This window comes from Sciurus carolinensis, chromosome 7, assembly GCF_902686445.1.
Source record: "Sciurus carolinensis chromosome 7, mSciCar1.2, whole genome shotgun sequence".
Taxonomy (NCBI): domain Eukaryota; kingdom Metazoa; phylum Chordata; class Mammalia; order Rodentia; family Sciuridae; genus Sciurus; species Sciurus carolinensis.
In genome coordinates, this window is record NC_062219.1 from 123,799,124 (window position 1) to 123,869,876 (window position 70,753).

The 70,753-nt window shown below is 45.8% G+C and overlaps 2 protein-coding genes across 12 annotated transcripts in view; both read right to left on the minus strand.

Annotated features, from left to right (window-relative positions):
* Positions 1–5,716, minus strand: part of Gtf2h4 (general transcription factor IIH subunit 4) — a 5,724-nt gene extending 8 nt beyond the window's left edge. The window contains exons 1-14 of one of the 3 annotated variants that reach the window (XM_047559364.1): positions 5,546–5,716; positions 4,800–4,942; positions 4,418–4,522; positions 3,697–3,828; positions 3,349–3,445; positions 3,167–3,255; positions 2,853–2,964; positions 2,628–2,696; positions 2,356–2,439; positions 2,014–2,146; positions 1,671–1,801; positions 972–1,019; positions 747–825; positions 1–305 (exon numbers count right to left, since the gene is read on the minus strand). In XM_047559364.1, the coding sequence (XP_047415320.1) occupies positions 133–305; positions 747–825; positions 972–1,019; positions 1,671–1,801; positions 2,014–2,146; positions 2,356–2,439; positions 2,628–2,696; positions 2,853–2,964; positions 3,167–3,255; positions 3,349–3,445; positions 3,697–3,828; positions 4,418–4,522; positions 4,800–4,939 (1,392 nt within the window). In that variant the 5' untranslated portion in view covers positions 4,940–4,942; positions 5,546–5,716 and the 3' untranslated portion in view covers positions 1–132. Of the gene's footprint in view, positions 306–746; positions 826–971; positions 1,020–1,670; positions 1,802–2,013; positions 2,147–2,341; positions 2,440–2,627; positions 2,697–2,852; positions 2,965–3,166; positions 3,256–3,348; positions 3,446–3,696; positions 3,829–4,417; positions 4,523–4,799; positions 4,943–5,496 lie in introns of all 3 variants that reach the window. The other 2 variants (XM_047559365.1, XM_047559366.1) reach the window with 2 other exon arrangements.
* Positions 5,717–11,574: 5,858 nt separating this feature from the next.
* On the minus strand, positions 11,575–28,637 carry Ddr1 (discoidin domain receptor tyrosine kinase 1). Of its 9 annotated transcripts, XM_047558293.1 has the most exons (21): positions 27,574–28,527; positions 26,797–26,969; positions 26,069–26,131; positions 25,911–25,966; positions 22,193–22,325; positions 21,999–22,101; positions 21,581–21,809; positions 19,963–20,110; positions 19,596–19,695; positions 18,927–19,113; positions 18,585–18,831; positions 17,986–18,081; positions 17,713–17,864; positions 16,818–16,983; positions 16,102–16,212; positions 14,761–15,005; positions 14,477–14,604; positions 14,044–14,262; positions 13,331–13,565; positions 12,675–12,824; positions 11,575–12,554 (listed from the first exon to the last, which is right to left on the minus strand). In XM_047558293.1, the coding sequence occupies exons 5-21, from the start codon at positions 22,281–22,283 to the stop codon at positions 12,414–12,416; spliced, it is 2,748 nt and encodes a 915-aa protein (XP_047414249.1). In that variant the 5' UTR covers positions 22,284–22,325; positions 25,911–25,966; positions 26,069–26,131; positions 26,797–26,969; positions 27,574–28,527; the 3' UTR covers positions 11,575–12,413. The 9 variants fall into 9 exon arrangements, with proteins under 9 accessions (XP_047414249.1, XP_047414245.1, XP_047414248.1 ...); XM_047558289.1 differs by lacking the exon at positions 26,069–26,131 and having other exon boundaries at positions 27,574–28,526; XM_047558292.1 differs by lacking the exons at positions 25,911–25,966; positions 26,069–26,131; positions 27,574–28,527 and adding an exon at positions 28,614–28,632.
* Between the last annotated feature and the right edge of the window lie 42,116 nt (positions 28,638–70,753).

Genomic DNA, 70,753 nt, shown 5'->3' on the forward strand with positions numbered 1-70,753 from the left:
TTATTAAACAAGAGAAGTCCTGGCGTGTAAATAAAAAACACCTGAGTTGTGAGGCCGCGCCCGCCGTCACACGGCCCGCATGCCCGCCCTGCCCGGTCCCACCCGCCCAGGTCCAGTGGGGATTAAGCTCTTTCAGGAGTTGTGCTTCTGCCGCTTCCAGAAGCGCTTCACGTCACTGTGCCCTGCGGGGGTCACCACCATGAGTCGCTTAGCCGAGTTCTCGAACACGAGCACACCCAGCTCCCGTGCGTGGGCCAGCAGCAGCTCAAAGTCCACTTGGGACAGGAACTGGTTATACAGGACACCTGGGGTCAGGAGGGCGGAGAAGAGAGAATGAAGCTGGAGCCCCTTTTGCTCCTTCGTAGGAGTCTTAAGGCAATATCTGCACTTGCCCCATGGCAATAGTCTAAGCTTGTCTGCTCAGGATCTTAACACTAGTGTCACTCAGCCATATTCAGAAAGTCAATATGAAACAATAAGAAAACCCATGAATGTCCATGAAACCCAGGAAACTGACTGAATTAAACCTCCCACCTTCCCTCTCTCAGTCAAATCCACACTGCACTAATTTGGGTCAATTTATTTACTCCCTACCAACTCATCCCCTCACCCCCAACCCCCAAAAAAGTGTCTCATCAACTTCTCTCTCCCTTTCTGTGCAGTGTACAAAAAATGAAAAGCACAAAACATCTTCTGCCCATCAAGACTGCCCTTCCTTTAGCCAATGACCACCAGAAGCCACTCACCCTCGGTGAACCGTAGTCTGTCTCTTTCTAGCTCCCACAGACGAATTTGGTCAGTGATGGTAGGGGGCAACACAGGGGTCTGCAGGAGCAAAGGTGGGCTGTAGGAATTAAAAAACAGTGCCCCAAACAACCCCAGTCCTCCACTTATCCCCCAAATTTGGATGCCCATTTCTTTCCCATTATCTGCCAGGTACCAGCCCCTGGCATCTTGGTACCTGTCCATACCTGTTTGAGCATCACTGGGTGGGCCCTTGTCCTTAGGAAATGGATTATCTATAAAACAGAAAAATGAGATGAGGGCTCAAGCAAGAAGGCAGAAAAGTCATCAGAGCTATCACCTGTCTCTAAACAGTTTAAAAACTCATACCCATGTCCCTATTGTCAACTCAACCCATTCCTGTTCAGCTGTTATCCCAAGTTGCTGCTCCCACTAGGCATGTCTGCTATTCCTTCTCAGGCTGACACATTTTCTCTTTCCATAGTCTTTTTTCTTTCTTTAAAATAGCAGTAGCTACTATATTTTGAGCACTTACTGCTCATCAGGTTCCAAGTTAAAAGCTTTACCTCTAGTCTTCCACTGAATCCTCCTACAACCCTGTGAGTTGAGAACTATCACTCACCATCTGAGGAGACTGAGACTCAGAGGTAAGGCAACTATGATCAGTTTACACAGTGAGAAATGGTGGTGCTGAAGCCCAAATCCAGAGCTATACTTTCTCCCTCCATGTATTTTCCCCTCAAGGGTCTGCCTATTCCCACAACTAAGGTCTTGATTTCCCCTCACATGCCTGGTGCTCAAACACAGACAACTCATCACCACTACTGTGACAGACTTGAGGCTAGCCTTCCATAATGGAGCACTCTGTACCCCAAGGTCCACACACAGCCCATCTTCCCACCTCTGCCTCCCCTAAGTGGGGATACCTGCTGGGCTGTGATGCCACTGGCAATGGCCTGCTGCACACTCTCCCGGGTCACCTGTGCCACTACCATGTTGGGGAAGCGATAGAGCATCTCAGAGAAGAGGGCAATGAGGGCAATCTGCAGCTCCGACTCTGACCCAAGGATAGGAAGAGGAGATGAGGACGCTACCCCCATATGTGGGTTCCCTTGAGCCCTTCCCTCAAACGTGAGGAGATGTGTCAGAGAGCTCTGTAAACCACCAGTAAATGTAAACATAAACTGCATCCCCTCCTGCTTCCTTCCCCTCCCCACTCCCACTCCCACTCCCAATCTGCTCTCCCAGAGGCCCTCTGCCCAGTCTCACCCGTGTAGGCATACAGTCGATAGTTGGTTTCCACAACAATGAAGCCTGGCTGATGCACAGTGCCCCCAGCCCCAGAGACACCTGATGAGAGATTGATGGCCAGGCGTGTGGGATAGTAACGTCGAGATTTCCTCTGGGAAGGACAGAAGGAAAAGACAAAGGCTGCCTCTCAGTTGTCACTGCCCTGCATTCTCCTGCCTGGGACATCAGATCCCTCCCAGTGCACAGAGTTTCAGCTTTCAGTTTCCTCCCCAAGTGACCCAAGTACTCAGTTATGGCAACTGCTTCCTGCTAATGCCAAGACCCAACTTCCCTAGAAGCCATGTACCTGGATATCCATACCTTCCTCTGGAAAACAAGCCCAAACTCTCGAAGATGTTGCAGGAAATTCAACAGAGAATCACTCATACCCTCCACAGAGTAATCCTGGGAAAAATGTAGCCAGCTGGAGATCAAAACACATCCCTTCCTCCCTCCCCACTTCCCTTCCTCCCTCCCCCAGCCATATACACTCATTCTCTCCTTCCCCTTCTCTGGTCATTCTTATTTTCTCAGTCTACTGCCTCAACCTGATTTCCCCTTCCCATCTCCTTGTCCTCTAGCCGCCTACTTACCTTGCCCAGAGTAGAAAAGCTGAGCTGGAAGAGGAAAGAGAGAATCTCCACTAGATCCATACCCCGGCTCTAGGGAGAAAAGGTCACAGACAAATGAGAAATGGGAGGGGGAAAATGAAGGAGAAAGACAGGGAAGAGAGAGTAGAGAATAGTCTGTGGGTGGTCATCTCTCAGTGAGACCTGGAAAGAGTAAAGCATGCTGGCAAGGGGCCCTGACCTCCTCACCTGGGCTGTCTGCAGATACTGCAACATGAAGTACCACAGTTGGGCAGGTGTGTCCAGCAAGAGGAACTGGAAGCCAGCAGAGGTAATGCAGGGTGGCTCTCCAGGTTCAGTACTAGACACAGAGAGGGATAATGACAGAGATATGCATAGAAAGACTACCATCTCCACATGTCCTCTCACGCTTCTTCTGGATATCTCTGGATGTAGTCTACTCAATCGACTCCCTCCAATCCTAACTCAGCCTGGACACTCAATTTATCAGCGCCCCAAGGATATGGCAAAGCAGGGAGCTGCTGTGCCTCAAGCTTCCTCACCTCTTCATGAGCCCAGCCTGGCTGAGGAGCTGAGCCAAATCCTGGCTGACAGCTGCACTGGGAGAGCCTACCATAAAGTGTAAGACCACCTAGAAATGGAAGAGAACAGAGAGAACAGAGTATCCAAGGACCACAAAAAGTAGAAGCACAGCAGATATTCACTTAGAGGCTCATGTCCTCACCTCCCATCGCTCTTCAGCATACTTGTCCAGTGAGGGAACATCCCGGGCATGCTTGTCTGGTCCCAGTTGACTTGTGTCATCAGACCAGGCCTTCCCCCTACAAGCCAGGATATGCCAAGAATAAGGAGCCCTATCCTTCTTCCACACTGCCCTTCAGCCCTTCCCACCCTAAACCCATGGGCCATGAGTGGGGAACATTTCCTACATCCTACATCCAAATGTGGTCCATATTATTCCTGAAGGAGCTCCAAAGGTCCCAGGGTTCTGAGGAGGCGCCTCAGAAGCTCTCCTCCAGCATGTAATTAGCAATTCCCCTGGCCTAGATTAGAAAAAAAGGAAGTAACATACCCACCCAGAAGGGCAATGCGGAGGTTCTGGCGAAAGATGGGGTTGAGGATAAAGCCCTGAAGACCACCAGGGAGCAGCTGGGTGTGCCAGATGCGGAGGCCACTCAGCAGCCCTGTACTTTCCTCCTGAGCCCTGGAACAGAAGCAGAGAAATGAGTAGGGTTCTGGAGAGCAAAAAGAAGGAGAGACATAAAGGCCTCCATTTCTAACTTTCCTGAACTTTTTCCGATCTTTGAAACAGTTTCACATAGTGAAACTGTGTCTTCTTAGGACAAATGTCTTCACTGAAATGCCTAGCAATCTACAAGAGTCTCATTATTGACATCACAACTCTCCAAGAGGGAAAATGGTATGTACAGTTTCCAAAGCTTATTTAATTGCAAGTTTTGCAATACATCCATTAATATATTAATAGTTCCTGGAGCGGGTGGGGGTATAGCTCAGTGGAAAAGCACATGCTTAGTTTGCATCCCAAGGTCCTGAGTTCAATCCCCAATGCCCAGAAAATATATGTGTGTGTGTGTTTGTGTGTGTGTGTGTGCATGTGTGTATGTATGTATATATACATATGTGTTTGTATGTATGTGTATGCATGTGTGTGTGTGTGTGTGTGTGTGTGTGTGAATATATAAAACTTCCTGAAAGTGTTCCAAAAAAGAGCAGTTTGAGAAATTTAGAGGTTGAAAAATTTGTGTTTAGCTGAGAATGCAGTAAAGACTCACTTGCTGAATTCCTTCTTTACCCACAGGGCTACAGCAGCCTGTGGCAAAGGCTGCTCCAAAAACAGCATCCGCATCACCCAGTTTTTAGCTAAAGATGGGAGCTCCCTGTAGAGGGCAGAGGTCAAGTGTTAGCATCAGAAGTTGTCTCATAACTGAATCTCTGCCTTTAACTGTCTCTCAAGCATCTCACCCCCACATCTTTACCAGTAGTCCTGCTGCCCACACAAGCCCCATCTGTTTTGGCCTTCCACATTTGGGAGTAATCTCCAACACCCTCTACCCTCACTAGGCCACTAAGCTTCTACCCATGATAATTGATTCCAGTCTGAAAGCCCTATTACGTTTCCCTACCATGATCCCTGACACAAAGAAGACTCCTCACCTAAAGACAGCCAGGCAAGTGGCAGGGTGACCATACAATCGGTCCAATATTCCAGGGCTCAAGCCCCCTAAGAATTCCTGTAGATTCCTGCATTGTAGGTGCACTCGGTTCAGTCCGCCCCTTGCAGGGGTACTCTCCATCACCTGAGAGATGCAAATGTTAAACACACATCCAACAAGATCCATGCCAGTGTCACCCCTAATCTTTCTTTGGTTCCAGATCCACCAGCCCATAACCCCATCTTTTCTGAGGTTTCCTCTCCCACATCACTCATCTCTTGTATCTCCCAAACTTCACCAACCTCCAACCCCCACCCCTCCTTTCCTGCCTCCTCATCCCAGTTCTGCCCTAAACTCCAGTCTCTTTCCAATTGTCCTTTTCTCAAAATTGTTATATATTTGAGAAACCATTTTGTATTTGAAAGACTTGTCTCATCTTTAGCTAAGCAGTGACAAACAGATTTGTGTAAGCCCAGTACTATCCCCACTTCTTTTCCACTCCTCCTAGCCAGCTCAGTCCACAAGCTCCAACTCTGTCAATCCTCCCCATATAGCAATAAACTGCCTCTTCCTTCCATGCTTCCCAAATCTAAATCACCCTCTATCCCCTTCCCTCCCCAAGTCTACTTCACCCCCTCACTGGGTCCCACACCGTTCAATCTCCTAACTTCTCGCCTCTCACTCAACTATCTTCATACCCTGGCCCTCCTGGGCCCCTTCACCACTATGTCGATCCCCCTCGCGCACCCCGGGTCTTGAACAGTTGCTTAATCGGAGCCAATGTCTCTCATTAGCTTCCAAAGAAAGAGGAAGAGATGGTGAAAAATGCGAGAAAAAGATGCGCGAGCGAAAAACTTCACAGACAGGAGCCCAGAGTGAAGTACTCAGAAGAGGGGAGAGCAGGGATGGAATGCAAGGGAAGAGTGGGAAGGATGAAAATAGGCACTGCACTTACCTGCCGCGAGGCATACTGGGAATTAGAGTCCTATCCCTGCCCACGCTGGAGCAGTCCTGAGGAGTGTCTGACTACAACTTCCGAAAGGCACCGCGGGGAGGCGGGGCGGAGAGAGGCTGGCTTTTAATTGATTGAGCCGGGAACACCAGAAGCCTGGCTATTTCGTTCCGCGGCGCTCTCGACCCATTCTGCTAACGGCTGGTCTAACCGGCCTGAGTAGGAGGCGGACCTGGTAGTAAAAGTAGCCCAAGGGCTTCCCGTGGGAGGCGCGCTGAAGTAGCTCGTTGGTGAGGCGTTAGACTCAGACTGCAAAAACTGGGCTCCTTGAACTCAGTTGTTCCACAAAATTGGTTACTGCACATGCAGAGCATTTTCACGAGTTAACTATCTGGTGCGCCTTACTTATCAAGTAAGTACTCAATAAATCTTCATTTCTGCCTCCGGCACGCTACCAACCCCTATGTAGTTAGGTATTGATACAGGTTTTTTGTTTTGTTTTTGTTTTCCCTGTATTGGAGAATGAACCCAGGAGTGTTTTACCACAGGACTATATATTCACCTGCCCCCTCATCCCTGTTTTGTTTTGTTGAGAGGGTTTTTCTGTCCTGCTTCCAATTTCCCGAGTAGTTGGAATTACAGGCGTGCGCCACCACACCGGTAATTCCCCCCCCCCCCTCCCCGGGGATTGAGCCTAGGGACCCCTTTGCCACTGAGCTGCATCCCCGGCCCTTTTTTTTTTTTTTTTTTTTTTTTTTGAGACAGGGTCTCACTAAATTGCTGAGGCTGGCCTCGAATTTGCCATCCTCCTTCCTAAACCTCCCGAGTAACCAGTGTTATAGGCATGTGCCAACCGCGCCCAGCTCCAACACATTTTGTAAGGGAATGCAGTTGTGTGCTCTAATTTGATTTATGAGTTCTGCGGGATAGTCAAGGCAAAGCCTTAAGCCTAAACCAGAACTACTTATATCCCCAAGTTCCTATACAGCAAATTCTGTTCTGCACTTAGACCAGATTTCAGAGAAGCTAAGAAAGTTGCCTACCATCAGACAGCTAGAAAGTACTCAGTCTGGGATTTGAAGCTCCTTTGCCAGGGAAGGCTTACCAAAGTGGTAAGGGCTGTAAGAATTTGTTACATTTTGTAGTTCATGTGTTTTGTTATTCCTTGTTTCTTTAGCAGTCAGTGTTTGTTTCTCAAAGAACAGCACAAAACTGACTGCTTTTTTATGGCAAAACTGACTACTTTTTTATGGCAAACACAAAGTAAAGTTATAAAGCAAATTATACAGCCTAGAGAGAACTGTTTGATGAAATAGACAAACTGTAAAAAGCTCTTACAAAACAATAAGAAAAGGAAGCAGAAAGATTGGCAAAAGAAGCAAAAGCCAGAAGAAATACAAATGCCTTTTAATGAGATTTTTAAAACTGTCCCTTGTAATTAGAGAAAGGAAGTTAAATATCAGAAACTAAAGGAACAAAGATTACATATATGTAAATCAAGGCTTGGCAGCTTCATGTTGGCTGGTGTAGGAACATACTCAGACACTTGAAGGCTGATAGAGACACACCCACACACTGGGATTGAACCCAGGGGCTCTCTACCACTGAGCAACATCCCAGCCCTTTTTATTTTTTATTTTGAGACAGGGTCTCACTAAGTTGCTAGCCTGGAATTTGCTCTTCTCCTGCCTCAACCTGCCTAGTAGCTGTGAACATAAGCATGTACCACTCACTGTGCCCAGCTTAGTCTTACCTTTTTTTAAGGTTAGTTTGGCCATACAATGGTCCCCCCAGCCCGTGTTAGTCAGCTTTCCATTACTATAACAAATGCCTGAAGTAATCAACTTATAAAGAGAAAAGATTTATTTTGGCTCATGGTTTTAGAAGTTTCAGTCCATGATCAATTGACCCCATTGCTTTAGGCACATGGTGGCAGGATTGCAGAGTAAAGCAAAACTGCTCACTAATGATTAGGGAGTGAAAGAGAAGAAAAGGAAGGGTCTGGGATCCCACTGACCCCTTCAAGGGCAAACTCCCAATGATCTGAAGACATCCCATTGGAACCCACATCTTAAAAGTTTCCACAGCCTTCCAGGAGCACCAAACTGGACCAAGTCTTTAGCATAATCAGAGATGGTCCAGATCCAAATTATAGCATCGTTCCCTGCCCCTATCTGTAGTTTTGCTTTTTTAGGTTTCAGGTACTTGCAGTCCATTGTGGTCTGATATTAAATGGAAAATCCAAAAGTACAATTCATAAACTTTAAATAAAATGTATTATAGTATATTGTTATAATTGTTCCTTTTCATTAGTCTTTACTGTTAATCTCATACTGTATCTAATAAATTAAACTTTATCATACTTAGGTATATGTAGACAGAAATGAAGTATAAAAAGGGTTTGTACTATCTGGGGTTTCAGGAATCCACTGGGAGTCCTAAAACATAACTCACAAGGATAAGGTTAGACCCAACAGTTTTAATGTGACTGTCCTTTGACCTGGCAACTCCACCTTTGGCACTGTGTCATACTGAAATGCCCCCACATGGTACCAAGATATACATGCAAAGATGTTTACTAGGGTGTTTTTGTTGTTGTATTAAGAGGACAGTGCAAACAGCCCAAATGGCCATTACTGGGGGGTTGGTTAGATAACATGTAGGTAATTGCAACAATGTAGAATACTGGGCAGCCCTTAGGGAGGAGGTCCCTGTATGCATACTGGCCTTGAACTAAACTCCAATTTCCAAGGAGAGAAAAGCAAATTACAGAGCAGCATATACATGTAGTTCAATGGCATCAGTATAACACTAAGAAAAACCATATGCTTCATTTTGAAGGGAGCAGGCAGGAGGGAACTGGACAAACCACATCACAGTTCCCTACACTCTGAGACTGTGCTGTCCTGTGTGGTAGGTATGGTAGCCACAAGCCACCTGTAGCCATTGACATTTAAATTAACAAAATAAAATGTTAAAACCAGTCCCTCAGTTACACTAGCCTTGTTTCAAGTACTCAACAGCCACAGGTGGCTAGTGGCCCACTGGAACATGTGGATAGACCTTTTCCATCCTCACAGTACTTTGGGGGAGCCCTATTCTAGTGGATAAGGACAGGTTATCTAATGGCAGGAACTGAACACAGACTGAGTTTCTAGAATTGGTCTTGAGGAAGAAAATCAGCTTGATGTTCCAGCTAGGACTAAGAAGGGAACTTAGGAGCTTGCCTGCCTGTGCTTGAAAACTGTGATACAGCGCTCTTAACTTCTCCCCTTGGACAGTATTCTGGAGAGAAAGAACCAGAAGACAAGCCCACTTCCTACCAACTTCATCATTTACTGGCTATGCTGCCTTTGGTGTAGCCTAACAGAAGTTAATAATTTTAACTACTTTGCACATTGTATTAAATAAGATATATATAATAAGTACTATAGATAGTATGTAGTAGGTGCTCAGTAAAATATTATCATTATCTTCTTTCATTTATTAATCCTAGTTCTCTTAAGTACACAGAATCACATGTTAGCCCTTCACATATTTAATATAGGTTTTTCTTTCAACCAGAATTTATTGAGTCATGTGTTCCAGACTTGTGCAGCATATAGTTAAGCAAAAGAAACAGGTATTTTTTTAATACACATAAAATCACACCTATAATAAATGCTACAAAGAAGGGATTCATGTGCTTAGAGTGTCATTAGGGAATTTGACCTGATTGGGGAAGACTGCTGAAGGGCAAGCAGGAGTTAACAAGGCAGACTATAGGGGACATTGTTCCAGAGGAGAGTGCTCAGAGTGAGGTAACTACATTGGGCACAACTACAGTGGTCCAGGAAAGATGCAGGAAGTATCAGAAGGGCAATCAAGATGGAGAGAAATGACAAGTTCCAGGGAGAGTGGGGTGGCAAAACCAAATGAGCTTTCTACTGGATTGGCCAGGCCAGGTAAAGGTAAGGAAGGAGGGATGTCAAGGATGACACTTTATGCAGCTGAGTGAATGTGACTGCCACTCACTGAGTCATGATACCACGGAGGTTTGGACATGCTGAGACTGAAGTTCACATGACCCTCAGGTTGCATTATAGGTCTAGAGCTTAAGAGTCTGGGTCTGGAGATTTGGGAGTTACCAGTTTACTGCTGTGGCCTTTGTTGCTTATTATTCTGGGTTCTGGCCTCTAAACTCCTAACCCATCAGTGCCCATCTTTAATTACAGTGCACAGAGGTTCTGAACTGTGTAGGTTTTTTTAATATATTTTTTTGTTGTTGTAGATGAACACAATACCTTTATGTTATTTATTTTTTTATGTGGTGCTGAGGATCAAACCCAGGGCCTCACATGTGCTAGGCAAGTGCTATACCACTGAGCCACAACCCCAGCCCACCTGTGTAGGTTTTTCCAGGATTATTAGATTTGTGGCTAGGACCCTGAGTCTATTAATTCAATCTCAGATTAAATTATCCTTATTGTTATCCTCATTATCCATTTGGCTCATTTTGTGAATATCAAGGAGTCTTACTTCACATGAACTGCTATCTAGACAGGTCTGCCTCATCCAATACCTGGAACTGATTGCTTGCTTTCCAACCAAATTCAAACTCCTCCTTAAATGCTTTCTTTGGAGTTGTGGCTGATCTCATCCTTCCAAGGCTCAGATCATTTAGGCTCATGGTTCTGTCTTCTGTCTAAACAGTTCACACTCATTCAGACATTTTTGGTCAGCTTAGGGGATCTCACCTTCCAGACCCTCAGGTAAAAGGGGGGGAGCCTAGAATCTGAGCAAGAAAAAGAAATTACACCTTTATTTTTATTAACCTCAACATCTAACTAAAAATTAGCATTTCCCTAATTATAAATATGAGCAAACCCCCAGTAGCATCAGAATTTCCAAAACTGCTTATGTTCATTACTGTTTGGAAAATGTCAGTAGTTACTGTACCTTCTGCTAGACCTTGTTATTAAATAAATTAAAAAGAAGCATATTTGTTACTACCTCATACTTTTTTAACATTTTGGCAAAGTATGTCAATTGGTAATCCTTCAATTTTGTAATCCTCCATATTTTATGAGAATCCTGGAACCAGGTTTGGTGATGCATGCCTGTAATCCCAGCAACTCAGGAGCCTGAGGCAGAAGGATTGCAAGTTTGAGTCCAGCCTCAGCAATTTGGCAAGTCCCTAAGCAACTTAGCAAGACCTTGTCTCAAAATGTAAAAAAAAAAAAAAATTTAAAGGGCTGAGGATGTGGCTCAGTAGTTAAGCACCTTTGGATTCAATCCCCAGTACCAAACAAACATACATACATAATCCTTCAGGGTGCAGTGGCACACACCTCTAATTCCAGCTACTCTGGAGGCTGAACTAGGAAGATCACAAGTTCAAGGTCAGCACTGGTAACTTAGTGGGACCCTATCTCAAAATAAAAAGGACTGGGAATATAGCTCAGTAGTAGAGCACCTGCCTAGCATGCACAAGGCTCCATTACTAGGGAGAAAAAAACATAATTCTGAGGAAGGGTTAAAAGACCTCTCCAGACTGCCAACAGGGCTCTTGGCACAAAATATGGCTCAGAATCCCTGGCCTGAGTGAGATCCCCCAAGACCTCCTGCAGAGCACCCTCCTGACTGGACAAAGTTCCTAAGTTCATACATTCATGTAGTCTCCTGCAGTCCCACGGCAAGGGCCTGGATTATATGGAACCAGACCACTGCTAGACAAAGTAGGTGGTGGGAAATGGACTAGGGAGAAAGAGGAGGAGAAAGACAGGAAATGGGTTGGGAGGTAGGGACAGGAGGTAGATTTTATCCCAAGAAACCCACTCACAGCTGTGGAAAACTCAACCTTTATTATTACCTGCCTAGTGCAGGGGATTAAAGTTGCCTCAAGCTAAATCCATATATTAGTGTAAAAATCTGTGTCTCTCCCCCCAAAAATGTACAAACCCCAAGTGATTATAGAAAAACATTTTGGCAGCTAAGACAGAGATGTCCAATCCCAGGCCAAAGGCCATTGCTCCCTCTTTTCCCCTAAATCCCAATTTACTCCACAGAAATGTACAGTTTTAGAGAAGTTCTAGCTATAGCACAGGTGGCAGGTGGGTAGTAGGGAATCCCCAGGTCCAATGTGTTGGGGATGGAGGAGGAGGAAGCCAAAGCTGAGAACAGTTCCAGGGGGTAGGCATGAGGGAACAGCTTTCTTCCCTTCTTGTCCTTTCTACCCCCTCAATTCTCAACCAGTGGGGTCCAGTGTGTGACAGGAAGAGAGAGGCTAGGGGCACAGCCACCTCCCAGGAACCAGTGTTATCCAGTGGGGCCCAGGTATTCCAATAAGCCACGTCCAGTGTCTGCCCTGCATTTGCCTCCACCCTTCCCCAAAGGATGATGGAAGAAGTCAGAGAGGATCCCATCCACAGGGCCAGTTGAGTGGGTGGCAGGAGTTTCTAGGGAGACGGAAGGAGGAACAGGATGTGGACATGAGCTTATGTCCAGTGAAAATGGAGTTATCAGCTCCCTGGGCAGGCCTAGCCCACCTGCTGTCACAATGCCTCTCTTAGGTGCTGGGCAGTTGGAAGCGGGTGGAGTGGGGATGCCATAGGCTCCTCTTGTTTTAGTATCACTGGCTTCCCCTGGATTGCTCCCCGAGGGCGTGGGCAGCTGAATGTTGATTCACACCGTGTTGAGTGCATCCTCTGCCAGGAACCGATGCAGTTGGGAAAAGGGGGGTCGCTGCTCAGGCTCCCGGCTCCAGCACTGAAGCATCAGTTCATACAGGCCCTGTGGGCAGGCAGGTGGCCGGAACAGGTACACCTGTATTGTGGCAGCATGGATGAGAGGCAGGGAAGAGGTTCTTCAGTCTCCAAGATGATGTGCTCTGCCCTCCCAGCCCTCCCCACCCCCACTGCAGTCCATCTCCCCTCCTGCTCTGACCTGTCGTCCCTGGTCCCGGAAGAACTCCCCAGCATTCTCGATGACTTGCTCGTCAGTGAGCTGCCCAAAGGGCTGAGCCCTGCAGAGCATCAGCACCTCCCAAAGGGTCACTCCAAAGGCCCACACATCACTGGCCGTTGTGAACTTCCCCTGGCACAAGGAAAGGGCAGCAAAGGCAGAAAAGGGCACCAGGCAGCTTAGCCATGCAGAAGCCTGCAGCCACCCAACCTGACTCCTCCCAGCCTCCAGCTCTGTTCTCTTTAGCTGGCCCCTTTCCCAACAAGTCTGGTCCTCTCTCCTTGGAGCTCTGCCTTCTCCCATGCTCTAGTTCTCTCTTCCTTCTACCTATTCTTTCTCTCCATCTTCCCCCGATCCTGAATCTTTCCCCAGATTCTTATATCTCCAGCTGTCTGCCTTCCCTTATCTCTCTGCTACTCTGACTCTATCCTCTGTATCCACTGCTCTTTGTGCCTAGACCCATCATACTGCTGCTCCTCATTTCTCCAGTCCCTTGAGCCAGAGAGACCCTCATCTTATGAATGAGGAGACTGAAGCCCAGAGAAAGCAAATGACTAAAGGAACCACAGAGCTGAGAATGACAGCTGGTGTTCTCCACCATCATCCTACCTCTGCCTGCCTCTCTTTGGGTTGCTTACCATGAGGATGCATTCCCAAGCCATCCACCGGATGGGCAGCACTGCCCGACCCTGCACACGATAATAATCTCCAGCATATAGGTTTCGGCTCATGCCAAAGTCAGCAATTTTGATGGTGAAATTTTCCCCAACCAGGCAGTTCCGTGTGGCCAAGTCTCGATGTACAAAGTTGAGTGTAGCCAAATAACGCATGCCTGAGGCGATCTGTGCTGCCACATGCAACAGCATCGTGTAGCTGAGCAAGGAAGCCAATGATGGGGAGTCACTGCGGGTCAGCCCCAGACTCCTCCCTTCTTCATACATCCCTGCCCAGGAGAGGAAGGGGAGCCTACCCCCCAGGACCACGTCACTTTTGCTCCCAGTGAGGAGAAGGAATGCCCATGTCTAGGCCAGTGTAGGCTCCCACTCAAGTTCTTAGCTCATCCAACCCCAGGGAGCTTGCATTTTGTTAGGCTCCACCATCTGGGCTCAGGGGTGATGAGGCTGAGGGAGGCAGAGGGAATTCAGAGCAGAGTCCAAGTCCCTTCACCACCTCATAGTAATCTCCAGCCTTTCTGGACAAGTTTCTGGATTACTATGGTCCCAGTTCCTCCTGCAACCTCTACCTGCCTCCCCACCCCATGCTCCTCTCTTTCCCTCAAGGCTGGAGCTGGGTAGAGGAGGAGAACCACTTGGGAGTTCTCAAGGAAGTCCTTGCCTGGGTGCATGGGTACCTGATGGTGGGCCCCTGGGCAGCCTCCCCATCCCTGGAGGCCCCTTCGGCTGCCTTGTCCTCCAGCTGGTGGGCACTGAGAAACTGGTTCAGGTCTCCATTTTCCATGTAATCAGTAATCATGCACAAGGGATCATCCTGCACACACACACCCAGGAGCCGGATGATGTTTGGGTCCTTGAGCCGTGACATGATCTTCACCTCCTTCAAGAAATCATTCCTGGAGAAGCAGGGAGAAGATGGAGGGAGCACCAACAGAGTGGCCTGCACCTTCCCTCCTGTTCACAAGGACAAGGTGCCTCCATCCTCAGCACACAAACAAACCTCTCACCCCAGACACCAGTCCTCTGTTGGTTGGTCTGTACCGTAGTTCTCTCAGCACTGCTCCCTACTCTTCTTGGCCTCCCCTCCCTTCTTCCAGATGGCATCCCTACCTGGCATTTTTAGTAGCATCTGGCCGTAGGATCTTGACAGCTACCAGCAAGGGCTGTCCCTTGTGTACACTGATGGGAAAGTCAAGACTGACCAGATCTTGAGGGTTCTCTACCTCACACAGGTGCACCTGGAGAAAGAAGGTCATTTCCTAGAAGGTCACAGGTTTACTAAGGTCACAAAGTCAAATGGAGTAACATGGTACAGTTTTTGGCCCAGCAGACATGATATCAAAGCCCCCAGTCAGGGCAGACATTATTGATGGCCAGGCAGGCATCCTCCTTACCTCCCCAAACTGGCCCTCGCCAAGCTTCTCCTTGAAGCGGAGCCGGGACCGAGGGAAATCCACTCTGGGGGGCCCATCCCCAACCGCCCCTGGGGGCAGCGCAGGCACAGCATAGGTGTTGCCCCCGGTAACGCCCTGCAGGGTGACAATGTCAGCCTCGGCATAATGGGGGACGCTGTTCTGGGGAGGTGGGGGCAGAAGCGGGGCACCTGGCTTCTCAGGCTCCATATAATCCCCATTGAAGGCTGGAGGAGTGAGGGGAAAGAAGACAGGACGAGGCATCAGGATCAGCCCGAGAGCCACAGTTCACACCCGAGCCTCCCCAAGCAAGCCCCCATGTCTTCATTTGGGTGAGAAGACTGGGTCCACCCTGCATCTCCCCAGTATTCCAACCACCAACCTCAAACCAAAGAAAGCACTGGTGTGAGATAGGAATTAACTACTCTAGGGAAATTTTTCAAGGCAATGGGAATGGTTGATCAAAAACTGTTATAATATCTTACTGTCTAGGGCTCTCTCAGCACAGCCCAAGAGGCCATGAGATGAGTCTTGGCTGGAAGAGGGATTTGTCTATCCACAATCAGAGAAGGAAGGTCCAGCCATCTAGTCTCCTTCACTTTCCAAACCCTTGTCTCACTCACTACCAGCTCCCTCTTGTTCACTTATCTGTTCTCCCGCTGCTTATAGCCTGACTTTTCCCTGCCATGGTTACCCAAACCCCACAACCCAACACACCAAGCTCAAAGACAGGCAGAGACAGGGGCACACAGAGAGGGGAGAGGGCAACAGTTCCTTACAGCCCCCAAAACAATTTGTCTATAGACAGGGAGGGAAGCAGAGCTGTCCCCTCTTGGCCCTGGGGAAGGGACCACAATGAGAAGGTAACACGGAGGGGAGGAGGAGAGACAAGAAGGGTGGGCGTGAGCCTTCACCTCTGGGACTGCGAAGAGAGGACACATGGGGGGAGAGGGCAAGCGCCCAGGGTGAGAGACCCTCCTCGCAGCTCTAGAGAAAGGGAGAATAAAGGAGTTACAGGAGAACCTGGGACACCACAGCAACCTCCTCTCTAGCTCTGGAGAGCTGCAGAGACAGGGTCTGAGAGGAGGAAGGGACAAGAGCTGAGACCAATAGGACTTCTTCACCTCAGCTAGAGGGGGAGGCCTTCAAAAGGAGCAAGAAGCAGCAGAGGTGAGCGAAGGGCACAAGAGCTCTCTGCCAGGGAGCTCAGGAGAGCAGAAGAGGCCACAGTGGGGAGAGGAGGGAGTGCGAGGTGTGAGGGCTTCTCCCTGCCCCAGTGGAGGTATGGGGAGCCTGGTGGAGCCCAGGGGCAGAGGGGCTTACCCTGGGTGTTGGTGGGTTTGGCCCAGGCGGGTGTGGGGGGGCCCGGGCCTCGAGGGGGACGGGCGTAAGTGGCCAGAAGGAGGCGGTAGGCTGGATTGGAGAGCAGCAACGCTGTCGGGAGAAGGAGGGGGGAGACACGGGGAAGGGATGAGACTCAAGGCTAGACAGACAGGGAGACCTGGAATAGGGCAAGACCAGGGCTGATGGGAATGAATGTACTAAGAGACAGACAGGATAAAACAAGGACCTGGAGAGTAGTGGATAGCTGGTGGATAGATGATTGACGGACAATGGATGGATGATAGATGATTTGATAGATGGACAAATGAATATATAAATATAGATAAATAGATGGATGATAGTATGAATGGATAGATGAATGGAAGGAATAACTAAACATGGTGAGTCTAGGAAAAAGAAAAGGGATCAGGGAGACACAATGAGAAAATACAACAGAGAATATAGAGAAATGTGTGCATAATACAGACAAGAGACCACTGGGGATTATGAGTAATAGATGGGAAATCCTTGAGGAGATTATGTGGTTGGGACATGGAGTGATGAAGAAGGTGACTAGGGGCACAGAAACAAGAACACTAATTGAAACTGGGAAAGAAAGGGGAAAAAAAAGAATAGAAAAGAGGAAGAGGGAGAGGGATACAATAAAAAGACAGGCAGAGAGGATGGAGGTGGGATTAGAACAAAGTAGGCTTTACCAGAGCCACTGGGGACACAGGGAGCAGAGTGGGGTGGATTCCCACGAGGCCTGGGCTCCTGGTAAGGGGGTGGCTCTCGGGAACCTGGGCGGTTGTTGATGAGGATGGTGTCCCCAGGAACAGAGAGATGAACTGTCAGCTCCTCTTCCAATACCCGTCGCTCAGCCTTGTTACAGGGAGTGGGCCATGTTAAGCATTGCCACTGCCTAGCACACATTTCCTGGCACTTCATAAGTGCTGTTCCTGTGTTCTCCCCTTTATCCTCACAATAGTCCTACCATTGGAGCTCAGTTTCACAGGTAAAAAACTGAAGCTTGAGAGCATTTAAGTAATTTCCCATATTTATCAACCTTAATGTGTATCAGCACCCTGAACTTTCCCAGAAGACAAGGGCTTGGGGGAACCCAGACATCTTCCATTTGCCCCTCTCACTCCACTCTTCATTTTCCCCCACCACTTCTGCCCCAACAGACTGACCAGTGTGGACTGCCACTGGCTGGTGAGGGTTGGTGAGAGAAAAACTCCAACCAGAGACTAAAGGGAGAAAATGAGGTCAGGGGATTTATTCTCCCAGCCTCTCCCTCAGGGCTGGACAGCCAGAGCCTATATCCCTGCACCAAAGTCCACCGCCCAGCTCAAGGCACTCTCTCCAGACTCACTCCTCCCAGGATCTGGTAAATGCAGCTTCCTCTCACCCTGACAGGACCACAGGGATGGGAAAGTGACCCACTCCTTGTAGTGCCCTGCGTCCTGTTCACATCTTTGAAAGTGGTCTCTAGTTACACTATTAGAATTTGCCCTGCCAGCCTTGCTGAACCCTGACATGCCTGTGCCTGGATGGTGAGGGGCTCTGTGGGAGCACCTTCTCCACCCACATCCCACTGGCCCCACCCACCTTGCTGAGGAGCCTGCGCCAGTGCAGCCGCCAGAGCATGAGGGCGATGATAAGCAGCAGCAACAGGATGATTGCCACCAGGCAGCCAATGAGGATGGCGGTCGGGCTCCCTTCTGCCTTGGCCACAGGCTGCTGGCCCCGAGGCTCCAGCTCTGGCAGAGGCAGTAGGGTCAGCTCCTGGAGGCTTCTCACCCCACCAGAGATGGAGGTCCAGGGAGGAAGGATGGGCAGGGTCCACACCCCTGGGAGGAGTCCCAGTATTAGATTACTCACCCAAGCTGCTGAAGTTGGTGGGAGGTGGGCCAGGAGGCCACCAGGGGGCTGGTGCAAAGGTTCCCCCCAGAACCAGAGAGGAGTCATTTACCACATCTGGGGAAAAGGAAGAGAAGAGGCAATCAGAAGGGTATGAGGAGGGGACCCACTAGAGAGATGTATGCATGAGACCTAGAAGCAGGGGTGACAATATAGGCCACCACTGGTCAGTCAGGCACCAATCAGTCAGAGCAGGTGGTGGAACAGAGTCCTGGAAGTCCCTGGCTATGGCAGATGTTAACCCCTTAGTTACTGAATTGTGAGGAAATGGATGGCTTCCCCCCAGGTGAATGGTGATGGGTATCAGGAGTATTTCAGTACTGTCTGAAAGACTGGCTCAGAATCAGTCGTGAGTGAAGGACTCATAAAGGAAAGATAGACAGATGCAGGGAACAAGGGGGAAAAGAGATTCCAATTATTTCCACTCCTGGTTGAGAAGTCTCATGGGTGTTGGGTCGATATGATGCCAAGAATGGATATTCTAGGGGTACTATGAGGTTAAGAAGTAAGTCAGCTGGCAATCTCAGGGGCTGGGGATTGGGCATACTCCAGGGACTTACCAGAGATGAAGGAAATTTCACTGAAGAGTAACCAAGGCCCAGCAAAGAGGAAGCGGCACTGCAGAAAGCGACCCACACGGCCGCCCAGGGGCACGGAGATAGCCCGGGCTCTGGGGTCCCCGAGGCTGCCTCCCAGGGCATGGCGCATGGGTTCCCCTTCCCAGGCCATGGCAGGGCCCCGCTTGAAGCGACACTCCACCCCGCCTGGCAGGCGTGCTCCCAGTGTGTGCATGTTGTTACAGTGTACCTGGGGAGAAAGGAGAGGGACACAGGGTCAGGGCCAGGAGAGCCCTGGGACCCACCCTGGCTTCAGAGCCCTCCGAGAGAGGCAAGCTCACTTACCTGCATGGCCTGGAAGGCCCTCAGCCGATCAAACTCAAACTCCATCTCCACATAGCCGCTGGGGAAGCTATGGTTGTTCCATCCCACATAATCATAGCCTGGCCAAACTCGCAGTTCCTGGCTCTGCCTAAAGTCATCCAGCCCTACCACACCATCTGCCAGTTGGCCCAGACCACCATACTGTAGCCTGGAGATGAGGGGACCAAAGAAGGGGAGAGGGTATCAACTACCCAGGTGCTTTACACATCCACCCCAGTGGCCTGATCAGCCCATCCATTGATTCCACTCCCACAGCACCAAACTTCTTGCAGTTCTCTTCTCTGACAACCTATCCCACCAGGACAAGCACAGATACTTTGCAGGTCACACACTGCACAAAAGCACCACCTCTGAGGCACACCATTCAACCTATGATGTGTGTATTTATTATGACAGTTTCCACAATAAGATGTTCTTAGCCAAAGGGTTTTTTCTAATTTTCACTGATTTATGGGCTACTAATCATCTTGCTACCCTTTATTCCTGATTCTGTCCCTTGATGCCCCACCTAACTGATCCCTCTCCCCATTTCTTCCATTTTGCTGCCCAGACTACTTACCAAAACCCCACACACACTCTGGCCTCCCACCCAACCCAGGATCCATGTCCTACAAGGCCCATTTCTCTCACCCGCCAACAGTATATCCATCGTAGGTGGAGTCGTTGAGGTGCACAGCTTCAGATAAGTACATGGTTTGCCCCACAGGGGCTGTGTAAGACAGAAGTCCATCTGGGGTAGGGTGGGAGGAGGGGTATTAGAGGCACAAAGCCTCCATTTCCTATTCCTACCCCTGCATCAGACTTGGGTAATTTCAGCCCCTTTTTTGTATCCCTCCACTGGCCTACTGTCATGGAGGAGGGAATGTTGACCAGTCCCCTCTTCATCCAGAGTGACAGCTTCTCTACAGGAGAAAGGATCCTGGATGCCTTTCTTCACATTCCCCACCCATCAGTTCCCAGAACTAAAAATGGATTGTCTGGGGGTTGACCTACTCACCCCTCCAGAGGCAGCCATAGAGCTCCACCCGCAGACAGACACTCATAACCCGGTCAGCCCTGGGGTAGAAGCGAACCAGGCGGGCCACCATGGGGGGCCCAAGGTCCTTCAGCACCACTCCCCCAGGGTCCTCATTACCTGAGATCACCTGTGGGCCAGAAAATAGGGTGGATGGGTAGGAAGGGCTCCAAGTCAAATCCTAAATTCCCAGCTATCAGCTGCTTCCTGGCCCAGCCCACAGTGGCCACTAAGAAACCCATGAAGGGTAACACTGAGCACACAGTACTGTGGGGTGCAGCCAGTATTTGTAAAATCAGGGTCTGCAGCAGAGATCTCTGACATCTCTCATAGCCCTGGCGGTCTGTCCTCCAATGCCATTCTCAGTTCCCCTTCTCCTTGCCTGGCTCCATTTGTCTGTAGTACTTAGGCTATTGTTCCTAGATCCTAACCAGTCCCTCAGAGCCTTGTACCCCATCTCAGCTTCCTCCTCTTGCTTCACCCCATTCCATTTGTTCATTCAGGCGAAGTTGGCTAAGTGCCAACTTTGTGTCACTCATGTCCTAAGTGGTAAACATCAGTCCTTCCCTTCACAGAACTGAGATTCCAGTAGCAGAAACAGCTGTGAGGAACAAGAAGCAGTGTGTGGGGACAGAATAGTGAGGTAGGTGGTCAGAAAAGGCTCTTGAGGTGACATCTCAGAAAATGGAGCCAGGGAGAGTCTGTGGGCAACTGGGGGAGGAGCTTGCCTGGCACAGAGAACAGCAAGTAAAAACGTCCTGATCATGTGGGAATAAGCCCTGGCTTGTTCCAGGAACAGCAAGAAGAGCAGTGCGGCCAAGGTGGAGCAAGAAGCAGAGGCACAGCCAGAGAGGTCAGGCTAAAGTCCGTGCCCAGCCAAGGTTAGCTTTTGTTCTGGCAGAGGGGAATACCAGTGGCAGGCTGAGAGCTGGGAGTGATGTGTCTGATTACATTTTTTAAGTTCCTCTGTTTGTGGCATCAAGGTGGAGATTTCACTTCAGGCAGAAAAGGGCAGAGAAGCAGACAGAATGGTTTGGAGACTGCTGCATTCATCTAAGCTGACAGGGATGGCATTTGGCCTAGGATAGTAGAGTGGGGAGAAGTGATAGGATTCATGAAATGCCATGGAGGTAGAACAGACTGGCCTTGCTGACGCTTTGAAAGGAGGAGGTAAGAGAAAGAAAAATCAGGAATATCATCTTAGTTCATAGTCTGAGCAACTGAGCAATTTCTTGAGCTGAGAAAGCTGGGAAAGAGCAGGTTATTGTTGTTTTCCTTTTCTTTTTGGTGGTACCAGGAATTGAACACAGGGCCTTGCATGTGTTAGGCAGGTATTCTACCACTGAGCTATATCTCCAGCAAAAGAGCAGGTTTAATGTGGGAATTCCACCTGGGAAGTCAATGATAAGTATGAGATGCTCAAACACCAACTTGGCAAGATGCAGGATGTTCTCAGTTTATAATACTGGGTAATGCTCAGGGGAGAGGCTGGGACTGAAGGTACTATAACTGGAGCATCATCAGTATACAGGCGCCATTTAAGTGTGGCTGGAGGAGAAAGGAGTCAGCCTCCCTTAGGCACTGCCCCAACCAGCCTCACCTCCTGACCCCAGCGATCCTTCCAGTCCATCCAGCGGTGACCGTCCCGGGAGTAACGCAGCCGGTAGCTGCGGGAGAACTCCTTGCCCAGGCCCCCAGCATGGCGTCCCTGGGTGCCCACTAGAGCCACGAGGTGTAGCCGCCGTAGATCCACCTGCAGGTACTCCTCCTCCTTGGGAAACACTGGCCCTGCAGGGCACCATGCCCCATCCCCATCACTGCTCTCCAGCCTGAGTGGGGAAGGAGGTCACAGGGAACATATGGCAGTAGGTCTGCATCTGTCTCTAATATTTACAACTTACTCCCACTGGACTGCTGGGATTTCAATGGTAATGGACTTCTCAAAAGCCTCTCAACTTGGGCAGATGGTCTGGAAGGGCAAGTAAAGGCCCCAGAGCAGCCCCAAGTGTGCCAGGTACCTGCTGTGGCGAGCAGCAGTGGAGTCTGACCAGGAGCTGGAGACAGAGATGTCACTGTCTGGAATGGTGCGGTCTTGCATGCCCAGGGCGTAGCGGCACTTGGCTGGATGAACACAGCATGTGATGGGTCAAAACCCCCAACTCCTGGCTCCCCGCCCCCAAGCCCTCAGTGACCCAAGATTCAGTCTTCTCACCAGGGTCAAAATGTCCCTTCATGTCAGCATCTCCAGTTGCTACCAAGAGCAGTAGCAGCATCAGTAGAGATGAGAGGGCCCCTGGCCCCATAGCTCCTGATCCCTCAGGCCTAAGGGGGTGGGGGCAGCATCTCTGCAGGGGACAAAATGGGTAGGAGGGTAAGTTAATAAGGGGGACCGAGTGACAGCCAACAGCAAAGACAGAATAGCTGCTTTGGGGATAAGAGCAGTAAAATGACAAGAATGGTCACTGTTGAACAGCATTGGCTCTATTTTTAGAATGCCTCCCATGTGCCAGACATGGACTAAACCCTTAAACAGAATCCATAATTTTATCTTCAGTCACTTTATAAGGTAGATTCTGTTACTATCCATATTTAACACATGAAGAAAGTGGACGAGTGATCCATTAAACAACACGCCTAGAGCCCCATCCCCCAATCGATAAAGGACAAAATACCCCATTTACAATGGCTTTGACAAACGACAAATTTCAAAAAATGTTGACAAAGCATAGAATAGAAAAATGGTTAATAGTTACAATAAACAAAGGACTCTTACAAATTGACAAGAAACAAAGTATATAAACAACACAACAGAGAAATGTCAAAAGAATTTGAATAGTTATTTCATAGAAGAGCAAAAAGCCCAATTGCCAACAAACATTTGTGTTTTGTTGTTTTTGTTTTATTTATTTATTTACTTATTTACTTACTTATTTATTTATTTATTTTTGGTACCAGGAATTGAATTCAGGGATACTTAACCACTGTGCCACAGCCACAGCCCTTTTTACTTTTTATTTTCAGACAGGGTCTCATTAAGTTGCTTAGGGCCTCATTAAGTTCCTGAGGTTTACCTTGAACTTGCAATCCTCCTGCCTCAGCCTCCTGTCACTGGAATTACAGGTGTATACCACCACACCCAGCCAAACATTTGTCTTTAAATAGTGAAAATCACTAGAGTCAGGGAACTACAAATCAGATATAGGGTCTGGCTATGTTGCCTAGATTGTTCTCCAACTCCCAGGCTCAAGTAATTCTTTTGCCTCAGCCTCCAGTGTGGCCAGGACTGCGGAGCACACCACTGTGCCTAGCATAACAAGATATTTTTTAAGGCTTTCATATCTACAGGTAGTGGAAAGTGGTGAAAGGGAGTCACCATGCTACATGGCAGGAACTTAATATCATCATCCACTGCTACAAAGCAATCTAGCGGTATCCATTATAATTAAAAATTCACATCCCCTGAAATCCCAAGTTTCCCTTCTGAGGATCTAATCAAAGGGAGTGGGAGAAGCCCCAGAAGTAAGAATGGATATACAATGATGGCACCTTTGTAAGGACCCAAATCTATAAGCCATGTGAATGCCCACAGGGGACCTGGTGAGAAAAATAAATAAATAAGGTTCAGTGGGTTTCTGTGCAGCTATAAAAAGTAACAAAGGAGCAATGATTTTCTAATTTGGTATGATCTCCTTGTGCCATGGTTGAACATGAAAACAAGATACAGAAGTATAAAGGCTATCCTACCTTCTGGAAATGAAAAACAAATGAATTCCTGTTTGTGCACATACTTATATGTATGTGTAGAGAGGATGCGCAACAGAGCACAAGTTAACATGAATGCGGCAAGAGACAGGAGAGCAAACAAAAAGGGAAAAAAGATAGGTTGACAGACATATTTTACTAAAACTTGTAACATATAATAATACTTATGCATTTATGTAAAGTCATGTGATACATATATAAAAGTATATAAAATCATTTTGAGCCAGGTACTCTGGCACATGCCTATAATCCCACCTATTTGGGAAGTTGAGGTAGGAGGACCTTGAGTTTGAGACCAGCATAGGTAACTTAGCAAGAATGCAACCCATCTCAAAATAAAATAAAATAAAAATTATTTTGATTTCCAAAAAGCAAAGATATACCAGGTGCAGTGGCAAACACCTGTAATCTCGGTGGCTCAGGAGGTTGAGGCAGAAGGATCACAAGTTCAAAGCCAGCATCAGCAACACAGTGAGCAACTTAGTAAGACCCTATCTCAAAAAATAAAAAAGGGCTGGGGTTGTGGCTTAATGGTTAAGTACTCCTGGATTCAATCCTTAATACAAAGTAAGTAAATAAATAAAAGCAAAGATGATCTAGGAAATATTGGGCAACACCTTGTTGAGGATACAATAAAATTAAATATCAGATAAGCCTGGACCTGCTAACCCTGGGCCCCTCCTACTTTGAAGCCCAGAACCTAAGAGAAGTGGGGGACCCCAGCACTTTCCAATTTCATTGTCCTCTGAAGTCCTCAAAGCCCAATGTGAATCGTAGACCAGCAACCTCAGCATCTTCTGGGAACTTTGGAGAAAAGCAGAACCTCAGGCCCCAGAGACTTGCTGCATTTTAATACCACCCCAGGTTATCTGTGCCCACTAAAGTTTGAGAATCTCTCTATTTTGTTCCCCTGGAACCCAGGTAGCTTATCCTACCCAAAACCATTCCAACTGGCATCTACTTACAAACCTAGGTATCCACAGTCCCCTGCCCTAGCTTCAGGAAAAGCTATCTTAACCTATGCCTTGCCCGAGTTCTGCACATCATTCCAGGCCCTGGATTCCTGAAGGACCCTACTGCCACTTCTCACACCCCTAACCCACCCTCACCATCAGGTCAAAAGCATCCTGCCCCCAGTTTTCCTTGCTGGACATGACGTCTCATCCCCCAGTTCCCACTTTCTGAAGGTAGCTGCTTCTGAAGGAAGAGTCCAGGGCTGAGGAAAATGCTGAGGTGCCTTGGAGATGAGGGCGGGTCTAATGACAGGGAAGTCAGGTCACCCCAGGAGGTAAGAGGAGTGGGGGGGGGGATACTCCCCCAATCCTTTGTCCTCCTCCACCTGCTCCCACAATGCTCTAGGGTAGGAATGTAAGGAGGCAGCTGAGACCCCATAGCCATGAAGCAGCAGCTGAAGGGGATGATTGAGTTGTGGGGGCCACTTGGTTATCAAAGGAGAACCTGGAACCAAAAGGCACCATGATTAGTCTCTTGGGAGTCCAGCACCCTGTTGCAGGGGAGTCAACTGCCAAAATCCCAGGATACTGGCTGGGAATTCCTGGGTGCTGCTCTCCACCCCCACCTCTCTGGGAACAGCAGGGCCCTTGTTCCCCAGAGTAACCTTCATGCCTATCCCAGATGAGTCATCAGAGTCAGACAGAGCAGAGAGGAGCCTGGGGCAGAGATACAAAGACTGGCAGAGGACAGGAGGCAGGGGGAGACAGAGCAGAGACACAAAGCAAGAGGTAAATGAAACAGGCTCAGAAACTCAGGGCACAGGGCCAAGCAGAGAAACAAGGAGAAACAGCAAGGTCTGGGGCAATCTGTCCTCCAACATCCCAAATATCTCTCCACTGGGTCTGGCTTGAACCCAGTCAGACACCCACAGGATGGACCCAGAAGACCCACATTGCTATCCCCTTTACAACCAATTACAAGCCAGGGGCCAGGACACTCTACCTCTGATCCTTCACTCTTCTCTCCCAAACCCTACCTCCCACCCCAATGACACCCACATACACACACATGCAAACTTACTGAGCGGGCTGTAAACACTGGGGCTAAATGTAGCCCAAGCACACACACCTCTGGGTGTTTCCTAGACAACCCCTCACAGGCTTTAGAGACAGGGCAAATACCAACACTCATGCATACATTCATCCCATCCACACCTTGGCATTCTTTAAAGTCCAATCCCAGCACTTAGTGAATGGTCACCTTCAGACACCTGTGAATACAAAATGGCAGATGCCTGCTCCTATGATCTGAGGACAATGTAAGAAACACTAAGGTCCTCAGGCACAGGAACCGGAAAGGACTGGGCCCACACCTTGGTTACATACATAGGTGACCAAGCCAGAAGGAAGTCAACGGGGTGAGGACAGGTGGAAACCTGGATGGGAAGAGTGGCAGTAAGGAGCTATTTCTCCATTTCCTCATATATTCTGCTTTCACCTGTCTCAACAATGTCACTAAATTCTGGACACACCTACAATCCCTTTAGCCACAGTAAGTCCCAGTGCCAGCCAGACACACTGGAAAGGAATGTCCAACCAGCAGGGGACCTGGAAGGTGAAGACTGGGGACTTAGGGGTGGGACTCTGAAAGTGTTGCTCACTGGGTAGTGACCTCATCTCATGGCAGAACCAACCAGTCATCCAGCTGATTGTCCCTGGAAGGTTAGGTGTCAATCCTCTCCCTGCTGGGCTGTGGTCAGGCTGTCCAACTGGGAGTTGCCTGAGTGGAGGCTTATCAGTTAGTAGATGCCCGCAGGACTGGCCGGCTGGAGAGCGAGCCGCTTCTCCCGGGACGGGTGAGATGAATCAGTGGCGCCACATATGCGCACCTGTCCTCCCGGGGTTCAGTTTCGCCACAATGAGTAAAGAAGGAGGGCTTCCCCAGTGCTGGGACACTTTCTCGGAGGTCAGGAGCTTCCTCCGTTTTCAGAGTTAGCCAAAGCACTGGGGCGGCGGGCAGGGACGGAGTTCCCCGCCGGCCCTCACCCTGGGGCGCCGCCCTCGCCCCCCGCCGGCGGCGTCCTCGCACCGCTCACCCTACCTCTCATCGCTCTTCCCTGCAGAACCGCAGAACTAGGCGTCCCAGCCCGGAGCAGGGCCTCCTCGGCGGCGGGGCGAGGGGCGGGGGAGCGGAGGGAGCCAGGAGCCGGGAGCGGGAGGCGCCGGCGGGGCTCGGGTGTCGGGAGGCGGCTCCCGCGAGCAGCTGTCGGGGGCCTGTTCCGGGGAGAGGAGCCAGAGCTGGGGCGGCTCGGGCCCTGGCGCCGCCTCCCCTCCCTCCTCCTCCCGCCTGCGCTCCCTCCCCTCGGCCTTCTTGCCGCACGCTTGGGCTCGCCGCCCTCCCTTCCCCCTCCCGGGCCCAGTCGCCCCCCGGCTCCCACGCCCTGCTCAGCCCTAGCGGCCCCGCGCTTCTCTCCGCCCCGCCACGCCCACCCCGCATTCCCCCGCGCGCCCGGCCTTCCCCAGGTAACCCATCGGCCATCGCCTCCCTGGAGCGCCATCCCCGCCGCCGCTGGTTCTAGCCAGCAGCCCATTCTCCGGCGCTGCGGACCCAGACCCGCTCCTGCCCATCCCCCGCCGCCCTGAGTTCCCCACAAATGAGCACCGCCAGGGGGCCTGCTGCAGCCCGCTCAGGGCCCCCGACACGCAGGCCCCAGGAGGGGATGGCGCCCCTCCCTACTCCCCCTTTTCTGGGCTCGGTTCCTGGAGAGAGAGGCGAGGGGAGCAGCCCCAGGGCACTGGGGAAGGAGCGGGTTCCCACAGGCCCGGCGCCCAGCCCAGCAGCGGGAACCCAGAAGCGGGGGAAGGGAGCAGGGCTCACCTGTCCAGCCAGACCCGCTCTTTTCACACCACCAACCTTTGCTTTCCTCTGGCGCTTTCTGGGGTCCCCGTCCTCCACAGCCCTACCTATATTGCCCCAGAGCCTGATGGAGGGCCACCCTCTTCCAGCCCTCTCCTCTCTGTATCCCCTCCTTTCAGTTCCTCGCCTCAACTCGGCAGCCCACTCCCGTTTTCTCTGGAACTCTGGAGCGTAGATTATCAGACCCTGGTTCCCCTGGACTCCGTGCTGCAGGCTCAGAAGTCCTTCTCAGGGCAAGCCTTCCTTAAAGCCCAGCCAGCTCTGGCCCCGGTGGGGGCAGGAGGGTCTGTTCACTGGCAAAGAGAAGCTAGAAATGGAACCAGGGCACGTTTGATAGTGGGGAGGAGGAAGAGGAAGAAGTACTGGTAACATCTGTGTGCAGGCTGATCTTTTGTTGTTTTGTTTTTGGCAGTACAGGGGTTTGAACCCAGGGCCTTGAGCATGCTAGGTAAGTATCCTACACTGAAATACGTTCCCAAAAGGAGAAAGAGAGACACACTGAAAATCAGATACAGTCAACAAAGATGAAAAGATGAAAGCAGACTGGATAGACAAGGGACTGGGCAGTGAACAGGTGAGGTGGGGGGACAGAAAAGCTTGTGATAGGTGTTCCAGCCCCACTCAGCACCACCTGTCAGCCCCACCTCTCTCCACATCCCCACACCTGCCAAACACCTAGACAAAGCCATGATCACAGTAAGGTCCTGGGTTCATTGCAGATCTTTACCCCATTGCACCTCACAACTGATATAAACTCATACCTGTGTACAGTTTCAAACAACAATCCTATCAAAGAAACATGAAGTCGCAACCCGACAAGTACACAAAAGCACTACCAGGAAGAGACTGACCCTTAGGAAAGGTCAAGGCATACAGGGGCACAGGTTCACAAATCCAACAACACTCCAGCTGCTAAGGGACCTGCTAACAGCCCCCTGGTCACTGGGAGAAATGCCTCTTGCCCTCCCTTCAAACCCCCAGAGATACCTCAGAGGACCTACCCCTATGCAGCCAGCCTCTGGGAAATCTGGGCCCTGAAGAGGCCGTGCCCAGGGTGGAGCCAGGCTGGGGGTGGAGCCAAGGCTTCCCCAGTAACTTCACCTGGACCTGCACTTAGCCCCTCCTCCCAAGGGCTATGCTCTGGGGAAGCCCTAGGAAGGTTGGCTAGGCCTAACTACAGCTCCTCACATCCTAGTGGGACATTCCACACCCCAGGCTCATGCTGATATGGACAGAAGGGTCCACTGGGGAGAGTAGAGGATGCCAGAGAGTCCTGAAAGCATTGCCCACTCTTCTCATTCTCCCAGATGAAATTCCTAGTCGGTGATGCCCACCTCACCCCAACCCAGGACTGGAAGAGTAGGAGGGATGCAGGGCTGGGGCCCAGTGGAATCAAGTGACAACGGAAAGGGGGCTGGAGCCGGCTGGAATGCGGGCTTGGAGCCGAGATTCCCAGGGGCCAGAGAGGGAAATCCCAGCCATCAAGGGGCCCACAGAGCAGCACCAAAAGCCAAGAGTTTCTGCTGGCCATCCATGGCTCCCAGTGCCCATCCCTCATTTCCTATACTAATCTCAACCACAGAGGTCCCATGTCTTCCAAATCCCCAAAAGACCCTTCATCCCTCCCTCAAGTATGCCCTCCCACCCTGGGCTGCCCTTCCCTTCAAGCCTATGGCCTCCTGCTGTCCAGGAAGGAGAGGAGGGGGTAACAGCTGAAAAAATGTGAGGAGAGGCACGTAGAGCAGCGGAGAGCACAGCTCAGGACCTGCAGAGTCCTGCAGACCACCCGAATGCAGGGAAGCCCAGCAGGGCCAGTAAGAGGGAGGATGGACCAGATGGGCATCCCCCCCTTACACCCCCGACCACATGCACACACGTTAATAGTCCCTTCCCAGAGATGCAGCTGCCTCTGGGGGGAGCAGGTTGGGTCAGCAGCTGGGGAGAGTGGGAAGAGACTGGTGGGGGGCAGGGTGAGGGAATGGGAAAGGCCCTAAGTATAAGTCATAACTTAATGTCACCAAGTACAAATGGGAAACTGAGGCCTGGAGTGTGAAGGAGGAGGAAAAGATGACATAGCTCTGGGAGAAAGATGAGACAGAATTTAGCTGTGGATAGCCTGGGAGAGGAAGAGAGAAGGGCCAGAGGCCCAGGAGAAGAAGGGTTCTGAGGGTCAGATGGGGACAATAGTGATGGAACTCAGAGAGAGGTAAGAGAGACTGAGCCTAGGCTGGGGAAACTGGAGGTGAGATGGGCGGGGAGGGATGAGGATAGAGGGCACACACAGCAAAAAGTAAGAAGACCAAGGGGCTCAGGAGGAGAAAAGGACTGGATGAAGGGAAGAAACAAAAACCTCAGGGAGGTGTCCTGGGAGGTAAGCCGGTAATGGAGACATGAATCAAGGAAAAAGGGAGAGAAGAGGTTGGGGTGGAAGTGAGTCATGGGGAGGAGGGGGGAAGAAGCAAGACCGAGGCACAGAGCTTGAAACCAAGGCTGAGAAATGAGAGGCTGAGGAGGGAAGAGTAACTGCGGGACAGACAGGAGGGGAGCAGGGAGATGAATCCAACCTGTTTCTAGACTCCAGGACCCAGAGGCCGCTTCCCCCCCTTTGGGGACATCCCAGCCCCTCAACCTATTTGCCACACGTGGCCTCCATCCATCCCTTCCTCCCTGTCTCTATTCCCCATCCTTCTTTTCCCCCTGCCACACCTCTAGCCAGGCCCACCTGGTAGGGAACTCCCCACTAAGGGAGGGCCCAGTTCCAGCACCTACTTCAGCTTTCCCAGTTCAGCTCAGATTTTCTCCCCCTCACCTCCAGCACAGGGTTCTCCTGGATCCTAGTCTCCCCAGCCTCAGGCCTTTGGGGTCCCAGCTCTGGGGCTGCTGAGGCTGCCTGGCTTTGTCCAAGCGTCCAGGGCCCCGGGCCCAGGAGCAGCTGCCCAGGCCAGCTGCGGCTGGCTTCAGTGTGACCATGGCAACCCAACCCGCTCCCCTCGCAGAGCCTCACGGCCCCCGCAGAGAGGGAGGGGACAACCAGGCTAGGGAGAAAGGGAGAGGAGGCTGAGAACTGTGAGACTGAGCCAAAGGGAGACCCTAGACAAAGAGACCCCAAACAAAGGAAGGAGAATAGGCAAAAAGCAGCACTGACTAGCAGTGACTTAAGGCAGCAAGCACCAGGTCCTGCAGAGAGGGGAGACTGGAGGAGGGAAACTAGAGGAGGGAGAGATCAGAATTGACTAGGGTGGTCCATCCACTGGAGACCTCTTTCTGGGTCTCTGACAATGCACTTCCTCTTTGTGGGATTTTTATTTTGCATCCTGAAAAGAAGCTGAATCCCAATATTTGGCTGCTTCCAAATTATAGTACAGTGAGATCCATCCCCCAATTGCACCATGGCTACAGAAAGTACCTTAAGCCAGAAGGCACCCTCAGATTTCAGGAAGTCCCCATTTCAAACATACAATGACCTATCACCTGTTAAATACAAACAGCATCTTCAGACAATGCATTCTAAGTCTTAGTTGGAAACTGTGATCCCCAAAGTCAAATGACTGATTGTACTTGGAGGAGGTGGGGGCAGAGAGAGGGAGTAATGATGCCTCCCACAGTATGTGAGAGGAAACCAAGCATCTAATGGGGAGGGGAGAAAGCAAGACTGCCATCTGAGAGGACTGAGATCACCACTCCCCATCTGGCTTCCCTTAGCTGGGTCCTGTACCACCCACTTCCCTCACCAGTAGGATGGAGACCCAGGAGTCATTACCCAGGGTGGTAATGACGTATCATCTGCAGAGTCTGATAAAGCATCCATCCAAACTCCACTAACGTCAGCTCCCTCTGTGGCTTTCTGATGTGTCACTTGAAGCCTCTGAGTTTTACCTCCCAATTTATTCCACAGTTATTATTAAAGTGTGCACAGGGCAGGGCTCTGACAGCAAGAGCTATGAGAGAAAGAGAAGGAGGTACAAGCGGAGGATGACGCCCTTCCACCCTGGGACACTTACAGTCCAGAGGCAGAGCCAGGCACAGCAGACTATCATGGCTGAAGACAGGCTGGCTCAGCTGTAGATGGAGCTGGAAGGGACTGTGAAAGCCAGAGGAGGGCCAGGCCAGGTCTTATGAATGTGGTGGAAGGTAAGACCGAGGAAGGTCTTATGAAAGAGCCACAATTTTAACTGGGCCTTAGGTCAGGTTCAGATGTGCAGACTAGCAAGGGCAGGGAGGTGCCAACATGGGGTGTGAAATGCAACTGTGACTGGAAGCCGTGGCTGTCCTAATGAGTATAATGAGAAACAGTATAATAACAGAAAGACAGACTTGGACTCTTTTCTTCGTAGTTTGGCATATTCTGAAGGTGAGGAGGAAGGGCCTTGGAGTTTTGAGTAGGGAAGTGACTTGATTGGTTTGTGGGGTTTTGGAGGGAATTTTTTGTTTGTTTATTTGTTTGTTTTGGGGTACCAGGGATTGAACTCAGGGGCACTCAACCACTGAGCCACATCCCCAACCCTTTTTTGTATTTAATTTAGAGACAGGTCTCAATGAATTGCTTAGCACCTTAGCACTTTTACTGAGGCTGGCTTTGAACTTGTGATCCTCCTGCCTCAGCCTCCCAAACCAATTTATAGGTGTAAGCGCAAAAGAGGTTTCTGATCCAGAGGTCTGCAGGGTATCGGGAAGGCAGGATCAGGGACAGGGGTGGCAAAGGTATAGGAAGGGGGTCAGAAAGAAGATGCCTCCAGCACCAGTAAAGGGTTCCATACATGTCCTTGCACTGTCCAGGTAGCATAGGTCCCAAAAATCTAGCCCAGGGTTGGGGTTTGTTATGGGTTGCATACCAGCGACTATTCAGCCAAAGTGGACTCGGAGGGTGTGGAGGGTCTCTTTCTGCAGGGTAGGGTGTGTACCGTCAGTTTGGGGATTCAGCCCTAGCGCAAGCAGTGGCTTGGAGGACCCCCGACTTCAGAGGACCATAGGGGTGCCAGACTCTCAATGGTTACTCCCCGTGTCTCATCAGTGGTTTAATTTAACTATGGAGAGAGGGGAAGGGCAAAGGGGAAGGGGAAGGGGGAAGGGTCATTTTACCTTGCACCCATTTCCCAATATGCATTCCACCGCACCCAGCTGATTTGTGTTTTTTAAAAAGTGATTTCTGGGAACAGCATGTGGGATGCATTATTCAGAGCAATGAATGAGGGGAGGGAAGAGTTAATTCCAGCTTTATCCTGCCCATATCCTCCTTGTGGTCACCTTCAGCCCCCCAACCAGGAACGTCATAAGGAAATGAACATCATGAAGAGCCTATGAAAGCACTGCACATACTGGGACTTTTTTCCTTTCCTCACCCATCCTGTGATGTCTCCTCAAGGACCTCTGAAGTGGGTGGGGCATGGCTTTTCACAAAAACAAAACCAGGCCCAGAGAGGTTGGAACTTGCCCTAGATCCGTGGCAAATTGCCACTTCGCGCCCAGGACTCCCAGAGTCTTTTACCTCCTTCTTCCAAAATGGATGGGGGATCTAGAACAGCTCCCTGAGCTGCTGAAGTGCACACACCCCTGAGCCTCTTGAGTCCTGTGCCCTGGGAGGCCCCACCTTTGATGGACTTCAACCATCAGTCTTTTGTGGGCTTCACAGTCCTTGCAATTTACAGGAATACCACTGGGGGGCGCTTACTGCACAGGTGACCAACGTCAACTACTGGCGGGCAAAAGTGAAAGGCCTTAAGGGTTGGAAAACCTGATGGGGAAGAGCCCCCAGCGGTGGGTTGGGAGAGGGTCTGAGAAAGGCTAAATGTAAGAATAGGCCGGCAGCGGGGCTAATTAGAGGGCAATACACTGATATTCACGCATCAGATATTTTGTCTTTTACAGACAGAATCAGATTCTTCACTTTCTTTTCTGCTATTCTGTGCTAAAAATTTGTGGCTTTGTTAGGATTATCCAGCCTCTTCCTGTGCCAGGCTTTGTTCTCAGCACTTTCCAAATGCATTTTATTTGGCCCTTACAGGAGCTCCGTGATGGGGCATTTTGAAATATATCCACTCCACAGGGACAAAAACTGAGATTAGAAAATTGAGTACCTTGCCTCCACTTCACACACACACACAAACACACACACACACACATACACTCACACTCAGTAACTGGCAGAGATGGATTCAGACCTGCGTCTTTTCCACTCCACAGCCAACATAGACAGGAGCATCTTAGCCATGCTTGTTTTGCCAGCTTTAGAGGTCTACAGTAAGTTCTTATCCCTTCCTCTATTGTCCTGGAAGGTCTTTGGATGCTGTCTTTCACTCTTCTCGCTCCCTTCATCTCCCAAGAATACTAGTATCCAAGTCATGCTTTTTTTTTTTTTTTTTTTTTTTTTGGTACTGGAGATTGAACTCAGGGGTACTCAACCACTGAGCCACATCCTTTTATTTAGAGACAAGGTCTCACTGAGTTGCTTAGCGCCTCACTTTTGCTGAGGCTGGCTTTGAACCCACAATCCTCCTTCCTCCTGCCTCAGCCTCCCGAGCCACTGGAATTACAGGCGTGCACTATCGTGCCCGTCCCCAAGTCATTCTTGTTTGTGTAAAAAAGAATGTAGAGAGTCAAAAATGGCAAATGATTTGCTCAAGGTCACCCTGGAAGTCAAGGTTGGCACTAGGATACTAATTCAAACTAAGGTCTGTGGATTTCTTGAGGACCCACAAATACCCTGTGAAAATTTTGAAAGCCAGTGTTTTCATTCTTTGGTAATTTTTGAAAAATATTAGAAGCATATTTGGATCATGTATAACTGATCCTAGGTCCACATGTAAGGATCTGACTTATGCTTTTGCTTATTCATTTATAGTTTCCATTGTCTCGGTTGTATTTGTACCAAGTAAAGGCCAAGAGACAAGTGCTAACATTTCTTAGTACTTTGAATAGACATGAGAAGAGGAAGAGTTGAGTCATCAACGGGCACACAGTGAAATACTGTGCCAAGTTCAAAAGAACCTGCAGTTAGGCAGCAAATGTTCATGTTGCCAGCAGCAACTTTATTTCAGAAAAACAACACTATTCATCATATTAAATTAAAGTTAATTTTTAAATTGCCTTTCTACTGTTGTTCTATTAATTGCTACTTTGTTTTGGTTTCATAACTGCTTAAATGCTGAAGCATAAAGAGTTCATAGCTAGCTATGTTTGCACACATTTAAATTGCAAAAATAACTTAAGTCCACAAAAAACTGATTTCCTTTACATCCATACATCAATCAAGCTCTACCCTTCCCAGTGGGGCTAACTTAAACCTGGGTTTCAGAATCTCCAAGGAAAGACTGGAGTGATAGATGGAATCCTTGTTAAAGGTCCAAAGCCTCCCCTACCCTTAAGACAAAGTACAAGGAAGTTAGAACCAGGGGTTTCTGGGCTATTGCGTGGAGAAGGAGAGGAGCAATTCATAAAGGGAAGAGGTCCTAGAACAGGCACCTGAGGGAAAAATCAAGGACGATTTACAGGATAGAATCAAGAATTGTGGCCAGAACCTCCATCTTCCAGTAATTTACCAAAATGATGAACCCAAAGGGAAAGAGGAGAGGTACCAGGTATAAGTTTTCTAGGCCTTTTAGAAAACATGGAGTTATTCCCTTGGCCAGATACAGGCAAATCTACGGAAGGGTAATATTGTAGACATTAAGGAAATGGGTACTGTTCAGAAAGGAATGCCTCAGAAATGTTACCACAGGAAAATGGGAAGAGTGTACAATTTCACCCAGCATGCTGGTGGCATTGTTGTAAACAGCAAGGGCGAGATTCTTGCCAAGAGAAATTAATGTGCATATTGAGCAAAGTAAGCACTCTAAGAGCTGTGATAACTTCCTGAAAAGGGTGAAGGAAAATGATCACAAAATGAGAAAGCCAACGAGAAATGTTCAATGAAGCACCAGCCTGTCCCGCCCAAAGACTCACTTTGTGAGGACCAAAGGGAAGAAGCCTGAGCTGCTGGAATATATCCTTATGAATTGACAGCATAATAAGTGTAAAAAAATTTTTCTTAAAAATTAAAAATAAACTCTCTGTACTCTTAAAAAATCAAGAATTGAAGTGAGATTGTTTAAAAATTTTCCCAAATAAACATACACAGTTTTTTAAAGGAAATGCTTTAATCTAAGGAAAGAAAAAAAAAAAAAAAAGAACTGGGGACACTCAATGGCAGAGTGCTTGCCTAGCATGCATGAGGCCCTGGATTCAATCCCCAGCAACACAAAAAAACAAAATTACATTTGAGTTGGGTACAGGTGGGGCACACCTATAATCCCAGAGACTTGGGAAGCCAGAACAGGAGGATCACAAGTTCAAAGTCAGTCTTAGCAATTTAGCAAGGCCCTAAGCAACTTAGTGAGGCTATATCTCAATATAAAGAGGACTGGGGATGTGGCTCAGTGGTTAAGTGACCCTAGGTTCAATCCCTGATAGCGAAAGGGAAAAAAAAAAAAAGACTTGGGAGCAGAATCTCTGAATGCTTGTGGCCACAAGTATCAGAAATAGCTTAAACAAAAACTCTGGAAGGTTCTGGGTTCATTTATGGCTTCATGATGTCATCAAGGACCCAGCTTCTTTCTACCTTTGTGCTCTCCCCACTCCATGTGTTGAGAATCACTTTCAGAGAACTTGGCCAGCAACAGAGCTGTACACATCACATTCACAACCATGTCCAGAGGCAGAAAGCCTTTGCAGAAGTGTCCCTACAGACTCTCTGATATATCACTAGTCCAGAGCCCACTCCTCAACCCATCATGGAGGAGGAATGGAAGTGACAAGTCTGGCTTAGATCAATCATAGTAATATACCCCTTCAGGCTACAAAGGGGCCTCCTTCCCTGAATATAGAAGAGGGCAGCACTGAACCAATAAATAAATAAAATTGGTGAATGCTTTGTAATAAGGAAATACAGGATGGGTGTTTTGTGGGCTCTAAAAGCATCTTCTGCAAGAGCTTTCATAAGACTGGACTGGCTATCTTTAAGGGACTTGTCTGCCATGCAAGAAGATTGGATTTTATCCAGCTGGCTGTAAAAAGTCTTTTTTTAAATTTTTGGATGTTGTGGTGCACACCTGTATTCCCAGTGACTCTGGAGGCTAAGCCAGGAGGATCACAAATATGACATCAGCCTTAGCAAGGCCCTCAGTAACTTAGCAAGACCTTATCTTAAAATATTTTTTTTTTTTTAAAAAAGGATGGGCATGTGGCTCAGTGGTAAAATGTCCTGGGTTCAAATAATTTTTTAATTAAATTTTTTTTCTCAAAAACTGAACCAGGCACAGTGGCATGTGCCTATAATCCCAGCAACTGGGGAGGCTAAATTAGGAGAATAACAAATTTTGAGGCCAGCCTCAGCAACTTAGCAAGACCCTATCTCAAAACAAGAACAACAGGGGCTGGGAATGTGGTTCAGTGGTAAAGCTCTTGTCCAGCATGGGTGAGGCCCTGGGTTTGATTCCCAGTACTACAAAAAGCAAAATGAAATAAAACACACAAAAGAAAAAGGGCTGGGAGTGTAGCCTACTGGTAAAGTGTCCTGGATTCAACCCCCAGTATCTAAAAAGAAAAAAGAAAAAAAAAGAAAAAAGTGGAGCCCTGGCATGGTCAGATAAAGAATAATAGGAAGGAAGTTGAGACTAGAGGCAGGGGTGCCAAAAAGAAGGTTATTTGTTGTGTTCTTTTAATTCTAAATCATGCACATAGTAGGAAACTGGGACCAGCAGGTGGATGGATAACCAGCATGCCCATTGGATCACAGGACCAGCAAAAGCCCCAGTTGAAGACTTCCCACCATGAACTTCACAACTATTCAGTCAAAGGAGGCTCATGTGAGCGCTAAAATCTGCCACCATACTCTCTCCCAACAGATCACTGTGTCCAATTTAAGGCCCCAAAGTGACAGCCTGAGATTCCTATTAGTTTGATTTTATCCCTAAAGCATTCACCTGGGATGGGGATGGGGGTGCCCAAAGGGCATCTCTTGCCTCTCACCCAGACTCCAGAGAAACCACTGGCAAGGACTTCATAATGACCTGCCCTTGCCTGAGGGTGATAGTGATGTGCTGACAAGATGCTCTGTACTGCCCAAGCCCCACCACCACCACCCTCCTGTTCATCAAAGAGACCATCCACCTCTACCCCACAACCATGTGATGGTCAACTGAGAGTCAAAGTTCACATCATGCCTGTACGCATTCATTCTTCTTCCACTTGCAAAGTTACCTGTTCACTTGCCCACATCAGGGACCAGATATAGTCTACAAGCCACTTTCTGGAGGCACTCCTTCAGGTCAGCCATGTGCTCCATGAAACCCAGCATTGAGGATTGGGCAGTTGGAGGTAGGAGAGGACATTTGTCTGCAGTGATCTATCCTCCCACAATGGCTTTGGCCTTTTAAATTATTAAACTGACTTTATAACATCAGTTCCAGAACATTCTATTTGTAAACAGAGTCAGATTATTCAAATTGTGAAGGAATCTCTCACATGGTCCCATTTAGCACGTTCTCTTCGTGTTTTCGAGGTCTGTGTTTTCAGATGGATAGACACATAACAGTGGGAGGGACTAAAGTTCCTGTGTTCCAAGTCTCAGAACTGTCAGAGACTCAGCTGGGTCTCTTTGGGCAATATCTCCCTATCTTCAGCTCCTCCCAGTCTGTAACTCTAGGCTATAGAGCTGGGTTGAAATGCAAGGGGGAGGCTGAGGACAGGATCAGAAGCAGGTAGGGCCTTGACTGAACTCTGTTCACTGAATGTTCATAAGATCCTTCCCCTACTGTAGGGTCACAAAGGCCTGAACACATCTCCTGTATGTGCCATTAGGGAGTTGGGGAGACTTCACACACGCAGGAAACTCCAAGGAAGGTTAGTACTTAAGGTTTTCAACTCCAAAATCCAAACAGTGCAGTGTCTGGTGAGGAAGCAGTCACCTCCTGCCATACCCACCCTGCCCAGGCCCTTGGGCTTTTGTGTGGTATTCTCTAGACCATGAGAGAATATCCCTCCTAGACCTCCCTTAGCACTCACCATACCTCCTTCAATCTTCTACCTTCCCCTTCCCCCTTGGTAAATCCTCATTCCTTTTAGCTTCCCCCAGAGTTTCCCACCTCCTCAATGTCCCTGCACTAAGCTGTCCTCACCTGCTGCTCCCCCAGGATCAGCAAATCCCTGGCCTCTTCTTACAGTGGTGAAGTCATCATAGTGCCTGGCTGGTCTCCACCACCCATTTTTTGCTTCTAGGAATTGCAAGTTTGGAAACCATAGTGTAGGGTGGAGAATGAAGATCTGTCCTTGAAGATCTGTCAAGTGTTTTTGTTTGGTTGTCACTGAGTGTTGAAACAAATCACCTTCAGCTCTGCAAGAGTTAATCTGCACTAAGCCCCAGCAGCCGAGCAGCAGGGAATAGGGACATTCGCCTCCCCGTGGTGAGGCTGGCTGTCAGGGTCTATTTGCTTGAGAGTTGACAGGCTTTACACAAAAAACTCACCCAAGCACAAGCAGCAGCCAGGCATGATGAACTTGACCCAGTAACAAAGTCTTGAACATTAAACCCTAAGTGCTTTATAATTTGGGTGTGTGTCATTTTTGGTCTTGCACAAGACCATAAACTCCGTGAGTGCAGAGACCATGTTTATCTTGTAACTATGTGGCTAATGTGGAAGAGGAATTCGGGAAGCATTTGTTGAATAAAAGAGAAAGTGAGCATTGCTTGTCACCACCTCTAGTCCAACCCTGTCTCCATACTAACCAAAGAGAAGGTTGAATGTTCACATGGAAACTGTGGTTCTACAAGCTCTGCAAGACCCTGAGCACAGAGCCAGTGCTTGGGCAGCCCTTTAATGAAGTAGAAAACAGAAGAGAGGGAAAGGCTTTCCCCGCATAGACATTCACTTCCCAGTGCAGATTTGGAACCTGCACTTCAATTACATGGGGGTGATGCTCAGCAGGAGCTGGAGACAGGTTGCAGTATGCCTGGATGATTGCATTTATGAACACATGGGGGGCTTCTCCTGCACCCTCAGAAATACATGAGCAGAGAATGGGATTTTGCAGGTGTTGAGAAAAAACCCTGAAATTTCTGTTCTTACCTAAAGGTGGTCTCATCACCATAGGTTAACCAGGGATACCCAGGTTATGTCTTTTGTAATCCAATCTTGAAATACTGTGAAATCTGTACCACTGACTAATTACTACCGCTAGAATGAGAGCCCTGATTTGTTTAGGGGGGCAGGGGCCAGTAGTTATGTTAGTAGAGTCCTGCTGCATGTGGCCTTGGGTTGGAAGACCAAACAGAAAGAGAATGTGAACCCAGTTTAGAGGTTTCAGGCGGTGCCGATTACTCTGTAGTGACCTGGAAGATAGAGGGCAAGGGAGTAGGGTTGGTATCTGGAAAGCAAACAGTGGCTCTTACTTAAGATGAATTTCTCTCTTCCTAAATAGAAGAGAGGGGGATAATGAAGGAAGAAACCAGAATCCTCAGGTAGCAAAACACTTGTACATAGGGGCTGGGGGTATAACTCAGTGGTAGAATGTATGTTCGGCATGAGGCCCTGGGGTTTGATCCCCATCAGAGACAAGGAAAGGAAAGGAGAGGAGAGGAGAGGAGAGGAGAGGAAAGGAGAGGAAAAAGGAAAAAGGAAAAGGAAAAGAGGAAAGGAACACACAGAGAGAGAAGGGACCCACATGACAGGAGTAGGAAGAGGAAAGCTACCCAGCCTCTTGAGAAAATCAAAGACAAGTATTTCCCTCATCTCGAGTCCAGGGCAAGGGCCTTCAGTGATGCTTCTTAGAGAGTTTAATATGTATTCACTGCATTTGGAGGACGGGGTGAGCTGGTGGCCTGCTTGTGTCTAGAAGTGCAAAAAACAAAACCTTCCTTTGATGATAGAACAAGGGAAGTCACTGGATTGAGGTGCTGCCAATCTTTCCAGATTTCCCTGGATTCCTGGACCAGATGTGGGACCAACATAAGACAGCTGGCACAGGTTTATGTTAGATCCGGTCCAAAAGTGTCATCTGAAAGGTCCTCAAAGAGCAGTGAATTACCAGATTCTTAGAAGCTGTGTAAAGACAAATAATTGTCTAGCTTAAGAAAAGGCATTTGCCCACATCAAGGAACCAAATGAGAACTGCTCACAAAGGTATAATGTCAAAAAAAAAATAAGATCCCAAAAGATGTCTAATGGAAGGAAAAATCAGCTCTATCTTACAACCCAGGAAGTGCTGATGCCACCTGACAAGAGCTCTAACCAGAGAAGTCTTCTCCTGGCCCCTCCCTCTCACTACTCCATCCCTGAAGAGGACAGCATACAAGACAGCAAAATAAGGGAGGACGAATAGAGGCACATCTGCAAAATAAACCTGTATAGCTGGTACAGGTTTGACTGCTGGGGGGAAGGACGCTATATGTTAATTATGGGTGTGTGAGTGTGTCTATGATCACCAGGAATTGAATCCAGGAGCTCTTAAGCACTGAGCTACATCCCCCGCCCTTTTTTTATTTTTTATTTTGAGACAGGGTCTCGCTAAGATGAAGAGGCTGGTTTGAATTTGTGATCCTCCTGCTGCATCCCCACCCCTACCCCAGCCACTGGAATTACAGGTGTGCTCCACCACACCCAGCTGGAAAACTGTATGTTACATAAAAGGCAAAAATTATTTCTCACATTATAGTTTTGGCAGGAGTCCTGCTCTGCATATAGTGACTCCATGGTTTGGGGGACCCCAGATCCTTCTTCCATGCTGCTCTGTTATTCCCTAGAGTCCTGTCATTGCCTTTTGCACTTGAAAGGTTGACATCAATGAAATAAATGGTTGCTCATGGTCAATTTGACTCCAGCCCTGTTAGTCAAAAGTGATGAAGCCACGCCTAGCTGCAAAGGATGCTGGGAAAGGTAGTATTCATTCATGGTGGCCTCCAGTCCAGTGAAAAGCCAAGAGTCCTATTAATAAGAAAAAAGAGAAGAATGGGTACTGAGGAACAATAGCAGTTTCTGGCACAAAGTGGGAAAAGAGAACTCACCACACATCTTAGTTCCCCCTGAGAGTGACTGGTCTGCAAACTGAGCAACAAAATGGAAAAAGCTTCATATGTAAATAAAGTTTGAAGTTTTATCTTTACCATGACATTGGACCATTTAATTACAGAAATATGTAGGGAATTAGAGTGACCAGGTTACCCATAATTGATCAAAAGTGTCAAGATATCTGATCCATATTTCATCTAGGAGCCGAAGGAGAAGAAATTCCACAAAGTGGGTTCAAAGGGATAGAGAGAAATGAAATAAACTTTCTTCCTGATTCTGCCTTCCATTGACTAGGTTAGGCTAGGCGGGTGATAACAAAAGACCTTAAAGTTTCAACAGTGGGCTGGTTAGGACACTACACACTAACAGTGGTTTCTGTCAGGTACCTTCTGCCAGGTTCTGTGGTGTGCACCTGTAATCCCAGCAATTTGGGAGGCTGAGGTAGGAGGATTGCAATGTTGAGGTCAGTCTGGGCAATTTAGCAAGACCATGTCTCAAAATAAAAAATTAAAATGACCAGGAATGTAGCTCAGGAGCACAGTCCCCCTGGGTTTGATCCCTAATACCAAAAAATATAAAAAAGATTTCCTTAGTGTTCATGCTCATGGTTGTCTGTCCTCAGACCTGTTGCTTCATGTTGCAGATTATACTTATTATCTGGGCCTGAAGCAACAAGCACACACTTCTGGAACAACATCTTCAGCTTTCCACCACTCTTTCCCTTGGCTATTATTTTAAAACAAAGAAAACATATTTTTGAGGTGCAATTGACATATAATAAACCATTCAGATTTAAAGTGTGCACTTTGATACATTTTTTAAATATGTGTATGCTTCTAAAATCATCATCGAAATCAAGGTACTGAATGTATCCATCAAAGCCCTCCCAAAGTTTCTCATGTCCTTTGAAATTCCTTCTCTCCTGCCACTTCCATCCACATTCCCAAGTAACCACTGATCTGCTTTGTATCTCTGTAGGCTAGTTTGCATTTTCTAGAGTTGTCTATAAATGAAATTGTACAATGGGTACTCTTTTTTGCCCTGGCTTCTTTCACTCTGGCTGACAACTTTTAAGAGACACTATTCTAATGGAAGACAGTTCCACTCAGAGAATCCTGCCAAGAGTTCAGGGTGTCGTTTACCTGTGCAGAAATTGGGTGTCATGAATTCTTGTTAGGCTATACAATTTTTCTACGTGGATGCTAAGACTACTTTCTGGTTAATGGATTTCTCTTCATCAGAAATAAGAATAGCTTGCACTCTTAATTTTTTACCAAAAAATATAACCTTGAACATCAACACTCTCCCCTTTCCCCACTGATTGTTTTCAAAACTCAGTTAAAGCAGGGCACCATGGTGCATGCCTATAATCCCAGAGACTCGGGAGGCTGAGACAGGAGAATCATAAGTTCAAAGCCAGCCTCTACGTTTTAGTAAGGCCCTAAGCAACCTAATGAGACCCTGTCTCCAAAAAATTTTTAAAAATGCTGGGGATATGTTTCAGTGCTTGAGTACCTGGGGGTTCAATCTCCAGTACCAACAACAAAAACAAAACAAACAAACAAAAAACCTCAGTTAAGGGAAATAAAGTGCACAGAGGAGTCTTGAAAAATATGTAGTCAGTCCCTCCAAATCTGTGGATCAAGCAATTGCATACATTTGCAGACTATAAATTTAGATTGTACTATTTTAAACCTTTATATAGAATCTCTTCTAGTGAATTATGCTGTGCTCTCAGCTTACTGGGACATGGTTGTAATGCTGAAGAATTTATGGATGAGATGGTATAACGTCAGAAATGTGTTTTAAAATTTCTCTAGTAGCCAGGTATAGTGGCACACACCTCTAATCTTGGCGACTAGGGAGGCTAAGGCAGGAGGATCAAGAGGCCAAGGACAGCCTCAGCATTTTAGCAAGCTTTGTCCCTGGGTTCAATCCCATTACAAAAAAAGAAAAAAGAAAATTCCAGCTGCGGGGGGTGTGGGGGGGAATTGGTAGGGATAGATTAAGTGAATATGACCAAGTTGGAGCAGACATTTAAAAAGCTTTGTGATAGAGACAAGAAGGTTCATTATTCTCTTCTCAGGGCTTTTGTGTATGTTTGAAAATTACCCTTTATAAGCAGAATTCTTTTAAACAGAAGAGATCCTCCATTGTCCCCATTGTTTAATACATTGCTTATTCATCATGTTTCAAATCAGTAAGCTTTAGATGAGAAATTAAAGGTAATTTTAAGGGTCAAATAAAATAATACTTACCTTAGTCCTGCTTAATACAGAATAAGCCCTTAATAAGCAATGTTTTGTTTTGTTTTTTTGTCTAATGGTTTCATCAGAATTCGTTTGTGGGTATTTTTAGCCAAACCTACTTGTAACTTGGAGGTTTCCTTTGATTTTGGACCAAGAGTAAAGGAAAAAAATGTTTTTCTTCTGAAAGGTTAGTTATAAGAGGTTTCAAGGAATATAATGGACCTAGGAAATTTCTTCCTTTTTTCTTTTTCTTTTCTCTCTCTCTCTCTCTCTTTCTCTTTTTTTTTTTTTTTTTTTTTTGTTGTTGTTGTTGTTGTTGTTAACAGGGACGTGTAACCACTGAACTATATCCCCAGCCCTTTTCGTTTTTTATTTTGAGACAGGGTCTTACTAAGTTGTTTAGGCTACACTAAGTTGCTGAGGCTGGCTTTCAACTTGTGATCCTCTTACTTCAGTCTCCAGAGTCATTGACATAAGAAATTTCTGAAAGAACTTTCAAGATTTCCAGTCTCAATTCAGAAGGTAAAAGTTTTATCATTTTTCAAAGTGGAATTCACTGAATATCCTCTTTCTGTTTAACTAAATAACCTTAATTGTCAAAGAGCAACATTCCACAGGATCCAAGCACAGTCTGGGTTACATTAGATCAGCAAGGTCAAAGACGGCTGGTTAATATTCACCAGGTTGGTGGATAAAATCAGCCACCAACCTCCTACAGAAGTCATGGTTTAAAATTCTATGTGGACAAATATCTTTCTGAATTTCAAAAATGTTGACAAATGTTTCTTATAACCAGTATTCATGGTCTCAAGTTATAAGAGCATGCTTTGAGCACAGCTACAGAAAATCAGTTAACTGAGGTGTTTGTAAGAAGCTCTTGTCAAAAGGAGTAAGGAGGGCTGAGCACCAGCGCCCCGGCGGGGCGAACCGTCCCTCCCGCCTCCTTCATCCAGGACACTGCTGATGGAGAGTGTATAAGATGAAGGTGGAGGAAACAACCAGGTGAGGTTGGGGTATCTTGGGCTCAGTGACATTCTTCCTGAACCTCTCCACCGAATGATAAGGCAGAGCAATGGGTAGAGCAATGGGAAAGCACCCCTGGAGGCCCTCAGGCAGACCTCCCAATATCCTGCTTGCTAGGGTCCCACCTGCACAGCCCTGCTGAGGGCCATGTCTTTGGCACCACTTTCCTATGTACTGTCTTCTGGGAAGCAGTCACTGCAAATTTGAGGACATGCTTATGTCCCAAACCCTTCACTAAGACCGGCTGGCACCCACCCCCTCACTCCTGTCTCACAGATGGAACTTGTCCAGACCCTGTTTCTATAACTTCAAGGGGCATTAACTGTGACTCTCTTTCTCCCCACTCTTCCTCTTCATTCTCTGCATTCCAGGGAGGGAGTTATCTCAGTATCCAGCTGCTCCTGAGCAGTGAGCAGCATTCCTTACAAGCCAAGCGTGTAAGGAGAAGAAGGAGAACTGAGGCCAACAGAGTAAGGGGCTCACTTGGAAGGGCAGCAAGGAAGGTGGCTAGATAGGAAGGTAACCCACATGGGCCCAGCCTGAGGCACCAGAAAAACCAACTAACCTAAAGCAGGGCTCAAAGACTCTCCTACTGTGCACCACTGCCTCCTGCAACCTTTTCTTCTCAAAGTACTCCTCCTCCCTCTGTGTGGTGCCTATAGTCCCAGCTACTAAGAGTCTGAGGCAGGAAGACTGTTTCAGCCTAGGAGTTCAAGACCAGACTGGGCAACATAGCAAGACCCTGTCTCTCAAAAAATAAATAAATAAATAAATAAAGTAGCAGTGCAGAGGGGCCAGGAATATAGCTCAGTGGTAGGATGCTTGCCTAGCCTGCATAGGGCCCTGAAGAAGAGAAAACAGAGAAAAGTTTGAAGAAAGAAAATGTTCTCAGAACCCACCACAGTGGGCCTCTGGTAGAGAGCTGAGGTCTCCTCTTGCTGCCTCCATGTGTCCCCTCCACGGACTCCTGACCTGCTCACGAAGCCTAGTGGATGAGACACCTTAGCAGCCATGTGTGTATGATTTGGGGTTCAAAGACTCACAACTTGTCCCTGATCATGCTTCAATATGTTTGATTTTCTTTTATTCCTATGGATTTTATTTTATATAGTCATGTGTCACTTAACAACAGGAACAATCAGAGAACTGCGGCGTTAGGCAATTTCACCATTTTGTGAGCATTATAGAATGTACTTCACAAACCTAGACAGCATAGACCAATCACTTGACGTGGCCTCTTGAAACCACCAAGAGATGCGGCAAACAGGAGATGTAGGAGGCTGCTGGTGGTATAACAGGCATACCATTTCACAGGCTGTTTTTTATAAATAGGAATACACTCTAAAATAATGGTAAAGGATGAAACCCAACTACTATGTATAACTATAAAGCCCTAAGAAAATAAAATAATGGTAAAAAGTATAGTATAGGTGTTGGGGTTGTGGCTCAGTGGTAGAGGGCTCTCCTAGCATGCTTGAGGCCCTGCGTTCAATCCTCAGCACCACATAAGCATAAAATAAAGGCATCGTGTCCACCTACAACCAAAAATGAAATTTAAAAAAAGTATAGTATAGTAAATAAATAAACCAATAACATAGTTATTTATTATTAAGTATTATGTGCTGTACGCAATTGTATGTGCAATGGGTTTCTTCACACCAGCATCAACAGGATCAGGTGAGTAATGCATTGTTCTGGGATATTAACAGCTACTAGGCCACTAGGCAAGAGGAATTTCATTATCATCTTGGGGAACACCATTGTATTCAGCCCATTGTTCCCCTAACATCATTGTGGAGCACATGACTGTACACTTAAAACCTTATTCTAGGGAGTTCAGGATCTTTTACATGTTGCCAAGGGGCTTGCCTTGCTTTGGGTTCCTTCTGAAGTAGATCAGAAGATCAGGATTTGAGGGCAAGAAGGTTATTTGGGAAGAAATCACAGGTACTGTTGATGGAGGCATGAGATGGAGAGAAAAGCCAGAAGCCAACCCAGGTGCGTGAATAAGTGCTTGTTGGCGGCTGGGGTTCCATCCCACTGGAGCCCCTCACACAAAGCGCATAGAGCATGCATCAGAATCATCGTGGAAGCTGGGGTATTTGTGTGGCAAATCCCTCTGATTGAGGGCCACCCACAGTATGGATTCCCCAGCAGTCTCAGCCTGCCCTCCCAGGGGTGGAGGAAGCCCTCTAGCAGTCTTAGGAGCTTGCAGAAGGAGCGCTATGAATGACAAATGTCCAGAGAACTTGGGGAGGCCCGTGTTGGGCTGGCTGAGAGGCACAACTCCAGAATGCTAGGAATTTCTCAAAACTGCCTTTCTTGGGCTGGGGACGTAGCTCCGTGATACAGCACTTGCCTAGCATGTGTAAGACTCTGGGTTCAAGCTCCAGCACTGTAAAAACAAACAAACAAAACTAAACCCAGACACGAAAACCTGCTGTTTCTTCAGATAGATTTTACTCAGCTCCCTCATTCCCGCCCCTGTCGCTCTGCCTTCTTCCTCCCTTCCGGTGATCCCCCACCCCGTGGTTCCCACTTCAACTCTCAGGAAAGATAGTAAGTCCCTGTACCCTCTCCACCTCAGTTTATTAAGAACAGCCCCAGGTGGCTTTCCCACCTTAACCCGGCTGCTCCTGGTCTCTGCCCTCAGCCCTCCTGACACCTGGTTATGGGCAACCCTGATACTCTTCACAACCCAACCTACAGGGGCAAAAACATAGACTTTATGAGTGAGGTTGTATGGTGGACTAAAACAGACCCCTTTGAAATTAAAAGCTCTAAAATGTTTTATCTTCTGAACTTCCTCACACTTGAGAATAAAAACTACTGAGGATAGAGACACCGAGGAAACTGAGACTGGCCTGTTCTCAAACTGAATCTGCATCTGTATAGTTTCTGTCATTTGTTCCACTGGGGCTTTCCCTTTCTCTGTCTCTCTGTCTCTGTCTTGCTTTTTGTCTCTGTCTCTCTCTCTCTCCCCCCTCTCTTTTTAAATTGGGAATGGAACCCAGGAGTGTTTTACCACTGAGTTATATCCCCAGGCCTTTTTATTTTTCACTTTGGGACAGGATCTCACTAAATTGCTGAGACTGGCCTCAAATTTGCATTCTTCCTGCCTCAGCCTCCGAAATCGCTGGGATTACAGGGATGCACCACAGCACGCCAGTCCTCCTCCTCTAAGAACTTTGCATGCCCACAAGTCCCCCAGAGATGGAGATTTTAGACAGAATGTTCTCATTAGCTTCCTCAAGCTGGCTTTAAATAAACCAATTTCCTTGCCAACTTGTCTCCAGAGTTTTTAGTGGAGCAAGGAGCAGTAAGGCTGTCCCCAACAGTAAGAGTTTTGAGGAGCCATGCCAGGAGCAAGGATCCAGCACTTGAATACCATGGTTCAAACCAGCAGCAATCTCTGAAAAGTTTTTTTTTCAGCAAAAATCCCAGCAGCTGCCTAGAGACATTTTAAATCCTGAGAATTTTTCCCTTCCTTCCTGCTGCAACCTCAACTACCTAAAAATGCTTTGTTAGCAAAGGAATGGAGGAGTCTCTTGCTGGATGTCACATAAGGGTATACACTGAGAATTTTATCTCTGTTTAAGGCTTTGGACCTTGAATGGATCATTTTGTGGTACCAGTTAATATGAGGCAAGGAGCTCCCTCTGCCATTTGGGATTTAAATAATCCATTTGATTTCAGGCTACCAATCAATGAGGGCATTCAGAGGATGAAAATTCCCAACAATTGTGTTGTTTTGTTTGGAAAACTCATTTGGGTTTGGGTTTGGGTTTAGCTGAAAAGATTATAGCATGGCCTATATATGTAAAAGTGCACACTGATTTAATATAACTGTTTTGTTTGTTAACTTGACAATTGGATTAACAGGCTAAACTCTGATGACTATAGCAACAGATTTATCTGCATAAGATAGGGAATTACATTTCCCAAGCATGACTCTTTCTTCAGCCATCAGATGAGCCTCTATCACAAATATAAACAAAATTTACCTGTGATTATCTTATTTTGAGCTTATAGGTTTTCCTCCCCTCTGGTGAATTCACTTTTTGATTTTGCACAGTTAAATTATATATATATTTATATATATAATTATATAAATTATATAATTATAAAAAAAAATATATATATATATATATATTTTTTTTTTGGCAGTGCTGGGGATCGAACCCAGGGCCTTGTGCTTGCAAGGCAAGCACTCTACCAACTGAGCTATCTCCCCAACCCCTAAATAATATATTTTTGTCTGATTAAAAGCTTTTGTTTCTCTCTCTTAAAAAAAAAAAAAAAAAAAAAAGAATTATTCAAAGTTTGCTAGTCTGAGTTTCTGAGATTTAAATTTTCTACATGGCCTCAATTGAAAATGCAAATTTAAGATTTACAGACTTCTTGAAGCTATTATCAGATAACAGTATGGCTTTCATTTTTACTTTTTGGTACCGTGGATTGAACCCAGGGGTGTGTAACCACTGAGGTATATCCCCAGCTCTTTTTGTTGAGACAGGGTCTCACTAAGTTACTTAGATAGTTGCTAAATTGCTGGGGTTGGCTTTTGAACTTTCATCCTCCTGCCTCAGCCTCCCTGCCTCAGCCCACCATCCAGTCGAGTCACTAAGATTGCAAGCATGCGCCGTAGCACCTGACATTATACAGTATGGTTCTTAAAACTATCTAATGAGCTGGGTCTGGTGGGTGGTCCACACCTGTAATCCCAGCAACTAGGAAGGCTGTGGCAGGAGTATCTCAAGTTCACAGACAACCTCAGCAATTTAGCAAGGCCCTAAGCAACTTCGTGAAAACTTGGCTTAAAACAAAAAATAAAAAGGACTGGATATATAGCTCAGTAGTAAAGCACCTCTGGGTTCAATCCCCAGTACTCCCCACCCCCAAAAAAGAGAACTATCAAATAATAAATCTAAGCTTTGAGATTTTCCTTTTGTGTACCTATGTGTGTATATGCTTATATCTTGTTTGTTTGCAGGATATCAAACTGGCGTATAGATAAGTAAGCACACAACTTAAAATTTGTTAAATTAGCCAAATGCCTTCTGATTCACATGACTTTAGTAAATCTATGACAAATAAGTTAATCTGAACTTGTCATTAATAAGTATGCCTTTAACAGAATTAATATTATCAAAATGGCCATACTTCCAAAGGCGCTATACAGATTTGACACAATTCCAATTAAAATCCCAATGACATTCCTCATGGAAACAGAGAAAGCAATCATGAAATTCATCTGGAAGAACAAAAGACCCAGAATAGCCAAGGCAATCCTGGGCAGGAAGAGTGATGCAGGAGGTATCAGAGTACCAGACCTTAAACTGTACTATAGAGCAATAGTAACAAAAACGGTATTGGCACCAAAACAGACAGGTAGATCAATAGTACAGAACAGAAGACAGAGACAAACCCACATAAGTACAGTTTTCTCATACTAGACAAAGGTGCCAAAAACATACAATGGAGAAAAGATAGCCTCTTCAACAAATGGTGCTGGCAAAACAGGAAATTCATATGCAGTAAAATGAAATTAAACTCCTATCTCTCACACTGTATAAAACTCAAAATAGATCAAGGATCTAGGAATTAGACCTGAGACCCTTCACCAAATAGAAGAAAAAGTAGACCTGAATCTTCATCATGTTGGCTTAGGACCAGACTTCTTAACAAGACTCCCAGAGAATAAGAAATCAAAGCAAGAATTAATTAATGGGATGGATTCAAACTAAAAAGCTTTTTCTCAGCAAAGGAAACAATCAATAATGTGAAAAGAGAGCCTACAGAGTGGAAGAAAATCTTTTCCACACACACTTCAGACAGAGCACTAATCTCCAAAATTTAAAAAGAACTTAAAAAAACTTTTACACCCAAAATACAAAGAACCCAATCAATAAATGGGCTAAGGAACTAGGCAGACATTTCACAGAAGAAGAGATACAGCTGATCAACAAATATATGAAAAAGTGCTCATCATCCCTAGTAATTAGAGAAATGCAAATTAAAACTGCCCTAAGATTTCATCGGACTCCATTTAGAATGGCAATTATCAAGAACACAAACAATAATAGATGTTGGTGTGGATGTGGGGTGTACATTGCTGGTAGAGTTGCAAATTGGTGCAGCCACTCTGCAAAGCAGTATGGAGATTCCTCAAAAAACTTGGAATGGACCCAGAATTTGACCCAACTATCCCACTCCTTGGTTTGTACCCAAAGGACTTAAAATCAGCATACTACAGTGATGCAGTCACATCAATGTTCATAGCTGCTTAATTTACAATAGCTAGATTGTGGAACCAACCAAGATGTCCTTCAGTTGATGAATGGATAAAGAAACTCTGGTATATATATACAATGGAATATTACTCAGTCATAAAGAAGAATAAAATTATGGGCATTTGCTGGTAAATGGATGGAGTTGGAGAATATCATGCTAAGTGAAGTAAGCCAAGCCCAAAAAACCAAAGGCTGAATGTTTTCTCTAATAAGTGGATGACGATACATAACGGGGGAATTGGGGGGCAGGGGTGGGGGGCAGGCAGCAAGAGAAAAATGAAGGAACTTTGGATGGTATAGAGGAAAATGGGGCAGAAGGGGGTGGGGGAAGAAAAGATAGTAGACTGAGACAGGCAGTATTATCCTATGTACATGTATGATTACATGAGTAGTGTGAATTTACATTGTGTACAACCATAGAAATGAAAAGTTGTACCCCATTTATGTACAATGAATCAAAATGCAGTCTGTAAAAATAAAAATTTGTTAACTTTTTTTTTCTGGCCTACTGACCAATTGGAATATTTGTCTCTAAATATTTAAGTAAACTTTTTTCTTTTTTTTGTGGTGCTGGGGATTGGACCCAGGGCCTTGATGCATGCAAGGCAAGCACTCTATCAACTGAGTTATATCCCCAGCCAAATGAGTTGTATCCACAGCTCTAAATATTTAAGATATAATGTTTGATGCCTTCTATATCCATGGGTAATATAAAGATTGCTGTTAAACTTAGTGTATGTTATGTTCTTTTTGGGGGGTACCAGGGATTGAACCCAGGGGTACTTAACCACTGAGCCACATCCTCAGCCCTTCTTATTTTTTATTTTGAGACAGAGTCTTGCTGAGTTTCTTAGGGCCTTGCTAAATTGCTGAGGCTGGCTTTGAATTTGTAATCCTGCTGCCTCAGTTTCCTCAGCCTCCTCAACTTCCTCAGCCACTGGGATTACAGGTGTGGCCCCTGCACACAGGGAGTGTATATGATGTTCTAATCAGCAGTGTGATTCACTGCCTCCTTATCACTCAAAGCTGTTAAGTGGATCTTGTTCTATGTCTGATGTTGTCAAAAGTATACTTTGCTTCAATTAAATGTAAAAATCTTTTTCACTAAAAAAGGAATTATTTATTTGACAGTAAACAGAAAAGGAATTTTTAAAAAAACTGGGAATTGAACTCAGGGGTACTTCACCACTGGGTTACATCCTGAGCCCTTTTTACTTTTATTTTAAGATAAGATTTTGCTAAATTGCTGAGGATCTTGCTATGTTGCTAATTTTGGCCTCAAACTTGCAATTCACTTGCCTCAGTCTCTGGGATTACAGAGCTAAGCTGCCCTGACTGATTTCTTCAGGATGTTTTGTTTTGTTTTGTGGAGCTAGGAATTGAAGCCAGGGGAGTTCTACTGATATTGGTGAGGTGTCCAGTTGGGATCCAGGTTCTTAGAATCCCCAGTGAAGAATGGAGCAAAATGTACAGAAGTAACAGATTTTACATTGAGATTTATTGAAAGTGAAAATATGCATTGTTCTTCTCACAGACCCAAAGGAAGACCTTGCCCTATTTGTTCCCATTTGGTTAGTTTATTCTCACCTTGTTAGAATACAAAACTTGTGTTGTGAGTTGCTATGGTGATAAGCCCTCCATGGTGGGCGTTGCCATGGTAGTGGGGTTTATCATAAACAGGGACATTTGACTCATTTCCTTGTCTTACAGTCCAGCTGGCATTTTTCTTGTACCCTCCCCTTGCCACTCAATGTTCTTGAGACTGGCCAGGGGCCTTCGGGGGGGTCAGAAAACTTTCACTGTACCTTTCAAAGCAAGACTGCAAGACACTCAGCTTCATTTGTGGGGTGGGTTTAAAGCCCTGTTGTAGTGTAAACTGGAGTTTGACGGCCTGTAGATGAGAAGAGATAAACTCTGTTATAGGGTTTTTTTGTTGTTGTTTGTTTTTTGGATGGGGCTGGGGATCGAACCCTGGGACTCGTACTTGCGAGGCAAGCCCTCTACCAACTGAGCTATTTCCCCAACCCCTGTTAGAGGTTTAACAGGCAGGGTCCTAACAACAAGCCAGAAGGAGCATAAGAAGGGATCCCACCAAGGGTGTAACCAGGACATCCAGTTCCAAATTTTGACCATGATCCCTTATGACTCTGACAGTTGCTGCTGAATCCTAGAGGCATGGTCTGCTAATTTCTTTGTTGCATCTCTAGCTATCCCAGATTGGTTTACATAAAGACAGCGTTTTTCCTCCGGGAAAAGACATAGTTTCTTCTTTTCAGTGGTAAATCTCATCTTCTCCACGTTTGGAGAGTAAATGATGTTAATGAGTTGTGGGTGTAATTATCCCTTTTGATAGTTCTTTTAGACTAACAGATCTTTTGGCAAATCCTGAAGATAAGAGAGGGAGGTGGATAGTCCTCCTATCTCTATGCCCATTCTAATAGTTATTCTCAATACCACCAGGAGGGGAATTAGTCATATAACCCATTTAAATCCAACGGATGCCCTTACAGCTGGTTAGAGTTTGATTATTAGTAGCTATATCTATGTTTAGGACTAGATAAATCATTCCAGCAAAAACAGAAACAGCAAATCTGTCTATGTAGGAGGTGAAGAAAATTGGTAGGCTTGTGAAATTAGATTCAAATAAACTCAGGACAAATTTGTGCCTCCATCAGAGTCCTTTGTGGTAGTTATTAGGCTCTCCCGCACGAAAACCCTTTCTTTATAACCTCCCAGTTTTACTTACTTTTGGGAGGACTGACACAAGTGTACACCTCACATTATATTAAAAGAACCATTGTCTTTTATTTTAAATGTCCATGTATGACTATGCTTAGGTTATACTTTCCTGCCAGGTATTTAAGACCAAGTTGGTAAAAAATAGACTTTGTTCTTATCTAACATTAGGATCAGCTGAGACTCCTCAGGGATCACTCTTGAGAACTTGTGAAAAACCCCTTGGTTCCTTCAGCTTTGTCTCTACTAGTGCCATCTGCCATGATGGGTCAGGGTCTTGCTGACCACACATGGCTTCCCTTGGAGGCCTAAGTGATGTACCCTCTCCAATGTCCCTCCTTTGCGGAATGTGCACTGGTTGGTTTCCTGTTCTCTAGGGTCCTACAATCCCCCTTTCAGGAGGTCACTCACCTGAGTTATGGGCCCTTAGAGGGGTCCTGTCATTCCTTGGGTCCTGGCTAAACTTAAAGGGCAAGAACCTAAATATTGGCTGCCTTTTCCTTAGTCCTTTTACTTCCTTGGATTTGGTCTCCAAGTTTTGATTTTAAACATTCAGTTTCACCAGTTTTGCAGTGGGAGTAATGGGTTAACATTAGACATTAACTTTAATGTCTGTAATTTTACAGTTACCCCCTTCATGTAATTAGTGTCAGTATTAGTACTGGAAGTCAGCAGCATTATATTTTATCTGTCCTGTAGGTTATGGCTTATTATCTCAAATTAATTCAGGTTGTTTTGTTAGAAGTAGGACTTCAGCAAAACACAAATAGGCAAAAGTTATAAATTTTACAAGGAAAATACACAGTGAAATTAACAATAGCAAAAACATACTTAGTTTGTATAATAATTTTGAACAAAGAAATAAAACTTTTCCTGGGTCTATCTGAATATCGGTTACTTGAATTTATATTTAGCAGTTGATGTTTTAACTTTGAAAATTAATGTCTCCTCTAACAAACACATTTATAAGTGTTTATCCCATTTATGTTAAATCTAATTTACCCATTTTTAACTTAACTTTATGTTACCAATATAAAACAAGATATCAGACAAGCCTAATTAACATCTCAAGTCATCTTTTTCCCAATAATAGACATTATAAACATTTTATAGGCACTAATATTTTCTAGATTGATTGGCCACCTTAAAACATGTGTGATTTAGTAATTTTAAAGACATCTTTACTTTCATCTTTTTAACTAATTTAAATTGACCTTTGTTTTAAAGATTTAAGTCACATAAATTAAAAGGCATGTGGATGCACAGGCCTTCTGTGAAACTGAGGCAGCATAGAGAACTCCCACAAACCCCAATCCTTGAAATCATGTCAGAAAGACTGCAGACCTGTCCCTCAGAATAAAAGGCATGAGTTTATTAGAAGGGTAGGGAAAAGGGAAAAGGGGACACCCTCAAGGGAGAGAGCAGGTCCTCTCAGAGGAGAAGGATGGCATGCCTCTCCAGTTTCCAGAGAGTCCAACTTTTGGCTTTTGAGGGACTGCATAAGGAACTGCATGGACCTCCTCCAAGAGAGGTGCTCAGAGTTGAATATTTTAAGTAAATTGAGTCCTCCTGTTTTTGCCTCCATTTTCTGCTCAATTTTGGTCAGTTTATTACCCTTTGAATAGCCCTCAGCAAACTTTCTTTATGAAGGTCTTGGTATTTAGTTGCCAGGATAATTGGGGGTTGTGATAGTTTTGGTGATAAGGGAGAGTCCAGGCCCCACTACAAGTATGTTGTGGGCTCAGGATGTTTGGACAAGGAGGGGGTTGTTGGTGTTCCCCAAGAGACAGGGTACAACTCAGCAGAAGGTTATTTATGATGTCTAGATCAGAGGCAGGAACAGAGGCTTCTCTTGGGACTGGTGGATTTTTGTCTTTGTATAATAAAGGGTTTTTTATATAAAGGTCATGGAGGCTTGGATGTATGAGATTTCTGACCATTTGTCTTGTCTTTTGCAAAACAGATTCAATTGAAGGATAGTATTAAAATTTGCACTACCATTCTTTTTTTTTTTTTTGGGGGGGGGGTGCTGGGGATCGAACCCAGGGCCTTGTGCTTGCAATGCAAGCACTCTATCGACTGAGCTATCTCCCCAGCCCCTGCACTACCATTAACAGGCCATCATTCTGAGACTCCTAGCTTAAGCAGTTATGGGGTCAAGCAGTATTGCATTAGAAGATGAGGCATCTCTTTCTCAGTTTATCAAGGTTGAAGTAGTCCCAGTGGCACAGAATACAGCCAACAAGGACTCCTGTGGTACAGAGGTAATTCCTCTCATGGATGTCTGTAAAAGAAGGACCTTAAGGATTTTAGGATTAAATTCCAGATTCCATCCAATGCATCCTTCCAAGGGATGAGGTGTCTCTGACTTACACTATCCCTGGGCCATCCCCCAGGGATCTTAGCTTAGGTGCTCTTAGAGTGGGCACCAGTGCCACTGTACTTAGACTTAGTTCCCCAGAGCATATTCTTTCTCTAATCCCATAAGTCTCTTCTGACTGCTAAGTCTCTTATCAGGAAGATGAATGCCTTTGTGGACTGGCCTGGCAGCAAAGAATTGATTGCAAAAGATAGGTGAAGCCTAGGGTTGGGGCAAGGGATAAGAAGCCAACCCAAAGACCCTAGGACAGTTAAGTCCCAGTTTGCTTTTTGGGACACCTTTTTAATGTTGTGATGAGGTAGAGCTTTCTCCAAGCACAGTGGTCAACAATAATTTATGGGACTCCTAAATGTAGTGCCCACCTTTGAGCATCCTTTAACTGTTTTCATGAGTCCAATGAAATGTGTCCTCCATACCTAGGAGGCTTCAGAGCACCCAGGCTACTTTATCTTCTAGGTATTGATTAACCTCACTCCAGAGGCCTAACCTGCTTCCATTCCCTCCCCATATCTTAATAATAAACGGGACCCCATGCATCCTCTAGGTCTGGTTTATGCTCCAAGACATAGGAAACCACCAGAACCACTAGATTCCAAACTCCCCATGAGGGTTGGGGTTAATGATTGTTGCAAAAGGGGCATTTTGTTTCCAGGTGGCGGTACCAAGAACACTTCAGGAGAGGAGGAATTGGCAGCCTGGGCACAAAGGCCTATAAGAGGCTAATAAGGAAAAATAGCTGGGAGCAGTGGTGCATGCCTGTAATCCCAGTGACTTGGAAGGCTGAGGTAGGAGGATTGCACGTTCAAAGCCAGCCTCAGCAATTTAGTGAAACCCTAAGCAACTTAGTGAGACTCTGTCTCAAAATAAAATATAAAAGGGACTGGGGATGTGGCTCAGTGGTTAAGTACCCCTGGGTTCAATCCCTGGTGCCAAAGAAAAGAAAAGAAAGAAAAGTAAGGAGTCATAAGTCTGGGTTTAATTCCCACAATAGAGATAGAAAAGGTTTTTGAAGTGATTAATCTTGGCCACACTATTTCCTTTGGGTGACCACAAAGCTGGGGTGAGTGGATAGTTTTACTGTGTGCCTGTGATAGTGAACTTTGTCTTGACTCTGGCACAGACTAAATCTATCTGTGACTGACAATGGCATTATCCTGTCCTTCAAGCAGGGGGCACCCTAATGGCATTTAAATGCCCAACCTGTGCCATTGAGAGCGTAACCAAGGGTCAAGGATGTCTCATTGTCCACAAAGAAATTGTGATCAGAAGGAAAGAGGCAGTTTTGCATTAAAAGAATGAAAACAGAGACAGATCCAGAGATCCCCGAGAACCCAGCACAACTACACAGCAGAGAGACTAAGTACCAGAGAGTCTGGCAAAGTCACAGGGTTTCCACTCATTCGGGCTATAGAGTTCTCATTGCTCAAATGGAGGTGTCTTGTGATCATCCTGAGATGCCCTGGGAAACATCAGTTGCTCCTCAGTCTGAATGTGGTACTAACAGAGAACCTGATAGAAAAGGGAAGTAGGCTTAGGTGAATACAATGGGGGACACCCCAAAGTGGGGACCACATACCTCCTGGCTGGCTCCCCAGATGATTACCAGTGGTATTCTATTGGGGTCCAGATTCTTGGCATCCTAAACAAAGAATTGGACAAGACTCGCAGAATAGGCAAAGCATAGATTTATTGAAAGTGAAAGTATAATACTTCTGGAGTAGAGCAGAGTGGGCCAAGTGAGAGAGTAGCTCAAGGCCTGATGCTAGGGCGAGTCTTGCCTTATATGCTGAACTGTGCCTCTTTCCCCTCCCCACAGACCTGATTGAAGACCCTGTTCTATTTGTTCCCATTGGTTATTTTCACCTAATTAGAATATAGAACTTGTGGCAGGAGTTGTTATGATAACAGAATTTATCATAAATAGGTACATTACGACTTATCTCCTTGTCTTGTACTCCAGACAGAATTTTCTTATACCCTGCCTTTGCCATCTTGAGGTCTCTAAGTTTTTCCCCAAAAAGTTTATTTAAAAAGTTTGTTAATAGTAAATGAGAGCATTTTAAAAACTTGTTCTTTTTTTTTTTTTTTTTTTTTTTTTTTGCACTTGTCATTCCAGTTGCTTTCACATTTATGCCAATCTTGCTCCTTTCACAGAAGGCAGGGACCTAGGGGAGGTCCCTAAACTTTGACCTCACTACCACTGAACTATATTCTGAGCTTTATTTATTTATTTATTTATTTATTTATTTATTTTTGGTACCAGGGATTGAACCCAGGGACGCTTAACCACTGAGTCACCTCCCCCACCCCTTTTTGTTTTTTTGTTTTGAGACAGGATCTCTCTGAGTGGCTTGGAGCCTGGCTAAATTGCTAAGGCTGGCTTGGAACTTGGAATCCCCCTGCCTTGGGTTCTTGAGTTGCTGGGATTAGAATGCTCAGCCACCATGTCCAGTTTCCTACTACTTTAAATCTTTTAAAATAATAAAATATTTTATTTTTTCTATTTTTAATTACCTAAACACATAGAATAATATGTTTTGATGCTTTTATTAAAGCATAAATAATAGAAAATTTTAAAGTAACTTTAAATGCATTTATAGGTAGGACCTAACAGTTTCACAATAACTGATTTATTTTATGTTCTTTCAAGATAATTTCCAGGAAGTTGTGGTTCAGGCGCGGAGCCTAGAGGGCGACAGTTCCCAGAGTTACAATGCACAGCAGCCGGAAGCTGTGACCTGAGCCCAGCCCAGGGTGATGCTGCTCACGCTGTTCTGGAGACGTACCTAGACCTGCCTGTCCCACAGGTATGGGCTCTAAGTCTGTTAAGTGGGAGTCATTTTCATCATCATCTTCGCCTTCCAGTTTGAAGAGGTGGTTCTGGAATGGAGCTGGGATCAGTACTACCTTTTGTTTGATTCCTATAGAGATTATGTTGCTGAGAAGTCTCTTCAGAATTGATAACCAATGCACGGTGTTACAGAATCTTGCGTGAAATCACCTTTCGAAGTACAAAAAAGACCAGTGGATTTTAATGTAAAAGCACCAGAAGTTCATTAATGTGGTTTCAGATTCCACATTGTAACTGATCTAAAGACACTACTACTTATTTTGGTGTGGTATCAGAGAAGGATATATGCTATTTGCTCAAAAGTCTACTAAATTACTACTTTCCAACTACACATCTGTGTGAGTGCAGGTTTTGTCCATATAATCAACCAAAGCAAAATATGGAAACAAATTATATGCAGAAGACAGCTTTCTTCTATTAATTGAGACATTAAAGAGATTTGCAGAAATGTAAAAAAGGAAAAAAAAAGGAATTTCCTTTATTTTCTGCTGATTTTGTTAGGTTTTTGATTGCTTAAGATTAAATTAAGTCCTATAAGAATTGGAGCTTATTCAAATCTTTATTTGTTCTGAAACTTCTTTTTGGTGTATAATTTTGGTTAAGTGAACCATTTTATATATGAATATAAAATATATACAAGATATGTTTTATTGATATGAATACTCTTAACACTTTAAAAATCTGATAGTCTAGATTTAATGCTGTAAATCATGGTTGTTAACATATTTTAGAGGTAACTAAATTTTTTGCTAAGTTACTAAGCTATGTAAGTAACAATAATATCTTATATATTTTTCATAGTCATCTGAGATGTCATGAGCCAAGGGGCAATCCTGTTTTATTCATCCTTCATCTCAAGACAAATTTGAGGTTAAAGATTTTGGCACAGGAGATGTGTAAGACTGGTTGTTTTATTTTTAAAAATTTATTTATTATTTGGGGGAAGGTTACTGGGGATTAAACCTAGGGGCACATTGCCACTGAGGTACATCTCCAGTTCTTTTTTATTTTTTATTTTAAGAAATAGTCTCGACGAATGATCTCGCTGATAAGCAGATGATGACACATAATGTGGGGTGGGAGGGGTTAGTGTTAGGGTTAGGGTTAGGGTTAGGGTTAGGGAGGGGGCAAAAATGGAGGAAGGAAGGACTGTACAGAGGGAAAAGAGGGGTGGGAGGGGTGGGGGGGAAGGGAAAAAATAACAGAATGAATCAAACAACATTACCCTGTGTAAATTTATGATTACACAAATGGTATGCCTTTACTCCACGTACAAACAGAGAAACAACATGTATCCCATTTGTTTACAGCAAAAAAAAAAAAAAAAAAAAAAAGAAAGAAAGAAAGAAATAGTCTCATTAAATTGCTGAGGCTCTCACTAAATTTCTGAGGCTGGCCTCATACCCCCTGCTCAGCTTCTAGTCACTGGGATTACAGGTATACGCCACTATGCAGGCAAAACTGGATGTTTTAAGGTCTTTAAAGGTTTTCTTAGTGTACTATTTATACTGTGACATAGTTTACAAAATACATTTAAATGTATGTATATGTTACTATAACCTGTTTCAAAACTTTTATAATTCTGTAAAATGTACCTAAATTCTTTTTTTTTAAATTTTTTACAGACTGCATTTTGATTCATTGTGCACAAATGGGGAACATCATTTCATTTCTATGGTTGTGCACGAGGTAGATTCATAAAATGTTATGGAATATGTTGAACTTTCTACCGAGATGGTGATTAACCTTGATTTGCATAAGAAAGACTCTTGCTAGCTAGTACTCTTTTTAGTGCAAATCTGACAGGACTACTTTTACAGCAAGTTGATTCTCTTTGATGAGAGAAATATTGTAGAATTAAAGAGATTACATTTATTAGTTCAAATCTATTGTGCGACTGGCCAGACATGGTGGCATATGTCTGTAATCCCTGAGACTGGGGAGGCTGAAGCAGGAGGATTACAATTTAGAGGCCAGCCGGGTCAACTTAGAACTGTATCAAAATAAAAAATAAAAAGAGGACAAACAAACAAACAAAAAAGTGTGGGTGCTGCTTTGTGGTTCAGTGGTAGAGCACTTGCCTAGGATTTATGAAACTCTGGGTTCAATCCCCTGCATAACAAAAGGGAGGAGGCTGGGGATGTAGATCAGTTGTAAAGCACCTCTGGGTGCAATACCCAGTACCTCCCTTGCAAATCTATTGTGCAGACAGGATGGTTTTACTCTTATTGATGGTTTTTTTTTTTTTTTTTTTTTTCTTTTGGTTTGTTTGGTTTTGTCCTAAGAACTAATCTTTCCAGAAACTTCTCTTGGTTAAAATAAGCTAAAAAGGTGTGTCCTGACACTCCCAAACTGTCACTTACCTTCCAACCTGGAATCAAACAGATCAAAAAATTACAAGTCTCCAGTATTATGGGACTAAGATGTTTGGCAAATAATCAACAATGTCTTCATTGAAATCAAGTCAGGAGAAAATCAGAATCACTTGTCAAATTCTACCAAAAAAAGCTGGGAAGCTATAGAAAGAGAGTTCTTATGCAATCTAACACTAAAGTTCTCCCCTAGGCAGAGCTATTAAATATTTCTGATTTTGCTTCCTTTGGAAATAAATATCTGACTCCTTATATTTGGGTTCCTTCATGGGATCTATATATACTGATACAACAATAAACTATCACCCGCATGACATGGAGCCCCACTTCCCTCAAGATTAAGAAATGAACTAAATAGGGAGGATTTGAAACAGACCGCCTTTGAAATTAAAAGCTCCAAATTATTTTAACTTCTGAGCTTCCTCCCACTAACAATAAAAGCCTCATGCGGAGGACAGATACCAAGGAAGCAGAGATTTACATGTTCTAGGGCTAACTAAATCTTCATATGTATATTTTCATATGTATATTTCCTGCCTTTCATCCCACTTTGCCTCTTGTCTTATAAAAGTTTTCCAGGCCCCTGAGTCCCATGAAGATGGAGATTTGAGACAAAAAAAAAAAATTCTTATCTAGCCAGGAGTGGTAGTGCACACCTGTAATCCCAGAGGCTCAGGAGGCTGAGGCAGGAGGATCGTGAGTTCAAAGCCAGCCTCAGCAACTTAATGAGGCCCTAAGCAAATGAGCAATGTTAGCACAGAAAGACCAGGCAGGATGCAAACCTCATGAGTCATCTCAGCTCTTTATTCAGGGGGATGAAATGGTGCCCATGGACCCACTCTCCTGGTGGAAAACGAGTCACTGAACAAAGAAAGGAACTGGGTTTTTATGGGTTATTTTGAGGAGTGGATCTCCTCAGTTTTGCTTAGACAGTTAGGAATGTGGGCTCTTTCAGTCAAGGTCCGTGGACAGTGCCAAAAAAGATTTTGCTCTGGAGGAGATATCGCCTCCTAGAGACTGTTTTCTTTTGAGAATGATAAAACATCCTCTCTGCCTGCAACCAGCATCTGGAGAACATTCGTCTTGGGAGATGAAAGCTGTCAATGCATGGCCTTCGTTTTTACTCCCTTTTCTTATCCCTGGGTTTCACTATTTTGAGAATTTTTATTCTCCATATCCATTAAGTGAGACCCTGTCTCTAAATAAAATATATAAAGGGGGTGGACCTGGGATGTGTCTCAGGAGTTAAACATCCTTGTGTTCAATCCCTGGTACCAAAAAAAAAAATGTTCTATCTTTCTCAAAGCTGACTTTTAAATAAACCTGTTTCCTTGCCAGCCTATCTCCAGAATGTTTAGTGGAACAATAAGCAGTAAAATACTTTCCCCATAGCAACAGGATCATTTATTTTAAAATTAATTTGTGTTTTGTTTTTCTGGTTTTTCCTCATCTAACCCTGCCTCCCTCCACCTCTGCACACCACTCCCCATTTCCAAACCTGGACAAAGAACTTTGGATTCCCTCTGCTCAGGAAAGTCTGAGCTCAGAGGTTCCTTGCAGACAAGTTTCCTTTTGGACTTGTTTGCTGGAGCCTGGAGCTCCTTGAGAAGATTCCAGGTGTGTTGGGGAGTGTCTAGAGGAGCCCAGGGCCTTTGAAGGCTGCCAAGGAAAAATCAGATGAGGTAGGTGGATCCTTCATGAGGCTAAGACACTCATCTCCACAGCCCAGGAGGCACCCCAAGGGCTGGCAAGGCCTCAGAGGTCAACGACTGCCTGGGGCTCCTCAGGAAGCTGTACCCTGATACCTGGACTCCAGGCAAGTGCAATACCACTGAACTGTATCACCAGCTGACACATGGACTCCAGAGTCCACAAAAATCCCTGTACTCAAGTGTGTGGGCAAGCAGAAGAACCCCTGCCTTCAGAAGACCTCAAGACCTAACGATGAAACCATCATGGACTCAAAATGGACTGGAGAAGAGAGGAGCTCCTGAGGCCACCTTGGACCATGTGACCACCTGAGGCTGGGAGGACTAGGATGATGGTGCCAAAAGAGACAGGAGCCTGAGTATCTAAAGCCCAGGAGGCCCAGGAGGTGATTCGATGATAAGGGCTGTGCTCTGGGCTGAAACGTTAATGGGATATCCCAGGAGTGGCTTGTTTATAAAAGTGAGCTCTTTTTGGCTGTCTTGCTCTTTCTTAGCACAAAGTGCCCTGCTTTGCCTCAGGACTCTGATGAGAGTCCTTGCCAGCAAGAAAGCTCTCACCGGACATGGTTCCTCAAACTTGGACTTCCCAGCCTCCAGAACTATAAAACATAAATTCCTCTTATAAATTACCCAATTTGTAGTATTTAATTATAGCAGCAGAAGACCCCACGCATATTCTAAACAGCACAACAGACAGCTTGCTTAAGGGGGAACTGCAAAGACATAAGTATGATAAAGGTCTTCTGTTTCTTGTTTCTTTTCTTTTTTCCTTTTTCCTTTTTTTTTTTTTTTTTTTTTTTTTTTCAGTACTAGGGATTAAATCCAGGGATACTCTACATCCCCAGCCCTTTTTATTTATTTATTTTAATTTCGAGACAAGATCTCCCTAAATTGCCTTGAACTTGCCTCCTGAGTGGCTGGGATTACAGGCACTTGGCCATCACACCCAGCTTCTATTTCTTTTCATATTTCAACTTCTGTTCAGAAAGGCTCAGGCTTTCTGGAAACAAAGGAATTTGTTAATAAACATTAAATAAATAAATAAGCATTAAATTAAATAAACATTAAACAAAAGAATATTTGTAAAAGAATCTTTACAACAGAAACAAAGAATAATAATACAAAGAATAACAAAATGAGCTTTTACACCCAAGGCTGATCTCATCTAAAACAACTCAAGCCATGAGGAGCTGTTGACTTTATTACAATAACCAGTATGGGACCACAGCCACCCCACCAACCCACCCTGGCAGAAACCTTTTATGCTGAGATGACAATGAAGGGAATGTCAAAACGGCATTCTATATGATGAGAAGCTAATTAAAATATCTGACATAGAAGAAAAGACTGAGGATATTCCACAAGAAATGCAGGAAGGAGAACTGATCTAAGTGCATCTATGTTAAATTCCCTTAAATCTTTTGCTGGTTAGTAAGAATCCAAAAGTTTGACATCACAGAACGTGAATGACATTGAAGGGAAACAGACTTGCTCACACAGTGCTGGCCATAGTGGAAATGGCACAATCTGTGGGGTCACTCCATGGCATCAGCAGGCAGATGGCTGGTCTGAGTATAAGACAGCTTCCCTCGAATTTTTGTCAACTTTGTGAGGACAACCAGGTCCTACCAGTGGTTTGCCAGAGTGCTGAGTGTGGCCACCCCAGCACAGCAATTTCAAGAAATTCAAACTTCTTATGTGGCAACTCAGGCTTTCAGAGGATGCCCCAAAGGACAGGAGGTGGAAGTTGCTTTTGGAACCTGGACTGAAAACTGACTCAGAATCACTTCCACCAATTTTTCTTGATCGACCAGCCAGAGACCCCCAGATCCAAGGGCTCCCCTTCATCTCAATGGGAGAAATAGCAAAGAACCTATGGCCATCTTTAATCTCCTACAGTGACTACAAGTAGATCTCTTCTTCCAGGTGATTCATTGGCAGATTGAGACTCACCTCAACAATAACATCTATGAAATTTGGTGACTCTGGAGAAGATACCAAGAAAACCTCAGACTGCTCATCGGGGTCTGCCTGGTTGATGTAAGCAGCCCACAGGCCTTACTGCTACATGAACAAACACTGCTGCTCATACTCAAGAGCCCATCTACAGCTCTATGAAGGAGGCAGCAAAACAAGGCTGTCAACAACACAATCCCATGTATTAGTCGACTTTCCATCATTAGCACAAAATTCCTGAGATGATAAGCTTATAAAGAGGAAAGGTGTAGTTTGACTCACAGTTTAAGAGATTCCAGTCCATGATTGAAAAACCCTGTTGCTTTGGGCCTGTGGTGAGGCAGCATGTTATGGTGGGAACACAAGGCAAAGGAAACTCATTTATATCACAAGCCAGGAAGAAAAGCAAAAAGTAAAAGGGACCAGAGTCTCACAATACTCTTCAAGGGCACACCCTTAGTGACCCAAGGACTTCCCACTAGGTCACACCTCTCAAAGGTTCCATCATGCTGGGTACGGTGGTGCACACCTGTAATCCCAGCAGCTTGGGAGACTGAGATAGGAGGATTTGGAGGTCAAAGCCAGCCTCAGCAATGTTGAGGCTCTAAGCAACTTAGTGAGACCCTGTCTCTAAATAAAATACAAAATAGGGCTGGAGATGTGGCTCAGTGGTCGAGTGCCCCTGAGTTCAATTCCCAATATCCCCCCTCCAAAAAAAAGAAGGAAAAAAAAAAAGATACCATCATGTCCCAATAGCGCTACCCTCAGGCCCAAACCTTTAACACATGAAATTTGGAGGAACACTTAGTGAAACCTAGCACCATGTATTAGGGTTCTCTAGAGAAATCAAACCAATAGGGATGGATGGGTAGATCGAATGAGGAATAAGCTTATACAAATGTGGAAGCTGGAAAGTACCACAATCTTCCATCTACAAACTGGAGACCCAGGAAAGCTGGTGGTGTAACTCTGGTCTAAATCCAAAGGCCTAAGAAAGAACCAGGGGAGCTAGCAGTGTAAGTCGTAGCCCAAGGGCAAAAAACTGATGTCCCAGCCCAAGCAGGCAAGAAGAAAGGGGATTCTTCTTCCTCTGACGTTTTATCCTGTTCAGACCCTCCCACAGATTAGATTATGACCACCAACCTTGGGCTGCAGTTTATGAAATATACAGATTCAAATGCTAATCTCATCCAGAAACATCCTCAGAGACATACCCAGAAGTAACATTTAATTCAGGCATCCTGTGGCACCAACTGATCACGCTGTAAAAGTCATGTCATCTATTCCATTTCAATTTTTCAGAAACTGAAAACTACATGAGAACAATTCAGGAAGCCATAAAAAGGTGATTGAAAGAATATTGACTCAAGATATGTGTCACAGAAAGAGCAGAACACCCATGATTTAAATTTCACACCATCACCACCACCCCCAAGAGCCAAGAGCAGAGAACCACTGTTGCGGGCACAGAGTACAGTGGTCCCTGAGATAATATAAGACCTTTCCCACCACCCCCAATTCATTCTGAACCCCAATTTTTTCTGAATTTTGAGCTTCATAAAAATAAATCATAGCTGTGAGCAACGGCACACATCTGAAATCCAAGCCACTTGAGAAACTGAGGCAGGAGGATTGCAAGTTCAAGGCCAGTCTCAGCAATTTAGCGAGGCTTTAAGCAATTTATCAAGGTCCTATCTCAAAATAAAAAATAAAAAAGACTGGGGAAGTGGCTCAGTGGTTAAGTGTCCCTGGGTTAATCCCTGGTAACAAAAAAATTTTTAAAAAAAGAGAGAGAGAAAAAAAAATGTAACATGAGTTCTTAGGCATCTAGCTTCTTTTTACCAGTTTTCTGGTAAACTGGAGGCTGCCAACAAAACTGCAGTTACATTTCCTGCCCATGTGGTGGATGGATACTAAACACAGATGAGTTGAAAAGTCAAGGATTGTGACATGCTATGGGGTCAAACTCAATTCAGTCACAAGCATCTCCTTCTTCCAGAATCCTTCGCAACAGTGGACAAGGCACAACCTCAGCAAGGGGGTCTTTATAATAGAGTTGAAACTTCAAACACTATACTCTGAGGGAATAAAAAAGGGACCTTTAATTTTTGAGTCTTCTCATTCCTACTACTGCTGGGGTGGCAATATTAATAATACCTATGAATTAGAGGTATCTCAACCTTGATTTTCTTTTTTTTTTTTTATGGTCCTGGGGACTGACTGAACCCAGGGACTTGTGTAAGTGGTAGGTAAGTGCTCTACCACTGAGCTACATCCCCAATCCTTGAATAATTTTTTTTAGTTGTAGATGGACACAATCCCTTTATTTTATTTATTTTTATGTGGTGCTGAGGGTCAAATCCAGTGCCTCACACATGCTAGGCAAGCACTCTGCCATGAGCTACAACCATAGCACCTCGAATAATTTTTAACACTCTTTTCTGCTTAACATAGATTCTCCAGTAAGTGCCCAGTTTGAGGGTTCTCCTTGTCTCCTTTATTCCTGACCAAGTTGAATTTAGATGTAGGGGAGGAGGTGTCAGCTCCATACATGGATCCCCTAGGTCCTTTGGTCTTTAGGTCTCTGTGTTGTTATGGACTCAGGTCCTTGGGTCCAGAGTCATTAGAAACAAAACTGACTTTTTGGCAGAGGGTGGAGGGATTAGCTTGAACCAGAAGGGAGACACAATATCAACAGAGTGTCAGGTTTAGCTCAAACAAAGGACAAAGGTATACTTTTTTTTTATATATACTGGGGATTAAACCCAGGGGTTCTTAACTACTGAGCCACATCCCCAGTCCTTTCTGTGTTTTGAGACAGGGCCTTGCTAAGTTGCTGAGGCTGGCTTTGAACTTGTGATCCTCCTGCCTCAGCCTCCCAAGTCACTGGAATTATAGGCATATGCTACCACGCCCAGCTAAGGTGTTCATCTTTTCTGGCATCTACAGGACAAGCAGGGACTCAGTGTCTTGATGTTGTCGCATGGAGATGGAGATTTTAGTTGTACTGCTCTCTTCTCCGTCACGCCTCTTTATACAATACACGTCTCATTCCCATCTTAATTCTCCACCTTGGGAGTGTGTTACTCAGCTTTTTCATCACTGTAACCAAAATATTTGACATAAACAACTTTAAGGAAGAAAGATTGACTTTGGCTTATGGTTTCTGTCCATGGTCAGCTGGCTCCATTGTTTCGGGCATGAATGAGGCAGAACGTCATGGCAGAAGGGTGTGGAGGCAGAAAGGTGTGCCCAGGTCATGTCAATCAGAAAGCAGAGAGACTGGATGGGGTTGGGGACAAGAAATACCCTTCCAGAGCAGACCCCAGTGACCTACTTTCTTCAACTAGGCCCTCCTCTTCTAGCTTCCATTATCTCTCAATTATCCTTTTAAATTTCAATCCATCAAATGGATTAATCCACTGAAATGAGGTTACAGATCTCATAATTCAATCATCTCCTAAAAGTCCCCACCTCTGAACATGGCTTCCTTGGGAACCAAGGCTTCAATACATGAGTCTTTTGTGGACACTTCAAGGGCAAACCATAACAGGGTATTTCACTATGCTAATAAGGTAAGGGTGACTATAGGTTGCTTTAGTGACTGTTCTGTGCATGTGTTTCCCTCTCACCACCTGGAATCTGCCCCTTATAATCTAGGAAAGTCTTTAATGTTATTTTCAGAACAGAGCAGACTATTGTCCTATCTCAGTGGGTCTGATTTTAGTGACCTTGTCATGTCTGTCACCAGCATCTTGGCATTTCTGCTGAACACATAGTCTCAAAGGTTGAACTGATTTCTCAGCCTCCCACCTCTTGGCATGCTATCTTAGTTTACAGCCTTGAAGACTGGCTTCCTTTTTAACTCCTGATTTTCTAGTGTGGCTGTTAAACCCATAAGACTGAGAGCTGGGCTGGGGGTAGTGACACACACCTGTAATCCCAGCAACTGAGGAGGAGGAGGAGGAGGATTGTACATTTGAGGCCAGCCTTAGCAATTTAGCAAGGCCTTAAGCAACTTAGCAAGACCCCTGTCTCAAAATTAAAAAATAAAAAGAGCAGGGCATGTGGCTTAGTGGTAAAGCATCCCTGGGGTCAATTCCCAGTACCCAAAAAATTTTAAAATCTTAGAGCTAGGTTGGCTGTCTCATTTGCCCTGAGAGGTTTTATCCCTTAATCCTAAGAGGTCCTGTTTTTCATGGTCTTCCCTGACTGTGTCCCTGTTCATGTCACAAGGCATCCTATTATATCCACTGCTGAAGTGCATAATGGCAAAGCCAGATACCATATATATTTGCCAATTCAGTCCACATCTCTACTCTCAGAAGCTTCCCTTTCTGCAGGTTCTCCACCTGGCCCCTGCCCTCAGCTGTTCACCTTTTACAAATGCTACATGGAAGACAATCAACTGAACTGCCTCCCAAGTGCCCTCAAGAATGCCCAGGAAGCCGGGCGTGGTGGTGCATGCCTATAATCCCAGCAGCTTGGAAGACTGAGGCAGGAGGACCACTAGTTCAAAGCCAGCCTCAACAATTTAGTGAGGCCCTAAGCAACTTAGCGAGACCCTGACCCAAAATGAAAAATAAAAAGGGCTGGGAGTGTGACTCAGTGGTTAAGTGTCCCTGGGTTCAATCCCCAGTACCAAAAAAGAAAGAGAGAGAGGAGAGGAGAGGAGAGGAGAAGAGAAGAAAGGGAAAGAAACAAGCCCAGGGAACTTGGTATCTCTTCTGTTGTGGGTGGCTGCAATGTTACATATAACCACAGTCACAGGTAAATCTGAAGCATGATAGAACCCAAGCCATGGCAGCAGATTAAGTTGAATATATCAATTAGGAAAGTTGAGTCACGCTTCTGTACTGTTATCACAGAAAAACTGAGATGTGCATCACACACACACACACACACACACACACACACACACTGGGAAGCTGAGTGGGGCCTCATAAATCCAAGATACGGAAAAGGCTCCCCCTGGTGGACTTGCCTGAGGTTCCCCGGGAACTACCAACCCCAGCTCAAGCCAAAACCCCAAAGCAATCTGCTATCTCATGCAAGATTGGAAGGCTCTCCTTCACTTCAGGGCCAAGTCACACTCCTGGCATTCTCTGTCCTGAAATGACACCCAGTTCCAGGAAGAACTGGTTTCTGAGACAAACTTGCACAGACATCCAGGAGACAGTCTGGCTGAGCAAGTTACCCAGTGTGTCTGATGGCAGGGAACACTGCCCACTTCTGCTCCTCAGTCCCACTGGGTTGACCACAAGCCCCACCCCTGGCAAAGGGGAGCCAGGGCCACAGGGTGAGGGTGGACACTGTTGCTCATGTTCCTGAATTCACAGCCAAGAAGCAGAAGGCCTCTCAAGAGAGGGCCTTGCTCTGTTTACAGTAGGTCCCCCACTTCTCCAGTTTCAATTTCACATTTTCAACTGCCCATGGTCAACCACATCCCAAAAATACTAAGTGAAAAATTCCAGAAATAAAAAAATCCGTAAGTTTCGAATACCTTTTTTTACAGTATACTGTTTTAATTGTTTTA

Bases quoted from the DNA above. Each gene is read 5' to 3' on its own strand.
- Ddr1 (XM_047558294.1), bottom strand. From the start codon at position 22,283: ATGGGGCCAGGGGCCCTCTCATCTCTACTGATGCTGCTACTGCTCTTG. The intron at 19,696-19,962 runs GTGAGTAGGTCA...ACCCTACCCCAG, and splicing joins CTATGGCTGCCTCTGGAGGG to ATGGACTTCTGTCTTACACA. The intron at 12,555-12,674 runs GTCAGAGCAGGA...GCCACAATACAG, and splicing joins TCCGGGACCAGGGACGACAG to GTGTACCTGTTCCGGCCACC.